The sequence below is a fragment of the Impatiens glandulifera genome, chromosome 3, assembly GCF_907164915.1.
Source record: "Impatiens glandulifera chromosome 3, dImpGla2.1, whole genome shotgun sequence".
Taxonomy (NCBI): Eukaryota; Viridiplantae; Streptophyta; class Magnoliopsida; order Ericales; family Balsaminaceae; genus Impatiens; species Impatiens glandulifera.
In genome coordinates, this window is record NC_061864.1 from 39,780,432 (window position 1) to 39,852,520 (window position 72,089).

Sequence of the window (72,089 nt, forward strand, 5' to 3'; positions counted from 1 at the left end):
ATTTGCTCAAACAATTTAGTTATTGGTTTGCCCAAACTTCAGTTTTCAAAGGACAAGATATGCACTTCTTTACAGTTAGGTAATTAGGGCAGATCATCGTTCAAAATTAAAGGGAAATTACAATCCAGTCGTTGCCTAGAACTTTTACATATGGATCTGTTCGGTCCAATTCCTGTAAAGAGTATAGGAGGAATGAGATTTGTCCTAATTGTTATTGATGACTTCTCTCGATTTACATGCATTGCATTTTTACCATCAAAAGATAAAACTACTGAAAATTTTATTAGAATATTTAAAGGAATTCAGAATCAGAAATCTTTAAATATTACGTGCATTAGAAGTGATCAGGGAACTGAGTTCACTAACAGATATCTATCATCTTATCTCGGGGAAACTGGAATTATGCACGAGTTGTCTAGCGCCAGAACTCCACAACAAAACGGCATTGCTGAGAGAAGAGTGAGAACTCTGAAGGAAGCAGCGAGATCTATGCTAGCTGAATCAGATGTTCCTCAGAGGTTCTGGACCGAAGCCATTAGTACTGCATGCTATACACAAAATCGGTCAATAATTAACAAACTTTTTGATAAAACTCCCTATGAACTGTACTATGGGAGAATTCCCACAGTTTCTTATTTTAAGATATTTGGGTGTAAATGTTTTATCCATAACAATGGAAAGATTTTATTTGACCGCTTTTGATGCTAAAGCAGACGAGGGATTCATGTTGGGATACTCATCAGTAAGCAAGGCTTACAAAGTATACAAAAAAATATCACAGACTGTTGACGAATCCCTCCATGTAGTTTTTGATGAGTCTGTTGAGAGCAAATCCATTAAATCTATTGATCTTGTTGACAGACTAAAAGCGACTAGTCTTGAGTCTGTAAGTGAAGAAGAAGAAACTATGGACAAGCGGATTGCCCTGTGGCTAATCCGGTTGAAGTTCAACTAGACGTACAAACTCCTATACAACAAGAAGTTGAGAGTTCAGACGTCGCAGAGTCACTAGTTTACATGACCAATCCCCTTGGATCCAACTTCAGATGGAACAAAAATCATCCACCAGAACTGATCATCGGAAATCCTTTTTCTCCTCAAAGGACAAGACGTCAACTGATGGATAAAATGGCCAACTCCGCATTTATTTCACAGATTAAACCCAAGAAAATTGGTGAAGCTGTAGTTGATCCAGATTGGATAAATGCTATGCAAGAGGAGTTAAACCAATTTGGGAGAAATAAAGTGTGGTATCTTACTCCTAGACCAACTGACAAGTCAGTTATAGGAACAAAATGGGTCTTTAGAAACAAGCTTAGTAAAGATGGTTTAGTCATTAGAAACAAAGCTCGTTTAGTTGCTCAAGGATACAAACAAGAGGAATGTATTGATTTTGATGAGTCTTTTGAACCTGTAGCAAGACTAAAGGCAATTAGAATCTTCCTAGCATATGCATCATTTAAGAACTTTATGGTTTTTTTACAATGGATGTGAAAAGTGCATTTTTAAATGGGAAATTAAGTAAAGAAGTATATGTTGAGCAACCCCCCGGTTTCGTAGATCATGTGTTACCCAATCATGTTTATAAGCATGACAAAGCATTGTATGGTCTGAAACAAGCTCTTAGAGCTTGGTACGACACATTAACTGAATTCTTGTTTGATCATGACTTTGTTGTTAGAATTGTGGATAAAACTTTGTTTAGATTCGCAATCACCTACAATCCAGTTCTGCATTCTCGGACAAAGCATATTGAAATAAGGCATCACTTCATCCGAGAACACGTCGATCAGAAGCAGATTCGTCTTGAACATGTTCCTACAGATTAACAAACTGTAGACATCTTCACGAAACCCCTACCGAAAGCTATGTTTTCTCACTTTAGAAACATGATAGGTCTTGTTGATCTTGATTGATGTGATTACGTGCATAAATTAAGGGGGAACGTATTGTTCAAAACGCAACTGAACAGACATGAAAGACAGAGGTCTTAATTTTTCCTAAGGATTCAGAGTTTGAGAAACACAGCTACTTAGACGCACGTCTACCTTAGCAGTTTCATCTTCATCCGAAATCATTGTCTTGGTTATTCTAACCTGCATGGTTAGACGGATACGTCTAATAGACGGATGCGTCTAATAGACGTTAGACGTTTTTACGTCATGAGTAAGATGATGCTCACGTTTAATCAGACACGCGTGTCTCACGTGATATTTTTGCATAATTTGACGTATACGTCTAATAGACTGATTTTCAAAAGGAAGTTGAAAATATGAAAAGGAGAATAAACGTCTAACTACTGGTGTAATTAGACTCTTCATCTTCTGGCTAGTTGGACAGCTGTTCTTTACTTGTTTCTGCTCTAGTTCATTTTCCCGTAGAAAATTAAATCAGTCATTCCTCAAAAGAATTGAAGACACGTGTCTCTCAATACAAAAGAATGACTAATATTTCTGACAACTTTTGCTTGTACACTTAGTATTAAATGTTCAGTTTCATGCTAACATTAAATGATACATTTATTGGGAACATAGTTTTTGGTTCTTGACGGTAGGAGTATTCACTAAAGATTCTCACATCCTACTTGTTCAAATATATGTTGATGACATTATTTTTGGTTCAACTAACCCTAAACTGTGAGAGAAGTTTGTTAAGCTGATGCATGACAGATTTGAAATGAGCATGATGGGAGAGTTGACATTCTTCCTTGGGCTTCAAGTCCGTCAGTTAGAAAACGGAACCCTTATCAATTAGGCCAAATACACCAAGGAACTGCTAAAGAAGTTTGGTTTGGAGAATTGTTCCGCAGCAGCTACTCCAATGAGCTCTTCTAGTATACTGGATAAAGATGAAGGTGGCCAAAGTGTCGATATAACAACATATAGAGGACTCATCGGATCCTTGATATATGTAACTGCTAGCAGGCCAGATATTCAATTTGTTGTTGGTGTTTGTGGAAGATTTCAGGTTGATCCTAAACTCTCAAACTTTACTGCTACTAAACGTATTCTTAAATACTTAAAGGGAACTCAAAATGTGGGAATATGGTATCCGAAGGATTCCAGTTTCAATTTAACTAGTTTCTCATATGCAGATTATGTAGGGTGCAAAATTGATAGAAAAAGCACAAGTGGAACTTTCCAGTTCCTTGGAGATCGTCTAATCTCATGGTTCAGCAAGAAGCATACGTCAGTCGCCACGTCTACAGCTGAAGTAGAGTATCTTGCAGCTGGCAGTTGTTGCTCTCATGTTTTGTGGATTCAACAACAACTCAAGGACTATGGTATTGAGGCTGATGAATCTCCAATTTTTTGCGACAACACGAGTGCTATCGCAATCATATACAATCCAGTTCTGCATTCTAGGACAAAGAATATTGAAAGAAGGAATCACTTCATCCGAGAACACATCAATCAGAAGCAAATTCGTCTTGAACATGTTTCTACAGATCAACAAACTGCAAAAATTTTCACGAAACCCCTACCGAAAGCTAAGTTTTCTCATTTTAGAAACATGTTAGGTCTTGTTGATCTTGATTGATGTGATTACGTGCATAAATTGAGGGGGGACGTATTATTCAAAATGCAACTGAACAGACATGAAAGACAGAGGTCTTAATTCGTCCTAAGGATTCAGGGTTTGAGAAACATAGCTACTTAGACGTACGTCTACTCTAGCAGTTCAATATTCCTTTGGAATCTGTGACTTGGTTTTTTTATTAACCTACATGGTTAGACGGATACGTCTAATAGACGTTAGACGTTTTTACGTCATGCAAGAGGATGCTCACGTCTAATCAGACACGCGTGTCTTATGTGGTGTTATTGCATAATTAGACGTATACGTCTAATAGATTTATTTTCAAAAGAAAGTTGAAAATGTGAAAAGGAGAATAAACGTCTAATACTGTGTAATTAGACCCTTCATCTTTTGGCTATTTGGACTACTGTCCTTTGCTTATGTTTCTGCTCAAGTTTATTTTCCCACTGAAAATCAAATCAGTCATTCCTCAAAAGAATTGAAGACACGTGTCTATCAATATATAAGGAATGACTAATATTTCTGACAACTTTTTCTTGTACATTTAGTATTAACTGTTCGGTTTCATGCTAATATTAAATGCTGAGTTTATTGAGAATAGACCCTTGAGTTCTTGACGGTAGGAGTAATCATTAGATATTCTCTACATGATTAGACCTTGATATTTATTGAATTATTCATTCTAAAGATAAGAGTTCTTCGAAATCCATCTCTCTCTCTAGAATTTGAATCGACTAAGATATTGTTCATCAAGTCGAAATGTCTCTCTTCCGTCCAAAATCGATTCAAGTGAATTTCAAATCCGTATTCACGCTAAAATCTCCAGGCTTGCATAAAAATTTTGAATCTCTGAAAGCCTCCGGGCGGAGAAAGTTCCTCACCCACATCAACTCTATCACGAACAGTTGGTTCATGAATTCTTCGAAACTGCGGGCTTTTATAAGGACAAAATCGTTGCTGGAATTGTCATGGGCCAAATGATTTTCATCTCCGAAGAGTCTTTCGGTATGTTCTTTCAACTTCCCTCTACAGGTATTCATGAATTTCCACGATCTCCTCCTGAAATCATGTTTACTATGATGAAAGTCTTCTCTGATTCTCCTCAAATGGACATCTATGGGAAGAAAAATCTTCTGGAAGATGAATTTACTCTTCTAAGTGAAATCATCTCTAAATCTCTTCTAGCCAAAGAATCTTCATACCACTTTTTTTCCAAAGTCTTCGAGATAATGGTGGCTATCACAAGGGGTGTGCCAGTCAACTGGACAAGCTTCCTCTTCGGAAATCTGGTAAGAATGGTTGTTGCCCGAAAAACTATTTTTGGTTTCGACGGTCCTTTCAGCGCCTTCCTCTGTTTTCTTCTGGATCAACCAGGTAAAAGTTTTCATCTTCCCTCCAAAGTTATGAACAATCAGAAGGTTGTCGAATACGTTCTTAGGGTGAAGAAGCTTAAGACCAAGAAAAGAAAGAGAGATGTCTCCAACCCTCCTCTAACCACAGTCTTAGAGACTTCCTAGGTTGAAGATCATCCTTTCTAGTGAAAAGATTAGGAAGAAGGAGAAGAAGAAGATTAGAATAGAAATCACTTTCATTTAAGATGATTTTTTTTTAATCTTTTGATGATATTTTTGTTGTGAACTTATTCTGGTTACTTTGAACAATGTTTTGTGTGTTTCATCTGAAAACACTCATATATGGGCTCTTGTGAACTTGATATTTTGAATGTTTTATCTGCATGCAAACAGGGGTTTGTTTATTTATATGATGAATGCGTATTTTGGAATATATATGCAAGTTTTCAATTTCATCATCAAAAAGGAAGAAATTGTTGGGTCAAATTATTTTGACTAAGTGTTGAAATAGTTTGACTATTAGTATTTTGATGAGGAAATGATTTATGCGCTTTGATACAGGTATATCAAAATCATATTTCATAAGACTTGGCTCAAATGAGGCTCATTAGACTGATTTGGCATTAGATGCACACAATTAGACGTGCAATTTAACTCGTGGAGTTAGACATGCAGTCTAATGGAAACCGTAATTAGACGTGCAGTCTAACTCGTGGAGTTAGACGTGCAGTCTAATATATTTGGAATTAGACGTATAGTCTAACTCAGCGGAGTTAAACGTGTAGTCTAATGTATACGGAATTAGACGTGCAGTCTAACTCAGCGGAGTTAGACGTGTAGTCTAATGTATACGGAATTAGACGTGCAATCTAATGTATACGGAATTAGACGTGTAGTCTAACTCAGCGGAGTTAGACGTACAATCTATTGGATAGTGAAAGTTAGACGTGTAGTCTAACTCCTTCAGATAAGTCTGAAGTAGAAACGGAATTAAACGTGCAGTCTAACTCGGTGGAGTTAGACGTGTAGTCTAATGGTTTGTGAATGATTAGACGTGAAGTCTAATTAGTGAAAGTTAGACGTGTAGTCTAACTCCTTCGGATAAGTCTAAAGTAGAACCGGAATTAGACGTGCAGTCTAACTCAGTGGAGTTAGACGTGCAGTCTAATGGTTTGTAAATGATTAGACGTGTAGTCTAACTCCTTCAGATTAGTCTGAAGTGATTGTAATTAGACATAAGTCTAATCCCATTAGACTAGGTAGTCTAATAGATTCTGCTCTTAGACGGGGATGTTTGATTTCAGTAGACGAGGTCGTTTAACTGAAATACGTCTAATGTTAAGCTTAAGTAGTATGCTTGAAGCTAGCACACGCCTACCCACGTGTTATAGCTGTACTCTACTCTTGTTCCACTTTCTAGTTAAGATTAGTACGATAGCTATATGCAACCAACCAACGAATGCCACGTAAGAGAATTTCCCTCATATTATTTGTTTTGCAGGTACATCCCTGATGGAATATTCGGCGCACTACCAGTTATTGTACGGCCACGATCCCTGTTCTCAGAACCTGCTGTGTACTATGGAGGCTTTCCAATGGAAGAGTGCCACGTATCATTCTAAAGATTCGACCATTAGTCTCTACTCAGTCTTTATCAAATCTCAAGGACAACGGATGAACAAAGGAACAACTAGTAATTCGATCAACTGAGAGAAATACTATTTGAGAAGAACTACCGAGAAATCAAGCCTTTGAATATTCATACTGTGAAGCTGCTTTCCTGATTGTATTGTGTGTGAATTAAGAGAGAGCTAGAATCAAAAACACATTTAGTTGAGTGATACTCTTCATCTTGTAAATTGAACAGAGTGTGTTCTATTCAATAGTGAGCTAAGTGTGTGCAAATTGTATTTGATTCGAATCATATTATAGTGAATCCTTCCGATGGTTGGAAGAAGGGGTGACGTAGGAGAATTTCTCCGAACATCCATAAACAAACTGTTGTGTTCTTTCATTTCTGTCATCTTTTCATTCTTCATCTTGAGCTTCAAACTCAAGTAAACAATTCTGTATTGATTATGTTTCAAGTATTTACAAGGGTTTGCGTAGAATAGAAAGCGAATTAAATTCCTAATAAGATTTCTTTCAAACAATTTTTTATAAGCCTTCATCAATAGCCAGACCCCGTCTCTATCGATAATGTCGATCCTATCATATTTAATTTAAATTAGTATAGATCCGTATATTTATTGCGTGAATGTAAGGGTAAGTTTGAGACTTTATTATTATTTAAAAAATAATTAATTTAATTTTCATTTGTAATGATTAAATTTGATAGTATATATTTTGTAAGATTAAGTAAATGGAGATCGTTTGTTAAAAGGTGATCCTCTTTTAAAATATGAAATGGTTAATTATAAAATTATAAGATTATAAATGGTAATATTAGTGTTAAACTTACATTAAACGAGATATTATATCTAAACTATTTTAAAAAAATAAACAAATTTGAAAGTGATGCTATCTAACCAACTTAGAATATATTTTTCAAAATAATTTATTTTTTATATACTTTAATATTTAAATAATAAATCAATTTTATTATTGTATAGTAATATAAGAAATTAATTTGTTTGGTAACTACTTTGACATATTTATTAAGGATGTTTACAAATTTTGGATAGAATTTTATTTATTTCATGAATATCTCTTATTAGTGGAGAAATATTTGTTATAATTTTAATTCAAATGAAGAATTTAAAAATATTTATTATTAAGAAAAGTAGATTATATTAAATAAGTTGAAATATTAAAATAATAAAATAACATTATTTATTGATTATTTTTATATTGCAAAGAGAGAAATGCATACACTCATTACAAATATTATGTGAACAAATTTAGGTGTAAATAATATAATATGATATTCTAATACACAAGGAATCAATGATTTTTGGGATTTTATAAATGGGTAAAAGTTTAATTTAAAAACCTGCTTCTATATCTTGGATTATGGACTTTTACTTATTAGTCAAACAATTGAAACCACCTTAATTTTTCATATGTTTAATTTGATATAATTTTTTTTTTGTTGGAATTATAATATACTAATTGTCATTGAGATATTACAATATTTTTAATCAATTTTCAATTCTTTTCCTTATTTTTTGTTTAAAATAAAAATCTATTACTTAATATTTTATAAACTCTAAGTCAAGCTAACATTTAAAAAGAGTTAAAAATTTATTTTAAATTCAAATTAAATATTATAAAATTAATATTCTTGTATTGTAATATTTTTATCACTTTATACACATAATCATTTATTTTTTAACAATCATATATTAAAATCTAATTATTTAATTAAATCACATATTTGTTAAAAGTATTTTTTTTTTAATTTCAAATTCTATGTAATGGAAGAATGATTATTCTCTTCTTGATTTGTTTTCAAATTTTTTATTAAAAAAACATTTTTCCATATTTATAATTCATGTTTCAAATTAATATGTGCACAAAGTTTAAAATTTATTTTATCTGAATTTATAAATATAATTGTTTAGCATTAATATAATTTTATTTAGAGAGAACTACTATTAATCTAGATTGGACAACAACAACCCATATTTGTAAAGTTGATATAGAGGATCGATAAAATAATAATAATAATAAATGAAACATATTACTTCTAAATTACCCAAAGTATTTTAAACGATATATCAAAGAAAAAATAATAAACAAAATTAATGTAAATACAAATAACATATGTTAATAAAGGTCATGTCCTACATCATTGAGATTCTTAAAGTCCTCATTCTCAATAATTTTTTGTTTATATCAAATTCTAATTAATCCGCAAAATCATTTCATAAGACTCCACTCCATCACTCCAAGCAAATCATGATGCTCTTCAATTAAGGACACAATCACTCATATTTAAGAATCTTATTAGATTTAGAGTACTTAAGTTAAAGAACAGAACACAAATTCAGACAATAATGTTATTATTAAGAAATAAAAAGGTACACTTAAAATTCAATTAAAAAATACATTTTGTTGTAATTTATAAAACGATATGTATTAATATTAAGTTATATATCTACGATGGTTTATATAGAGATATCAAAAATTAGTTTGATTAAGATATAAATGAATTGGATGTTTACAAACATCAAACACAAGTATATGAAAATCTTACTAACTTATAATAAGTCTATATAAGCTATCATAAAGCTGTACCTTATTATTGATACTTTCTATCTATTAGAAATCTCAAAACAAATATTTATTTTTTGAAAAATTCGTCTAAAATACAAAATTCTTTCCTAGTAATGCTTGATAAAATTATTACTCTTTAACTATTTTAAATAATAAAGTCTTTTAAAAATAAGAGAATAGTGTTAATAAACGAAATCAAATTAATTGACTAAAACAAGATAAAAAGTACAAATATATTTTTCTCGAGGAATAATTGTGGCCATCAGATGTTAATCCTAGGAATGAAAAAATTGTTAGGCATTGATATTTATGGAGTTATTCATTCTAAAAATTAGAGTTCTTCGAAATCCCTCTCTCTCTAGAATTCGAATCGTCTAAACCCTTGTTCACCAAATCGAAATGTTGTATTTCCGTTCAAAATCGATTCAGGTGGATTTTAGATCCGTATCCACTCTGAAATTTCCGGGCATGATCAAGATGTTTGAATCCCTGAAAGCATTGGGCTGAGAAAGTTCCTCACCCCTCATGAACTCTATCATGAACAGTTGGTTCATGAATTTTTCGAAACCGCTGTCTTCATCAAGATAAAGTTGTTGCTGGGGTCATAATGGGCAAGATGATGTGCATCACCGAAGAGTCTTTCGGTACATTTTTCCAGCTTCCAAAAGTAGGTATTGATGAATTTTCATCCACTCTAGATGAACTAATGATCACAATGATGAAAGTCTTTTCTGATTCTCCTCATGTGGACTTTCATGGAAAGAAAAATCTATTGAAGGATGAGTTTGTTCTTCTAAGCGACATCATCTCGAAATCTCTTCTATCCAAAGAATCTTCTTACAAGTATTGTACGAAGGTATTTAAGATAATGATAGCCATCACCAGGGGTGTTCCTATCAACTGGACAAGCTTCCTCTTCGGAAATCTTGTCAGAATGGTTGTTGCTCGGAAGACTATCTTTGGTTTTGATGGTCCCCTTAGCTCTCTTCTGTGCTTCCTTCTAAATGAACCCGATAAGAGTTTTCACCTTCCTTCTAAAATCCTGAAAAACCAGAAGGTTGTCGATTGTGTTCAAAGGGTGAAAATGCTCAAATCCAAGAAAAGGAAAAGAGATATCTCCAACCCTCTTCTAACTGCAGTCTTAGAGACCTCCTAGGTTGAAGAATCATCATTTCCAGTGAAGTGATAGGAAGAAGAAGAAGAATAGAATATAAATTACTTTATGAAATTTTTGTTTGAATATTTTGATGATGTTTTTGGTGTAAACTCATTTTTGTCACCTTGAACAATATTTTGTGTGTTTTCTTCTGAAAACACTCATTTGTGATTGATTTTTATATCTTGAATGTTTTACTTGCATACAAACAGGGTTTGTTTTATTTATATGTTGAATGCATATTTTGGTATATGATTGCAGGTTTCCAATATCTTCATCAAAAAGGGGGAAATTGTTGGGTCAAATTATTTTGACTAAGTGTTGAAATAATTTAACCATTGAGATTTTGATGATGAAATGACTTATGAGTTTTGATGCAGGTGTATTGAAATCATATTTCATAAGACTTGGCTCTAATGAGGGTCATTAGATAGATTTTGGCATTAGATGCATAGAATTAGACGTGCAGTCTAACTCAGCGGAGTTAGATGTGCAGTCTAATGAATATATAGAATTAGACGTGCAGTCTAACTCAATGGAGTTAGACGTGCAGTCTAATGAATGCATAGAATTAGATGTGTTGTCTAATAGATATGCGGAATTAGACGTGCAATCTAATATATTTGCAATTAGATGGATAGTCTAATGTATATAGAATTAGACGGACAGTCTAATATATTCGGAATTAGACGTGCAGTCTAACTTAGTGGAGTTAGACGTGCAGTCTAATGTAGAACCGGAATTAGACGTGCAGTCTAACTCAACGGAGTTAGACGTGCAGTCTAATAGTTATTGGATAATTAGACGTATAGTCTAATTAAGTGTAAGTTAGACGTGAGTCTAACTCCTTCAGACAAGTCTGAGGTAGAACCGGAATTAGACGTGCAGTCTAACTCAACGGAGTTAGATGTGCAGTCTAATGGTTATTGGATAATTAGACGTATAGTCTAATTAAGTGAAAGTTAGACGTGAGTCTAACTCCTTCAGACAAGTCTAAGGTAGAACCGGAATTAGACGTGCAGTCTAACTCAACGGAGTTAGACGTGCAGTCTAATGGTTATTGGATAATTAGATGAATAGTCTAATTAAGTGAAAGTTAGACGTGAGTCTAACTCCTTAAGACAAGTCTGAGGTTGAACCGGAATTAGACGTGCAGTCTAACTCAGTGGAGTTAGACGTGCAGTCTAACTCAGTGGAGTTAGACATGCAGTCTAATGGTTATTGTAATTAGACGTAAGTCTAATTCTATTAGACTAGGCGGTCTAATAAACTCTGTTATTAAAAGGAGATGTTTGATTTCATTAGATTGATTTTCACAATCCGTTTAACTGAAATACGTCTAATGTTCAGCTTAAGCAGTATGTTTGAAGCTAGCATCCACCTACCCACGTGCTATAGCTGTATCCTACTCCTACTCCACTTTCTAGTCAAGATCAGTACAACAGCTATATGCAACCAACCAACGAATGCCACGTAAGAAAATTTTCCTCACACTACTTGTTTTGCAAGTACATCTCTGATGGAATATTCGGCGAACTACTAGTGGTGTACGGCCACGATCCTTGTGCTCAGAACCTGTTGTGTACAATGGAGGCTTTCTAATGGAAGAGTGCCACGTATCATTCTAAAAGATTCGACCATTAGCTCTTGCTCAATATTTAACAAATATCAAGAACAACAGACGACTTACTGGGTTTTCTTTGACAATCAACCGACTGACTGCCAATCTCTTGCCTACTGAAATTACAGAGAATTCAAGCCTTTGAACATTCATATTGTGAAGTTGCTTTCTGATTGTACTGTGTGTGAATCAAGAGAGAGTTAGAATAAAAACACCTTTAGCTGAGTGATATTTTTCATCTTGTAATTGAATAGAAAGTGTTTTGTTCAATAGTGAGCTAAGTGTGTGTAAACTGTATTTGATTCGAATCATAGGGTTGTGATGTAGGAGAGTTTCTCCGAATATCCATAAACAAACTAATGTGTTCTTTCATTTCAGTCATCTTTTCATATTTCATCTTGTGCTTCCAACCCAAGTAAACAATTCTGCCTTGAATCTGTTTCAAGTGTTTGCGTAGAATAAAAAGCGAATTAAATCATAACATGATTTCTTTCAAACCGTTTTTCATAATCCTTCATCAATAGCCAGACCCCGTCTTTATCGATTAAGTCGATCCTATCAAAATAAAATTTTAACTTTTTTTAAATGTTAGTTTGAATTAGAGTTTATAAAATATTAAGTAATAGTTTTTTATTTCAAAATTAAAATAGTTGAAAGAATTGAAAAATGATTAAAAATAGTGTAATATCTCACTGATAATTAGTATATTATAATTCCTAAAAAAAACAATTATATCAAATTAAACATATGAAATATTAAGGCGATATCAAGTGTTTGAGATAATAAATAAAAGTGCACCATATATAGAAGCAGTTTTTGAATTGAAAATAATTGATTTCTTGTGTATAAGAAGATCATATTACATTATTTATACCTAAATATGTTCACTATATATTTGTAATGAGTTTGTGCATTTCTCTCTTTGCAATATAAAAATAATCAATAAATAATGTTATTCTATTATTTTAATATTTTGACTTATTTAATATAATCTACTTTTTTTAGTAATAAATATTTTTAAATTCATCATTTGAATTAAAATCATAACAAATATTTCTCCACCAACAACAGATATTCCTGAAATAAATAAAATGTTGTACAAAATTTGTAAGCATCTTTAATAAATATTTCAAGGTAGTTACTAAACTAATTATTTTTTATATTACTATACAAGAATAAAACATTCATTTATTATTTAAATATTAAAGTATATAAACAGATAAATTTATTTGAAAATTATATTCTAAGTTGGTTCGATAGCATCACTTTCAGATTTGTTTATTATTGAAATAGTTTAGATATAATATTTGATTTAATGTAATTTTAACACAAATATTTATTATTTATAATCTTATAATTTTATAATTAACCATTTCAAGTTTTAAAAGAGTATCATCTATTAACAAACAACCTCCATATACTTACTCTTACAAAATATATACTATCAAAACTAATCGTTACAAAATAAATTAAATTAATTATTTTTTAAATAATAATAAAGTCTCAAACTTAACCCTACATTCACGCAATAAGTATACAGATCTATTACTAATTTAAATGAAATATATTAATTTTATACCTATACAAATTAAGACATAAAAAAATTAAAAAATTTCACAAATATACCGAAGACGACAAAGAAATTGAAGGATTTCACACTCATACAAAATACGACAAATAAATTCAAGAATTCACATTTTTGCATAGTACGACAAAGAAATTAAAGTGTTTCAAGATTTGAGATATTTTGGTAGCATAATAGTAAACTTCATCATTTATATAGTCTAATACCGATATTGTGTTTATTAGATTTTATTATGTTTGTGATTTTAACGTTTTAATCATATTTTCTCATTTTAACCAGCTTTAATATTAACCCACATATACCTAATTCTAACTACCTTGTAATTATTTTTTATAAAATATTATAAATATATATCTTAAAATTTCAATTAATTAGATTTTATAATTATATTTCATGGTGGTTCAAGTGGGAGATTATTCTATTCATTTCTGTTAACAATTTAAAACAATTTTGGACTTTAGTTTTTTTCTACTAATAATTTTAAAAAAATACAATTAAATATAATATTTGTATTATAAAGTGCTTATATTATTCAGGTTTGACATATAATATTTCAATTACATTAAATATACTTTTACATTATAAAATAATTCTAAAAAAGAAACAATTAATTTTTAAATTCTTTAAATATCAATTTCAATTTTTTCCGATAAAATATGGTTATATTTACATAGATATTGATATATATATATATATATATATATTATTAATATGTAATCAAATATTTATTAAATTTCATTTCCAAAATAAAAATATAAGTCACTTTTTCTTGAAGTTAATTTAGTGTGTTTAATAGTAATAAATATTTTATTTTTTATATAGCATAATGATATTTTAAAATGGATGTTTACTATATAAAAATTTAGTTTATGAACTATATATGGAAATTAATCAATAGTATTAAATATATCTCTATCTAAAAAAATATTCAATTTAATAAATTACCTACATCTATTTTGTATTAAACAAATAAAATTTATTTCTAGAATCAAAGATGATTATAACATGTTTAATATAATTTTAAGTTTTACCAAATAATAATATATATAATTAAATATTAATAATATTTCATTTTAAAAATAAATAAATAAGTCATTTTTTCTTTATATTAATTTATTATCTTTAATAGTACTAAATATGTTATTCTTACATAGTAAAATGATATTTTAAAATTTATGTTTACTTAATTAAATATCTTTTAGGAGATATTAAAGGAAATAAATCTAAAATATTAAATATGTCTCTATCTAAATAAAAACATTATTTTTTTATTAATTAATTAAATCATATTTTATATTGTACATAAAAGTATTTCAAGAATCTAGGTAGGATTACAAAAAGATTTATACAATTTTTATTTTTATTTATTATATTATTTTAATATAAATTCAAGTGTTTTGAATTATCTATAGAACTATATAAATATAGAAGTTGTTATAATGTTCTTCCTCGTACTTTCATTTTCTCTAACTCCTTCATCAATCTATCATTATGGATTTTTAATTTTTTTTTCAATCACTATTTTAATACTTTTAATTTTATTATATTTACTACATAAAATGAGAAATATTGTATATTAATTTCTCTAAATGGTTTCTTTCAGTACAATGTCATCAACATATATTTGAACAAGTAGAATGTGAGAATCTTTAGTAAATCTAAACAAGATTTTATCTACAGTTCCAACAACAAAGTCATGATCAAATAAAAAGTTGGTTAATGTGTCGTACCAAGCTCTAGGAGCTTGTTTCAGACCATACAATGCTTTGTCAAGCCTTTAAACATGATTTGGAAAAATATGATCTATAAAACCATGGGGTTGCTCAACATATAATTCTTCACTTAATTTCCCATTTAAAAATCACTTTTCACATTCATTTGAAAGACTTTAAATTTCTTAAATGATGCATATGCTAGGAAGATTCTGATTGCCTCTAGTCTTGCAACCGGTGCAAAAGACTCATCAAAATCAATACCTTCCTCTTGTCTGTATCCTTGAGTAACTAAACGAGCTTTGTTTCTAATGACTAAACCATCTTCACTAAGCTTGTTTCTAAAGACCCATCTTGTTCCTATGACTGACTTATCAGTTGGTCTAGGAGTAAGATACCACACATTATTTCTCTTAAATTGGTTTAACTCTTCATGCATAGCATTGATCCAATCTGGACCAACTATAGCTTCACCAATTTTTCTTGGGTTCAATCTGAGAAATAAATGCAGAGTTGGCCATATCATTCAACAGTTGACGTGTTGTCCTTCGAGAAGAAAAAGGATTTCCGATTATTAGTTCTGGTGGATGATTTTTGTTCCATCTAAAGTTGGATCCAAGGGGATTGGTCATCTGAACTGGTGACACCGCAACATCCAAACTCTCAACTTCTTGTTGAACATGAGTCTATACGTCTAGTTAAACTTCAACCGGATCATCCACTGGATCAGACAGAGCCATCCTCTTATCCAAAGTTTCTTCTTCTTCACTTATAGACTCAAGACTAGTCGCTTTTAGTCTGTCAGCAAGATCAACGGGTTCATTTGATTTGCTCTCAACAGGCTCATCAAAAACTACATGGAGGGATTCTTCAACAGTCTGTGTTCATTTGATTTGCTCTCAACAGGCTCATCAAAAACTACATGGAGGGATTCTTCAACAGTCTTGAATCCATACTTTGATTATTTTTATGGATTTCCCAGATTGCGTTGTGATTGGTGCGTATAATTTAGGCTTAGCAGACGTCTTCCTACTAGCAGTTGAACTGTTAATCTTAGATAATGGTTTTTGTCTAAAACTCTTTGACTTCCTGTCAAGTTTTAATATGCCAAACTTACTAGCTGCTTCAATCTTAAGTTTCAGCCAGCTAACAATTGGCGGAACATAAGTAATCTCATCCTTTAAGGTTAGATCATCACAGCTTGGATCAGTTCCATTCTCAATTAATCTCCCTTTGACAAAGTTTATAGACTTAAACTTGTCAGTTTCTGGGTTTAACTTTTCACAAGACTTGTCTGAGTCATTGCCATCAAATCCTAAATCGGATTTGCATCCGGCAGGCCTCAACATACTTATCTACTGTCTGACTGTATCTCCAGACTTTGTCCAGGAACCGACCACATATGTCAAATATTGTTTTTCAGAAAACAAAGTTTGAACATTTTCCTTGAGCATTTCATTCTCAGATGAGAGCTCATCAATTTTGTTTTTAAAAACTTTAGAATCATTGTTTCGAGATAAAGAAGATTTATCAGATTTGTTTTTCAAATCTAGTTCATCAAAAGAGTTTGACAGTTTCTTATACTCAATGACCATGTCATTGAGTGCAGTAATTAATTCATCTCTTGAGGAGAAATCAAATACCGCAGAGTCAACTTCTTCTTTTGCAATGAAGCAAGTGACCTCTTCATCATCACTAACATTGGATGATGAATCATCTGAGTTGTTGTCGGCCCACTTGGCTTTGTTTTCAGTCACCATGAGAGTCTTCAGCTCTTTCTTATTCTTTTTCTCATCTTTCTTTTTCTCATCACGCTTCGGCTTGCTGTTTCCTTCTTTGAAGTGTCTCTTCTTCATGAATTTGCTGATTTTCTTCATTAAAAGAGCCATGGAATCGCTTCTAATCTACTTAGCAAAAGCCTTCACAGTAGTGGCAGTATGTGGCTCCTTAGAGGTCACCAATGCCTTTATTATGAAGGTGGATGTGGAATGTTCCTCTTCATTCCTAAAGTTTATTTCAAACTCGTAGGCCTTCAAATCGGATAACAAATTATAGAGCTTCATCTTGTTGAGGTCTTTAGATTCCTTCATCGCCATCGTCTTGATATCTCACTCTCTGGGCAGAGCACGGATGACCTTGATCGCAACCTCTCTGTTGTTGTAAGTCTTGCTTAGAGTGGATAGAGAAGTGATAACCTTATTGAATCTTTCATTGAACTCAGTCATCGTCTCTCCAGGACGCATCTTGAAGTTATTGAACTGTTGTGTGGCAACCATGAGTCTATTTTCTTTGGTTTGCTCGTTGCCCTCAAACAGTTTAGTCAACTTCTCCCAAATATCTTTGGTAGTGGGACATGTGATGATCTTGTGTACCATGTTGTCATCCAATGTCTTGTACATGATGTCTTTTGTTATGTTTTCGAGGTTCTTCTTTATTTTTTCTCCACTGATCCACTCATATCTAGCCTTCTCAATCTTTATCGAACTGTTGGTGATGACAAACCACATGTCATCATCTATGGCAGCTAGATGAGCGTGGACTCTCGCCTTCCACACGACGTAGTTTTCTTCTAAGAACATGAGAACATTGTTGATGACAGCCATAGACATGATTCAAATTCCTTAGAAGCTTAAGAATAGAAAATGAGGCTATGATACAAATTGATAAGATCGACGACACCAATAGAGATGGGGTCTGGCTATTGATGACGACTTCGGATAAATGGTTTGATAGAAATCCTGTTAGAGATTAATATCTATTTCTATTCTTTGCAAATGCTTCGAACTCTTAAAATAGATTCAAGTGCAAAAATGTTCGTTGAATTTAAAGCTTTGAACCAATGAAAGATGAATGGAAAAAAGTAAAGAACACATGAAGTTGTTTATGGATGTTCGGAACAAACTCTCCTACGTCACCCCTTCTTCCAACCACCGGAAGGATTTCACTATACTTTTCTTAGAATCAAATACAGTTCATTAATATAGCTAACTCTATGTTGAACAAAACAACCTTTGTTCAACTTAAAGCACTGAAGTTTTATCACAAAAAAGACAGTATGTAATTATAATGTATTCACAGCTAGATGATAAGTGAGATGTTTGATTTCATGAACTTTCTTGAAAAAAAAATGAATGAAGCAGCTCTCTCTCTCTTATATATTAAGCCAACAAATTGTCTGTTGTCTTAGGTAGCAATTTATTCTTGAAAAGCTTCAACGGTCAAATCCTTCTTTTAGACACATGACATCTTTTCGTTGGATGTACTATCCATGAGGTACTGGGTAGTACAGCAGGAAATATTCTTGACATCGTGGTAGTACAATGCAGTACAAGCAATTTGAATTATGGCAAACATGGCAGTTATTCATTTGATGAGCTCTGCCTTTAGATGCTCAACCTTTAGACGCCTATCTTCCTTCAGATGAAATCTGCTTATCTTAGATGCCCATCTAATAATTATAGCCATCTATTTGATCAACTGATCAACTTAGACGTTCATCTACTTAGACACCTCATCTTAGCCGTCCATCTGCTTAGACACCCCCATCTGATCATCTTGGTCGTCCATTTTCTTAGATGCCCCCATTTGACCATCTTGGTTATCCATCTGCTTAGACGCCCCCATCTTATCATCTTGGCTGTCCATCTGTTTAGATTCCCCCATCTAATTATCTTGGTTGTCCATCTTCTTAGACGCCCCCATCTGATCATCTTGGTCGTCCATCTACTTAGACGCCCCCATTTGATCATCTTGGTCGTCTATTTTCTTATATCTTAAACGTCCATCAGCTTAGACGCCCCCATCTAACAGTCTATTAGACGCCTCATCTTGGCTGTTCATTTTCTTAGACGCCTCATCTGATCATCTTAGCCGTCCATCTGCTCATCTGATCATCTTAGTCATCCATCTAATTAGACGCATTCTGCATTAGACGCCCCATCGAACCACGCATTAGACACCCCGCGCGTTGACTTTGAGCTATGATTGTAAATTAACAAAAATCCTATTATTTATTTTACATCTGGTGAGATTTGAACTCAAGTCACCAACATGACAGGTGTACTTACCACTACACCACAGACTATGTTGATATCTAAATACATATTTATATATTTGATATGACTAACAATTATTGAACATAGTTTTATCCATTTATTATCAAAAACCATTTCATCAATCATCAAATCAAAATTGTTATGTATAAATCAATTAAAAATCTTAACCCAATAATTTCTCCCTTTTTGATTATTTAAGCTAAATTATCAAAACCAGTTTAAACATTTAAAAATCTTAACCCAACAATTTCTCCCTTTTTGATTATTTAAACTAAATTATCAAAACCAGTTTAAACATTAAAAATCTTAACCCAACAATTTCTACCTTTTTGACTATTTAAGCTAAATTATCAAAACCAGTTTAAACATTTAAAAATCTTAACCCAACAATTTCTCCCTTTTTGACTATTTAATCTAAATTATCAAAACCAGTTTAAACATTTAAAAATCTTAACCCAATAGTCTGTGTGGACCGAACGTCTATTAGACTCATGAGTCTATTAACCGCAAGCGTCTAATCATTTGTCTTATAGATGTCTATTCTTCTATTAGACATAGACGTCTAATTACGCGTGAACAACACGTACTAGACGTGTGTTTGGTTATACGTGAGCGTCCAACTACTCTTGTCTTATAAAGGTCTAAATGTCTAATAGACTTCAACGTTTAAAAGCGTAGGTTTTTCACCAAGACATTTCACATCAGACTATGTAAATATGTATACGTCCAAGTACTTTCTTTACTTTTAGACGTCCTCGTCTAATAGACCGATTATAGCTTTCGTCTGCGTGCATCTTTATTTACACAATAAATTTCCCTTTCAATTTAAAAAAATAAATAAATGTTTTGAGGTCCTTAAGACCAAAAATATTTTAAAAGAGAAAACACTTAGTCCTTTTAAGTGGCATGAGCCAATGTTGATCCTTTAGAACACATATTCAGATGAATATCCTCCAATCTTCCTTCCTACATCTTTCTTGTATCACCTACACAAGAAAATATTTACAAATTTTGGTACCCACATTCACTTGGGTCCTCGATCAATTAGTCCCTTAGATATCCATATTTGAGTTATTCTGATGGACTTCCCTCTTTGTGTATTAATAAGTGCATATGATTTTGAGTTAGGAAGACTTCCTAGCCATTGATCCCTTAACTTTAGAGGATGGTTTTCTTTTAAAATATCTCATACTTATTGTCAGGTTTTGGTTTACTAGACTTGCTAGCTGCATTTAACTTAAGTTTCAACTAGTTAACTGTTGGTGGAACATAAGTTATCTCATCCTTTAAGGTTAACTCCTCACAACTTGGATCAATTCCATTATCAGTTAAACTCCCTTGAACAAAGCTTATTGGCTTAAACTTGTCAGTTGCTGAGTTTAACTTCTTATAAAAACTTGTCTGAGTCATTGCTATCAAATCCTTGACCGGATTTATATCCAGCAGGTCTCAACAAACTAATCTGATATTTGACAGCTTCTCCAGACCCTGTCCAAAAACTTACAATATAAATTAAGCATTGGTTTTTAAATCTTTTCCTTCAGCATTTCGATGAAAGCTTATCCATGTTTTCAAAAACTTTTGGTTCAGAGGTTTGAGAAAAAGATGGTTCATCATTTTCAGATTCTGATCTTGTTATGTTTTGAGATTTCGATAATTTTTTATACTCCGAGACCATATAATTTAGTGCAGCCACTAGTTCATATCATGAAAAATCTTTTGGAAAGAAATCCACTACCTTAGATTCCTCATAATCTTCCTCTTCTCTCGCCATGAAGCAAACAACCTCTTCATCATCACTATCCCTAGATGATGAATAATCTGAGTTGCTTTGAATCCACTTGGCATTGCCGTCTGCCGCCATGAGTTCCTTCAGCTCGTCTTTATTGTCTTTCTTCTTCTCATCACGTTTCAGCTTTCTGCACTACGACTTGTAATGACCTAGAATACCACAGTTAAAACACTTAACATTAGCTTTCGATTTAGATTTATCATCATTAGTTTTATTTGAAGAGCTTGAATTAGAAATGCTCTTCTTCATGTATTTCCCGAATTTCTTCACGAGAAGATCCATTGCATCGTTGCTGAGCTGCTGGGCAGACGACTTTTCTTCGTTGACAACTGGTGACTCCTCGGAAGACACCAAAGCCTTGGTAATGATGACGGATGTGGAGTTCTCTTCTTCATTCCTTGAGTTCAAATCGAACTCATAGGCCTTTAGATCAGTAAGCAAGTCGAAGAGCTCCATCTTATTGAGGTCTTTGGACTCCCTCATCTCCAAAGTCTTGATGTCCCACTCTCTGGGTAAAGCTTGCATGACCTTTATAGCAATCTCTCTGTTGCTGTAGGTCTTTCCTAGAATGGATATGGTGGTAACAATCTGACTGAATCTTGCATCGAACTTAGTCATCGTCTCTCCTGGACGCATCTTGAAGTTGTCAAACTGCTGAGTGGCTACCGTTATCTTGTTCTCTTTGGTTTGCTCGTTGCCTTCATAGAGTTGAGTGAGTCTGTCCCAAATTTCTTTGGTAGACTCGCAAGATATAATATAGTTGAACATACTATCGTTAAGTGATCTGTACACGACATCCATGGATACGTTGTTGAGGTTGTTCTTCCTCTTATCTTCATTTATCCACTTAGATTTTTCTTTGTCGATCTTGATAGGTCGTTTAGTGACAACACTCCACATGTCATCGTGCAAGGAGGCAAGATGGGAACGAACTTTCTTCTTCTACACCATTGTAGTTTTCTTTCAAAAACATAGAAATCTTAGAGGAGTTAGCATCTTTCAACATGATTCAAGTTCTTATTGCTTTAGAATAGAAAGCGGAACACTGATACCAATTGATAGGATCGGTGTAATCAATAGCGATAGGGGTCTAACTATTGATAACAACTTCGGATTAACGGAATGATATAAATCCTATGAGGGATTAATATCTCTGTATATTCTTTGCAAACCTTCACAAACACTTGAAACAATTCAAGTGCGGAATTGTTTGTTTGGGTTTTAAGCTTTGAACCAAGAAGATTGCAAGGACTGAAAGTAAATAAGACAACAAGTTGTTTATGGATGTTCGAAGCTAACTCTCCTATGTCACCCCTTCTTCCAACAACCGGAAGGATTTCACTAAACTTCTTGAATCAAATACATCTTACGGACTAGCTAACACTCTGTTGAACAGACCACACTCTGTTCAACTTACAATATGATCAATATATCTCTCAACTAGATAGTGTTTTGATTCTCTCTCTTGAACTTGAAAAATGATGTACGATCAGTAAGTGCAAGAGCGATTTCTTAATTCGTAATGTGAGCGGAGTAACTTATAATTCTTCTGGAAGATTTGTCCTTTGTCCTTGAGCATCTAATATAGTGGAAGGACACAACCGGTCGAATCTTTTTCCTGGACACGTGGCACGCGCCTATAGGATGGCCGCCTAAAGTATAAAGTACATCAGACTCTTTGCTTCTAGAACGTGTCTGTACTGAATGGTAGTGCGCGAGATATCCTTCTGCAACTATCTTGTATTGAACATGTAGTGGGAGGAATCTTTGCGTATGTGGCGTTCATTCATTTGATGCAAATAGTTAGCGTACTGGTCTGCAAGAAAAAGTGGAGCAAGAGTAGCGTACAGCTAGTTGATCGTGGGTAGACGTATGCTAACTTCAGACTGCTGCTGAAGCGAGGCATTAGACTTGCTCCATTAGACTACCAAGTCTAATAGAGTTAGATTCCACCGTCTATCACAGATATCCATTAGACTACCACGTCTAATGGATTTAGACTGCAATGTCTAACTACGCATCCCATTAGACTACCACGTCTAATGAAGTTATACTTCAACCTTTAACCTTACATTACTTCAGACTAATCTGAGTTAGACTGACACGTCTAACTACGTATCTGTTAGACTTGCACATCTAACTACATATCTGTTAGACTTGCACGTCTTACTACATATCTATTAGACTGACACGTCTAATTACATATTTGTTAGACTAGCGCGTCTAACTACGTAACATGTCTAATTAATCTGCTTGGACCACAACTAAGTTTTTCTAATCTGATGCACCTGCATAGAAACAATTAGACGACTTAGCTTCATTCATATCTAAACATCATCATAATGTATTTGTGATCCCAATTCGTACTGCTCTAGCTTGTTCTCATGTTGTTTCCTCTACTGCTTAGTCTTCAGAAGAGGCTTCTCCTAGAGGAGCAAACTTCTGTAATTCCATGTTGGATGCGATGAACTCCATACAACAAAATATGCTGGATATGCAGTCCAGATTGGCTAATCTTGAGAAGGGCTCAATTTCAAGAAAGGAAGATTTGTCTTCCATTCTTTATACTCAAAAAGAATTGGAGAATAATTTGAAGAGAAATACTTATGAAATCAACATTGTTAATTCTCAATACAAGAAGTTTGAGAAGAATTTCTTCAATAGACAATCAGAGCAGTATGCTGAATTAAAGACTCTCACCCTAGAGCTTCATCAAGGTGTTATATCAGGAATGGATCTCATGCGAGCCCAAATGGTGGAAATGTCCAACCCAATGAATAGAGTTGAAACCGAGCGAATGTAGCAAGCTGACTCATTTGCAAGAACTGTTCATGCTGTTGAAGTGGCTGAGGATGCTGATGTTATGGAAAGAGCCCTTATTGAAGCTGATAATATTAAAAAGGGGAAGGTAGCTCTAGAGGTGGAGATGCTAGAGGATCCCGATCGAAATCAAAACTTAAAGTTGCTAAAGAGAACGAAGAAGTTTGCAGACCAGGAAAGAGAGGTGGTCTAGGTCGTAGAGGCGATAGAGGTGGTGGAAGTGGAGGCCAATCTTCTATCACTCGATTCCACGACATCCTAACAGGCAACCCATTTCTAGAAGGATTATAAATCTCTTTCTTTCTTTTCATATTTTAAAACTTATGTTTGAATATTTTGGTGAACTACTTTGATTTCTATCTTATTTGATGGGTGTTTATATTTCTTTATTAAGATTTCATGGTTTTAACATCATCAAAAAGGGTGAAATTGTTGGGAAAAAAAATAATAGTTAATTAAGTGAGAAGTAATTAACTTAAAAGTCAAAAGATATGAAATATTAAACAACATAATTTGATAATGTTTAGAAAGGAATTTTCATGATGTTTAGTTATGAACATTACGAAATTTTGATAATGTCTAGTTGTGAATAAAGCTCGATATTCATCTAAAATAAAGTTAAGTTATCTATTTATTTTGTGCAGGTGCGTAAGACTATGCTAAATTAGATGTGGTCTAATTAGGCTAAATATACATGATGTGAAGTTAGACGTTGTAGTCTAACTCCATTAGAAATGGTAGTCTAATGGGAAACGTAGTTAGACGTTGACGTCTAACTCCTTCATAAAAGTCTAAATGGATGCGTAGTTAGACGTTGCAGTCTAACAAATACGTAGTTAGACGTTGAAGTCTAACTCTATTAGACATGGTAGTCTAATGGGATGCGAAGTTAGATGTTGATGTTTAACTCCTTTAGACAAGTCCGAAGTAATACGTAGTTAGACGTTGCAGTCTAACAGATACATAGTAGGATGTTGATGTTTAACTCCATTAAACGTGGTAGTCTAATGGGATCCGAAGTTAGACGTTAACGTCTAACTCTTTTAGAAAAGTCTGAAGTGATACGTAGTTAGATGTTGCAGTCTAATAGATACATAGTTAGACGTTGAAGTCTAACTCCATTAGACGTGGTAGTCTAATGGGATGTGATGTTAGATGTTGACGTCTAACTCCTTCAGACAAGTCTGAAGGGTTGCGTAGTTAGACGTTGTAGTCTAACTCTACTAGACTTGGTTTTCTAATGGAATACGCAATTAGACGTTGACGTCTAAATTCTCTAGACTTAGAAGTCTAATGGAGCACGTCTAATGCCTCGATTCAGCAGCCGTCTGAAGTTAACATACGTCTACCCATGTTCAACTAGCTCTCTACTACTCTGCTCCACTCACTCTTGTCTAGTCTAACAAGCCAGCTAATTGTTTTTGTCTAAAACTCCTAGACTTCCTGTCAAGTTTTGGTCTGCCAGACTTGCTGGTTGCTCCCTTTCTAGGCTTCAGCCAATTTTCAATTGACTTAACATAAACTATCTAATACTTTAAGGTTAAATCTTCAAAGATTGAATTAGTTCCTTTATTAGTTAAACTATCCCTGACAAAGCTTATTGGCTTAATCTTGTCTTTCAGTAGGTTTAACTTTTTTCAAGACTTGTCTGGGCTGGCATTGTCAAATCCTAAACCGGATTTGTATCCGGCAGGCCTCAACATACTTATTTGTTATCTAACTACATCTCCATACTTATAAGTCAAATATTGGTTTTCAGATACTAGTGTTTGAACCTTTTCTTTGAACTTCTCATTCTCAAATGAGAGATCAATCACTTTGTTTTCAAAATCTTTTGTTTCAGAAGTTTGAGATGAAGAAGAGTTATCAGTTTCATATTTCAATCTTATTTCATTAAAAGAGTCTAACAACTTCTTGTACTCAATGATCATGTCACTAAGTGAAGCAGTTAATTCATCTCTTGTAAACTCCTTAGAGGAGAATTCGAATACCCAAGATTCTTCCTCTGCCATGAAGCATGTAATGTTCTCATCATCGTTGTCGCTGGGTGATGAATCATCTGAGTTGATTTGGGTCCACTTGGCCTCGCTATCAGCAGCCATGAGAACCTGCAGCTCTTTGTTGTTTTTCTTCTCATATTTTCTCTTGTCATCACGCTTTGGCTTCTTACATTCCGCTTTGAAGTGTCCTAGTTTATCACCCTTAAAATACTTCAAATTAGCCTTAAAGTTACTATTATCATCATTGTTATTATTTGAAGAGCTTGAGTTAGGATTGATCTTCTACTTGAATTTTCCGAATTTCTTCACGAAGAGAGCCACGACATCACTACTAACATGCTTCATAGCAGTCTTTACATCAGTGGTAGTAGGTGGCTCTTCAGCGATCACCAGCACCTTGGTTGAGATGATAGATGTGGAATGCTCCTCTTCGTTCATAGTGGTTATCTAAAACTCATAGGCCTTCAGATCAACTATCAAATCATAGATCTCCATCTTGTTGAGTTCATTAGACTCCCTCATAGCCATCGTCTTAATATCCCACTCTTTGGGCAGAGCACGCATAACTTTGATCGCAACCTCTTTGTTTATGTAAGTCTTGCCCAAAGTGGAGAGAGTAGTGATAATCTTATTGAATCTCTAATCGAATTTAGTCATCGTCTCTTTAGGACGCATCTTGAGGTTATCAAACTACTATGTGGCAACCATAAGTTTGTTTACTCTCGTTTGTTCATTGTCCTTACATAGTTGAGTCGGCTTCTCCCAAATTTCTTTCGCAGTGGGGAAGGTGATGATCTTGTTGAACATGTTGTCATACAATGTCTTTTAGATGATGTCTTTAGACATGTTGTTGAGGTTGTTCTTCCTCTTATCTTCACTAGTCCATTCACATCTTGGCTTCACGATCTTTATCTGACCATTGGTGATGACAAACCACATGTCATCATCTATGGAAGATAAATGAGTTTACACTCTCACCTTCCATCCGTTGTAGTTTTCCTTAATGAACATAGGAACCTTGTTGGTGATATCCATAAACATGATTTTGGATCTTATGATGCTTGAGAATAGAAAATGAGGCTCTAATACCACTTGTTAACAATAGAGACAGGGGTCTGGCTATTGTAAATAGCTTATACACTTCAATTCAATTTTAACTCTGTTAGAAATTAAGGTCTTTTTTATTCTTCACAAATCTTCACAAACTCTTCAACAAGTTCAAGTGCGGAACCGTTTATTGGATTTGAAGCTTCGAATTAATAAATGTCAATGACATAAAGTAAAGAACATAGGGAGATTTATGGATATTCGGAAACAAAACTCCTACGTGACCCCTTCTTCCTCAACAAAAGGATATTCACTAGAAGACTTTGATGGTATAGAACACACTACACAAACTCAGTCAGAAACCCATAACTTAATTGACCACATGTTCTGAACTTATACCTAACTCTTTATTAAATAGAACACCCTCTACTCAACTTACAACACTGAGATATCACACAGAAAGAACAGTGAATGAATTTCAGAATGATCTCTAGAAAATGTATACACAACACATTACATAAAGAATATGACTTGATAGTAGTGAGCAAGTTCAACAAAGTAGTAAGAATGACTTAGAGATGATAAGTTGGTAACTGATTCGTCAAGCATGAGCAGGTTAAAAAGTAATTAGTTTTGGTTAGTGGTTCTTCTGTTGTACTTGGGCTTTTATTTAGAGTTGAATTGCACCAACGGTCGAAACTTCTTTGAGGACATGTGTCCTCCTTTTGATGGACGGCCGCCAATAGTACAAAGGTACATCAGACAGAGCATTGAGATCATGGTCCTACTAGACAATTAGTGCGTCGGATATTCTCTGATATTGTGTTGTATTGGAAGGTACAACACATCGTGGGCAATTTGAATATTGGAGAACATGGAAGTTGTTCATTCGTTGTTGGAGCTAAGTTGTCAGACTATTGAAAACAATAACTATAGATGAGTTGAGTTACGTAGTTAGACGCTCCTTCGGACGTCTGATCAAGTTAGACAACGTGTACTTGCGCTCCATCTTTAGACCGCGTCTAAGAAGGAGTTAGACAACATCTAACTGCGCTTCCTCTTTATACCACGTCTAAAGGAGTTATACCGTGTCTTATTTCGCTTCCCTTTAGACCACATCTAAAGGAGTTGGACCACCTCTAACTACGCTTCCCTTTAGACCACGTCTAAAGGAGTTAGAAAGCTTCTTACTGCGCTTCCTCTTTAGACCGCGTCTATAAAGGTTAGACGACATCTAAATGAGCTTCCCTTTAGACCACGTCTAAAGGAGTTAGACCGCGTATAAAGGAGTTAGACCGCATCTAACTGTGCTTCCCTTTAGACCATGTGTAAAGGAGTTAGACTGAATCTAAATATGCTTTCCTCTAGACCATGTCTAAAGGAGTTAGACCACGTCTAACTACGCTTCCCTTTAGACCACGTCTAAAGAAGTTAGACCGCGTCTAATTGTGCTTCCCATTAGACCACGTCTAAAGGAGTTAGACCGCGTCTAACTACGCTTCCATTTAGACCATGTCTAAAGGAGTTAGACCGCGTCTAACTGTTCTTCCCTTTAGACCAAATCTAAAGGAGTTAGACTGCATCTAACTGTACTTCTCTTTAGACCACATCTAAAGGAGTTAGACTGTGTCTAACTACGCTTCCCGTTAAACCATGTCTAAAGGAGTTATACTGTGTCTTACTACGCATCCCTTTAAAAATGTCTAAAGAAGTTAGACAACGTCTAACAACGCGCACTTCTGAGACCATGTATAAAGGAGTTAGATGACATCCGAATAAGTAGTCTTCTTTAGATTTGTTCTTGCAAAACGACATTTATATAGTTTAATTTTATTCAGTCGCTTGTGCATAACTAAGTTTTATTTTAATTAATTCGCACATCATCAAAATAATGTCAGCTCATTATTATAAGAATGTTGATTTAGTAAACTTATTTCCTAAATTCATTTTAATTGACTAAACAAGTTGATAGGATCGGCTTTATCTATAGAGACGGGGGTCTGACTAAGGATGAAGGCTTATGAAAAACGGTTTGAAAGAAATCCTGTTAGGGATTTAATTCGCTTTCTATTCTACGCAAACTTTTGTAAACACTTGAAACAGATTTAAGGCGGAATTGTTTACTTTGGTTTAAGCACAAGATGAAATATGAAAAGATGACAGAAACCAAGAACACAACAGATTGTTTATGGATGTTCGAAGAAACTCTCCCACGTCACCCTTTCTTCCAACCACTTGAAAGATTCACTATAATATGATTCGAATCAAATACAGTTTACACACACTTAGCTCACTTTTGAACAAAACACTTTCTGTTCAATTCTAGCTCTCTCTTGATTCACACACAATACAATCAGAAAGCAGCTTCACAGAATGAGTATTCAAAGGCTTGAATTTAGCAAGCAAGAAAGTCGAATGGTTTCTCTCTCTACAAAATCCGATTGCTTGTTCGTTCTCTAAGACAGATTGTCCGTTGTCCTTTAGATTTGTTAAATACTGAGCAGGAGCTAACGGTCGAATCTTTTAGAATGATACGTGGCACTCTTCCATTGGAAAGCCTCCATTATACACAGCAGGTTCTGAGCACAAGGATCGTGGCCGTACAACACTGGTAGTGCGCCGAATATTCCATCAAGGATGTACCTGAAAAACTCTTACGTGAGCATAAGTAATGTGAGGAAAATTCTCTTACGTGGCATTCCTTAGTTGGTTGCACACAGCTGTTGTACTAATCTTCACTAGAAAGTAGAGCGGGAGTAGGGTACAACTATAGCACGTGGGTAGGTGAAATGTTAACTTCAAGCATACTACTTAAATTGAGCATTAAATGTATTTCAGTTAGACGGATTGTGAAAATCAGTCTAATGAAATCAAACATCTCCTTTTAATAACCGAGTCTATTAGACCGACTGATCTAATATAATTAGACTACACGTCTAATTACAATAACCATTAGACTACACGTCTAACTCAACTAAGTTAGACTGTACGTCTAATTCCGGTTCTACCTTAGACTTGTCTGAAGGAGTTAGACTCGCGTCTAACTTTCACTTAATTAGACTACACGTCTAATTATCCAACAACCATTAGACTGCACGTCTAATTCCACTAAGTTAGACTACACGTCTAATTCCGGTTCTACCTTAGACTTGTCTGAAGGAGTTAGACTCACGTCCATCTTTCACTTAATTAGTCTACACGTCTAATTATCCAACAACCATTAGACTGCATGTCTAACTCCACTGAGTTAGACTACACATCTAATTCCGGTTCTACCTCAGACTTGTCTGAAGGAGTTAGACTCACGTCTAACTTTCACTTAATTAGACTACACGTCTAATTATCCAACAACCATTAGACTACACGTCTAACTCCACTGAGTTAGACTGCACGTCTAATTCCGGTTCTACCTCAGACTTGTATGAAGGAGTTAGACTCACGTCTAACTTTCACTTAATTAGACTACACGTCTAATTATTCAACAACCATTAGATTGCACGTCTAACTCCACTAAGTTAGACTGCACGTCTAATTCCGGTTCTACCTCAGACTTGTCTGAAAGAGTTAGACTCACGTTTAACTTTCACTTTCAATTCGACTGCACGTTTAACTCCACTGAGTTAGACTGCACGTCTAATTCTGCACATATTAGACTATCCGTCTAATTGTAAATATATTAGACTACACGTCTAACTCGGCTGAGTTAGACTGTACGTCTAATTCCGAATATCTATTAGACCATCCGTCTAATTGAAAGTCTATTAGACTACACGTCTAACTACGGTGAGTTAGACTGTACTTCTAATTGCGAATATATTAGACTTACGTCTAATTCCGTGTATATTAAACTACACGTCAAACTCCGATGAGTTAGACTGTACGTCTAATTCTGTGCATTCATTAGAGTACACGTCTAACTCCGATGAGTTAGACTGTACGTCTAATTCTATGCATTCATCAGACTACACGTCTAACTCCGATGAGTTAGACTGTACGTCTAATTCTATGCATTCATTAGACTACACGTCTAACTCCGATGAGTTAGACTGTACGTCTAAGTCTATACATTTATTTTCCAAAATCGGTTTAATGTTCCTCATTAGAGCCAAGTCTCATGAAATATTGTTTCAATACACCTGCATCAAAACTCATAAGTCATTTCATCATCAAAATCTCAATGGTTAAATTATTTCAACACTCAGTCAAAATAATTTGACCCAACAATTTCACCCTTTTTGATGAAGAAATTGCAAACATGCATATATATATATCAACACATGCATTCATCATATAAATAAACTAAAACATGTTTGCGTACATGTAAGACATTCAAGATATCACAATCAGATGAGTTACAGATGAGTGTTTTCAGAAGAAACACACAAAACATTGTTTAGAGTAACCAAAAATAAGTATCACAAAAACATCATCAAAATATTCAACAAAAATTCATAGAGACATTTTAAATTATATTCTTCTTCTTCTTCCTAGACTTTACTCTGGAAATGATAGACTTCAACCTAAGAGATCTCTAAGACTGCGGTTAGAGGGAGTTGGAGTGTTCTCTTTTCCTTTTCTTGGACTTAAGCATCTCCACCCTTTGAATGTAGTCTACCACCTTCTGGTAGTTCAGGATTTTAGAGGGAATGGGAAAACTCTTACCAGGTTCATTCAGAAGGAAGCACAGAAAAGAGCTAAGAGGACCGTCAAAACCAAAGATAGTCTTCCGAGCAACAACCATTCTTACAAGATTTCCGAAGAGGAAACTTGTCCAGTTGACAGGAACACTCCTAGTGATAGCCACCATTATCTGAAAGACCTTCGTACAATACTTGTAAGAAGATCTTTAGAGAGAAGAGATTTCCAGATGATATCGCTTAACAAAGCAAATTCAACCTTCAGGAGGTTTTTCTTTCCATGAATTCCTACTTGAGGAGAATCAGAGAAGACTCTTATCATTGAAATCATTAGATCAGGAGGAGTGGTTGAGAAATCATCAATACCTACTTTTGGAAGTTGGAAAAACGTACCAAAAGACTCTTCTGTGATGGAGATCATCTGGCCCATCACGACCCCAACAATAATTTTATCTTGATAGAACCCAACGGTTGCGAAAAATTCATGAACCAACTGTTCATGATAGATTTCATGAGTGGTGAAGAATTTTCTCAGCCCGGAAACTTTTAAAGACTCAAACATCCTATGCATTTCCGGAGATTGTAGAGTGGATACGGATCTAAAGTCCACCTGAATCGACTTTGGACGGAAGGATGACATTTCGACTTGATGAACAAGGGTTTAGACGATTCGAATTCGAGAGAGAGAGGGATTTTGAAGAACTCTATTCTTTAGAATGAATAATCCTATAAGTATCAAGGTTTAATCATGTAGAAAATAACTAATGATTACTTCTACTGTCAAGAACATCAAAAGTTTGTTCCCAATAAATGTATCATTTAATGTTTGCATGAAACTAAACATTTAATACTTTGTGTACAAGCAAAAATTGTCAGAAATATTAGTCATTCTTTGTATATTGAGAGACACGTGTCTTCAATTCTTTTGAGGAATGATTGATTTGTTTTTCGGCGGGAAAAATAAAATTGATCAAAAACCAGCAAAGGACAACTGTCCAACTAGCCAGAAGATGAAGAGTCTAATTACAACAGTAGTTAGATGTTTATTCTCCTTTTCACATTTTCAACTTCCTTTTGAGAATCAGTCTATTAGATGTATACTTCTAATTATGCAAAAACATCACGTGAGACACGTGTGTTTGGTTAGACGTGAGCATCCTCTTGCTCATGACGTAAAAACGTCTAATGTCTATTAGACGTGTTCGTCTATTAGACGCATCCGTCTAATCATGCAGGTTAGAATATCCAAGACGATAATTTCAGATGAAGATGAAACTGCTAAAGTATACGTGCGTCTAAGTAGCTGTGTTTCTCAAACTCTGAATCCTTAAGACAAATTAAGACCTTTGTCTTTCATGTCTGTTCAGTTGCGTTTTGAACAATACATTCCCCCTTAATTTATGCACGTAATCACATCAATCAAGATCAACAAGACCTAAGATGTTTCTAAAGTGAGAAAACTTAGCTTCCGGTAGGGGTTTCGTGAAGATGTCTGCAATTTGTTGATCTGTAGAAACATGTTCAAGACGAATCTACTTTTGATTTACGTGTTCTCGGATGAAATGATGCCTGATTTGAATATGTTTTGTCCGAGAATGCAGAACTGGATTGTAGGTGATTGTGATAGCACTTATGTTGTCGCAGAAAATTAGAGATTCATCAGCCTGAATCCCATAGTCTCTGAGCTGTTGTTGAATCCACATAACTTGAGAACAACAACTTCCAGCTGCAAGATACACTACTTCAGCTGTAGATGTGGCGACCGACGTCTGCTTCTTGCTAAACCAAGTGATTAGACGATCTCCAAGGAATTGGCAAGTTCCACTTGTGCTTTTTCTATCGATTTTGCACCCTGCATAATCTGCATCTGAGAAACTGGTTAAATTGAAACTAGAATCTTTCGGATACCACAGTCCCAAATTTTGAGTTCCCTTTAAGTATTTAAGAATACGTTTAGCAACAGTGAAATGAGAGAGTTTAGGATCAACCTGAAATTTGCCACAAACACCTACAGCAAATTGAATGTCTGGCCTGCTAGCAGTTACATATGGCAGAGATCCAATGAGTACTCTATATGCTATTACATCGACACTTTGGCCACCTTCATCTTTATTCAATTTAGTCGAAGAGCTCATTGGAGTAGCTGCTGCAGAACAGTTCTCCAAGTAAAACTTCTTTAGCAGTTCTTTGGTGTATTTGGCCTGGTTGATAAGAGTTCCGTTTTCTAGCTGACGGACTTGAAGCCCAAGAAAGAATGTAAGCTCTCCCATCATGCTCATTTCAAACCTGTACTACATCAGCTTAGAAAATTTCTCACACAATTTGGGATTAGTAGAACCAAAGATAATGTCATCAACATATATCTGAACAAGTAGAATGTGAGAATCTTTAGTAAATCTAAACAGGGTTTTATCCACTGTTCCAACAACAAAGTCATGATCAAACAAGAAATTGGTTAAAGTGTTGTACCAAGCTCTAGGAGCTTGTTTCAGACCATACAATGCTTTGTCAAGCCTATAAAGATGATTTGGCAAAACATGGTCTACAAAACCAGGGGGTTGCTCTACATAAACTTCTTCACTTAATTTCCCATTTAAAAATGCTCTTTTCACATCCATTTGAAAGAATTTAAAATTCTTAAATGATGCATAAGCTAGGAAGATTCTAATTGCCTCTAGTCTTGCAACCGGTGAAAATGACTCATCAAAATCAATACCTTCCTCTCGTCTGTATCCTTGAGCAACTAAACGAGCTTTGTTTCTAATGACTAAACTATCTTCACTAAGCTTGTTCCTAAAGACCCATCTTGTTCCTATGATTGACTTGTCAGTTGGTCTAGGAGTAAGATACCACACTTTATTTCTAGCAAATTGGTTTAACTCCTCCTACATAGCATTGATCCAATCTGGATCAACTATAGCTTCACCAATTTTCTTGGGTTCAGTTTGAGAAATAAATGCAGAGTAGGTCATTTCATCCATCAGTTGATGTCTTGTCCTTCGAGGAGAAAAAGGATTTCCGATTATCAATTCTGGTGGATGATTTTTATTCCATCTGAAGTTGGATCCAAGGGGGTTGGTCATCTGAACTGGTGACACCGCGACATCCAAACTCTCAACTTCTTGTTGAACAGGAGTTTGAACATCTGGTTGAACTTCAACCGGATCAACCACTAGATTAGACAGAGCCATCCGCTTGTCCAAAGTTTCTTCTTCTTCACTTGTAGACTCAAGACTAGTCGCTTTAAGTCTATCAGCAAGATCAATGGGTTCATTAGATTTGTTCTCAACAGGCTCATGAAAAACTACATGGAGGGATTCTTCAACAGTCTGTGTTCTTTTGTTGTATACTCTGTAAGCCTTGCTTACTGATGAGTATCCCAACATGAATCCCTCATCTGCTTTAGTATCAAAAGAGGTCAAATAAACCTTTCCATTGTAATGGATAAAACATTTACACCCAAATATCTTAAAATAAGTCACTATAGGAATTCTCCCATAATACAATTCATAGGGAGTTTTATCAAAATGTTTGTTAATTATTGACCGGTTTTGTGTATAACAGGTAGTACTAATGGCTTCCGCCAAGAACCTCTAAGGTACATCTGATTCAGCAAGCATAGATCTCGCTGCTTCCTTCAGAGTTCTCACTCTTCTCTCAGCCATGCTGTTTTGCTGTGGAGTTCTGGCACTAGACAACTCGTTCCTAATTCCAGTCTCCTCGAGATAAGATGATAGGTATCTGTTAGTGAACTCAGTTCCCTGATCACTTCTAATGAACATGATATTCAAATATTTCTGATTCTAAATTCTTTTAAATATCCTAATAAATTTTCAGCAGTTTTATCCTTTGATGGTAAAAATGCAACCCATGTAAAACGAGAGAAATCACCAATAACAATTAAGGCAAATCTCATTCTTCCTATACTCTTTACAGGAATTGGACCAAAAAAATCCATATGTAAAAGTTCTAGGATACGGCTGGATTGTGATTTCCCTTTGCTTTTGAACGATGATCTGCCCTGTTTGCCTAACTGGCAAGCAGTGCATATCTTGTCCTTTGAAAAATGATGTTTGGGCAAACCAATAACTAAATTGTTTGAAAAAATGTTGTTGATGGTTTTAAAATTCAAATGGTTCAAACATTTATGCCATAACCATTTCTGGTCATTCTTGGCAATCATGCACATAGGATCAGAAGACTCTTTTTGCCAATTTATTTTATATGAGTTTCCAACTCTACTTCCATTCAATAAAATGTTTCCATCTTGGTCTTTAACTAGACATGCATGAGTTTGAAAATCTACTGACAAACCATTATCACATAATTGACTAATGCTTATTAAATTATAGCATAGATTGTCAACAAGCAGCACGTCATTAATAGTTAGGTTACCATGGATAATCTTACCCTTACCCATGGTCTTACCCTTCTTGTTGTCACCAAATGTGATCTTAGGTCCAAAGCAATCTGATATATCAGTGAGAAGTCGTCTGTTTCCTGTCATATGTCTGGAACATCCGCTATCAAGATACCATACAGATTCCTCCAGTCCTTTGTTTATTTGTACCTACATAAATAGATATTTACAATCTATTGGTACCCACCTTCAATTGGGTCCTCGGTCAATCATTCCCTTATGAATCCATATTTGAGTTATTATGATGGATTTCCTATTTTGTGTCGTGATTAATGCGTATGTTTTTGACTTAGTAGACGACTTTCTGCTAGACACTGTTCCTTTAGCTTTTTAAGAAGACTTTCTTTTAAAACTCCTTGACTTAGAGTCAAGTTTTATGTTGCCAGACTTATTAGCTGCTTCTAGCTTATTCTTAAGCTAGCTAACAGTCGGTGGAACATAAACTATTTCATTTTTGAAAACAATTTCTTCATAAATAGGATCAGATTCAATGTTAGTCATACTCCTTTTGACAAAGCTTATTGGATTAAGTTTGTTAGATGAGTTGGATTTTTACATGACAGGTTAGGGTCATTGCTATCAAATCCCAAACCGGATATAGATCCAGCAGGTTTTAACATGCTGATCTGATATTTGACAGTATCTCAAGACCTTGTCCATACACTGACTACATAGTTTAATCTCTTGTTTTCAGATAAGAGATTCTGAATTTATTCCTTGAGCATCTCATTCTCAGATGAGATCTCTGTTAAGTTTTCATCAAAAACGTTTGATTCAGATTCTTTGTTGGAGGAAAGAACAGTTGATTCATATTTGACTTTCATTTCATAAAAATAGTCAGTTAACTTCTTGTACTCAATAGCCATTTCATTGAGGGCATCAGTTAACTCCTCGTTTGTAAATTCTGGTGCAGAGATATCATTTACCTTAGATTGGTCATCTGCCATCAGACAAGTTATAGCTTCGTTCTCTTTTTCAGCAGGAGACTCCTCTATATCACTGTCAGCCCATCTGGATTTTTTCTCACTGCATATGAATGCTTTCTGGTTCTTCTTAGCTTGAGTGTTTGTACAGTAGATCTGATTAAGTTTGTACCATATCTCTTTAGCTGAGGAACAAAACTTGATTTCATAGAACATGTTCATGTTGATCGACTGGTACAGAATATTTCTTGCAACATTATCCAGGTTGTTAGTCATCTTGTCTTCAATAGTCCACTCACTTATTGGCTTCGAAATCTTTATGGGGCCATCAGTAATGACGCTCCACATATCACAGTCAAGAGTAGCAAAGTGAGCTTGCATCCTCATCATCCAATACTCGCAGTTGTCCATTGACAGAATAGGGATTTCATTGATGATAGACATGCTTTAGGTTTTGATGCTTGAGAATAGAAACAAGGCTCTGATACCAATTTATAGGATCGGCTTTATCGATAGAGACGGGGGTCTGACTAAGGATGAAGGCTTATGAAAAACGGTTTGAAAGAAATCATGTTATGGATTTAATTCGCTTTCTATTCTACGCAAACTTTTGTAAACACTTGAAACAGATTCAAGGCGGAATTGTTTACTTGGGTTTGAAGCACAAGATGAAATCTAAAAAGATGACAGAAATGAAGAACACATCAGATTATTTATGGATGTTCGGAGAAACTCATTTACGTCACCCCTTCTTCCAAACACCGGAAGGATTTACTATAATATGATTCGAATCAAATACAGTTTACACACACTTAACTCACTTTTGAACAAAACACTTTCTATTGAATTACAAGATGAAGAATATCACTCAGCTAAAAGTATTTTGATTTTAGCTCTCTCTTGATTCACACACAGTACAATCAGAAATCAACTTCACAAAATGAGTATTCAAAGGCTTGAATTCAGTAAGCAAGAAAGTCGAATGGTTTCTCTCTCTGCAAAATCTGATTGCTTGTTCATTCTCTAAGACAGATTGTCCGTTTTCCTTTAGATTTGTTAAATACTGAGCAGGAACTAACGGTCGAATCTTTTAGAATGATACGTGGCACTCTTCCATTAGAAAGCCTCCATTCTACACACCAGGTTTTGAGCACAAGGATCGTGGCCGTACACCATTGGTAGTGCGCCGAATATTCCATCAGGGATGTACCTACAAAAAAGGTAATATGAGGAAAATTCCCTTACGTGGCATTCCTTGGTTGGTTGCACATAGCTGTTGTACTAATCTTCACTAGAAAGTGGAGCAGGAGTAGGGTACAGCTATAGCACGTGGTTAGGTGAAATGCTAGCTTCAAGCATACTGCTTAAACTGAGCATTAGACGTATTTTAGTTTGACGGATTGTGAAAATCAGTCTAATGAAATCAAGCATCTCCTTTTAATAACCGAGTCTATTAGACCGACTGGTCTAATAGAATTAGATTACATGTCTAATTACAATAATCATTAGACTGCACGTCTAACTCCACTAAGTTAGACTGCATGTCTAATTCCGGTTCTACCTCAGACTTATCTGAAGGAGTTAGACTCACGTCTAACTTTCACTTAATTAGACTACACGTCTAATTATCCAACAACCATTAGACTGCACGTCTAACTTCACTAAGTTAGACTACACGTCTAATTCCGGTTCTACCTCAGACTTGTCTGAAGGAGTTAGACTCACGTCTAACTTTCACTTTATTAGACTACACATCTAATTATCCAACAACCATTAGACTGCATGTCTAACTCCATTGAGTTAGACTGCACGTCTAATTCCGGTTCTACCTCAGACTTGTATGAAGGAGTTAGACTCACGTCTAACTTTCACTTAATTAGACTACACGTCTAATTATCCAACAACGATTAGACTGCACGTCTAACTCCACTGAGTTACACTACACGTCTAATTCCGGTTCTACCTCAGACTTGTCTAAAGGAGTTAGACTCATGTCTAACTTTCACTTAATTAGACTACACGTCTAATTATCCAACAACTATTAAACTGCACGTCTAACTCCATTGAGTTAGACTGCACGTCTAATTCCGGTTCTACCTCAAGCTTGTCTGAAGGAGTTATATTCATGACTAAATTTCACTTTCAATTAGACTCCACGTCTAACTCTACTGAGTTAGACTGCACGTCTAATTCCGCACATATTAGACTATCCGTCTAATTGAAAATATATTAGACTACACGTCTAACTCCGCTGAGTTAGATTGTACGTCTAATTCTGAATATCTATTAGACAATCCGTCTAATTGCAAGTCTATTAGACTACACGTCTAACTCCGGTGAGTTAGACTGTACTTCTAATTGGGAATATATTAGACTTACGTCTAATTCCGTGTATATTAGACTACACGTCTAACTCCGATGAGTTAGACTGTACATCTAATTATGTGCATTCATTAGACTACACGTCTAAATCCGATGAGTTAGACTGTACGTCTAATACTATGCATTCATTCGACTACACGTTTAACACCAATGAGTTAGACTGTACGTGTAATTCTATGCATTCATTAGACTACACGTCTAACTTCGATGAGTTAGACTGTACGTCTAATTCTATGCATTCATTTGACTACACGTCTAACTCCGATGAGTTAGACTGTACGTCTAATTCTATGCATTCATTAGACTGTACGTCTAATTCTATGCATTTATTTGCCAAAATCGGTCTAATGATCCTCATTAGAGCCAAGTCTTATGAAATATTGTTTCAATACACCTACATCAAAACTCATAAGTCATTTCATCATCAAAATCTCAATGGTTAAATTATTTCAACACTTAGTCAAAATAATTTGACCCAACACAAGTCGTCGCTTTATTTCACTTCACAAAGAAACAAAAGAAAGGAAAATCAGAGTATTCATTTATTAAGTCCAAATAATCATTTATAACATCACCCTGATGCAACATTCGATCGGGATGATGTTATAATCAAGTCAAACAATTGTAAAGAAAAAAACATATTTTTGATTTTTAAGTTTTAATGAAGTGTAAGGACCTTTTCAATATCTTCCTTACACCTCATAGTATCGAATGGAACCAAAACATGAAAATTAGATGTTCATGTTAACAAATTCACGAACTAAAATTTTCATTTTTATAGAAAAAATAATTTTTAATCAAACATGATCATAATTTTTGGAATTGGTTTGGATATACGTTTAAAATTATTAGAAATTTGTTAGAAAGGTTTTTGGGTCGCTATATAACTCAAGAACAAAATTCCAATTTTGAAAATTTTCAAGATAAAATTTGGGCACTTTTGATTTATATCGATTGATTTGAATTAGTTTTGATAGAAGCTTGTAAATGATCTCAGAATCGTTTTCTAATCAAGAAATTAAACAATGAAGCATTATATAAAATTAGTCGAACTAAAAAGTAAAAAATTCAATAGGAATTCATAAATTGAATTACAACATGATTGAAAAATTACTATGAGTTGGAGAACACTCCTAAACTCTTTTAGAAGCTTTGTAAATACAAAGATATGAGATTTACAATATTATACAATATTTCAAAAATTTTAAGAAAATTTTGAAATTTTAATGGCCAATGTTGTATAGGATTTATTAAGGGCTCGCGATTTTGATTCTTGCCTTCGGTTTGCCTAAGGGGGGTATTTATGGACTCTTTTAGTCAGTTGATCGATTAAGTGAGAAAGAAGAGAATTTGGTGGATTATCGACCGAGTTCTAATTTTGAAAAATTAAAAGTTTCGACTGATTATCATGGTTGTGTGTCATGAGAAAGAAGACAAACTAGTGCTGAAATGATGTCTTTTCAGGCTAAAATGTAAATGCTTGGGAATCTGCATTTTGTTGCGTCTAGGATAACTGTGCTGAGATTCGCATTAGGTGTTCCTCTACTTCACGAACGTGCGTATTTTACGTTGATGTAGGTGACACGACTAACTGATGGGCGTTGGATGATATTACAATGCTCATCCATTGGTTGTGGAATCTGTTGCACTAGTTACTTTTTAATTGTAGCTGCAAAAGATCATGATTATTTTTTAGCCTTCGAGCTTGTTTAAAATTGATTTTTTTTTCATACCTTTTGTTTTGTTTTCAACCTACAAAATATACAAAGTATTTTAGATAGACATTACATTATTTGGACTATTTATTTTAAATATTTTTTATTTTTGAGGATTTTTATAAATAATTTTTGGGATAAAATGGATACAACATTTATCCTAAAATATTTATTTTCTTTTCTTTTGACCCCTTGAAATTAATTTGAGCTAAAATGGATACAACTTTATTTCAAATTATTTTATAGCCATTATTTTAATTAATTAAGATTTATTTTCTACAATAATTATTCCCATTAATTATTTAATCATGCTTTGGACTTAAATTTAAATATTTTGAAATTATTTATTCAAAATAATTATTTTAAAATTTATTAATGGTACATGAAATTTTAGTGCTTACATAATGTCCCTCTTGAACCGACTTTGATTATAAATTATTTTTTCAAAACGCGGGTTCGAGCTTGATTTTCAACACTAAGTTTTCCTATTTAATTTATATTTTTGTATGAGGGTAATGGAAAGATAGTACATGGAGGGGGCATATGTAAAAGTGATCTTTGTGTTGATGCGTGTAACATTTGTCTAAGGTTACGAGCATTCATCTGCGATAATAATATTTTTGAGCAATTATGTATAAATGATCAAATTACTATCAAATAGATATGTTTGATTGAACGTTAAAGTTGACGAACTAGTTCACGTGAGTTACTAACGAGTAATGTATGGAAATAAGGTGAAAATTATCGTAATATTATATATATATATATAGGTTTTCGTGAACGTAAACGTTAATAAACTTGCTAATTTGAGTTATTAATAAGTAGTGTGTTTGAATGATCATATAGATATCATTGTTAGTACCTATTGTCTGATTGGGTGACGAGTAATGTTTTAGAGTGATCAAGTAAAAATGATAGAGATACTATCAACATATAGGTTAAATTTTGATGTGAATGTCAATAAACAATTCACACGAGTTACTAACAAGTAATTATTTAAAGCAATCATGTATAAATGATCGAGGTATTGTCAATAGATATGTATGATTTTGACCTGAATGCCAATAAACTATTCACGGGAATTACTAACAAGTAACATTTTTAGACAAATCATAAAAAAAATGAGCAAATAGGTTTGTCGTGGAAGTTGATAAACTTGTCATAAAATTTACTAACAAATAACATGTAGTGCGATCATACATAAATGTTCATGGTACTATCAACATATATGTTGTCATGGAAATCGATAGATTTGTCACGAAAGTCACTAACAAGTAACATGTAGTGTGATCATAAACAAATGATCGTGGTGCTATCAATAAATAGATTTATCTTGAAAAATTATAAACTTGTCACAGATGATACTAATAAGTAACATGTAGTGATTTCATATATAAATTATCATGGTACTATCAACAGATAGATTTATCGGAAAGTTGGTAATCTTTTCACGGAAGTTAAAAACAAGTAACAAGTTGTGTGATCATATATCAACAATCGTGTAAGCCCAACATTTTATCAGCGGTGACTCCGAATATGCATTTCTTCAGATTAAGTCATAACTGATATAACTTAATCCTTTGTAGGATGTTTTTGAGGATTATTACATGCCCTTGTCGATCCTTGTATTTAACGATCATGTTGTCGATATAGAATTCCATTTCTCTGTGAAACATGTCATGAAGGCCTTATACGATAATAAAAAGTACATACTTCCGTTTTGAACATACTATTTTCCTAATCTTATGGGGCCATAAAGATTTGGTTATATCATGATAATCTATTCATGAATGATAAGAGCTCATGATTGAAAATATTATAGACAAGAATGTTGATGTGAGGTAACAAGAAGTTATCTTTAGGATTGTACTTATTCAACTCTCGATAATCTACACATACACATACACGTAATTTACTGTCTACTTTGGCTATCGACCTAGACTATTCTACTACCTAGTGAAATCCAATTTTGAGTTGCTTTTGGACTTCTTCCAATATTTTAGTTACAACATAATCCTTCATCCGTCTAAGCTTTTAATTTATTGGCTTAGCATCTAGATAAAGGAAATATGATGTCGTGTAATATTTGGGTTAATTCTGACATGTCGTTGTATGAACATGCAAAAACATCTTTATTGTTTTTAACAGCTAATTAGCTCGAGAAATTCTGATGGGATCGGTAATACCAATTGAGACTAGGGTCTAACTATTGTTAATAGTTTACGATAAACTCTTTGATAGTAATCCTGTGAGGGATTAGTATCTATTTCTATTCTTCGTAAATCCTCCAAACTCTTGAAATGGATTCAAGTACGGAACTGTTCGTTGGATTTGAAGCTTTCAACAACTGAATGCAAATGGTAGAAAGTAAAGAACACAAGGAGTTTTACGGATGATCGAAGATAAAACTCCTACGTCACCCTTTTACCACAACTAGAAGGATTTACACTAAATACTTTGAAACAAATACATTTCATTGATATAACTAACTCTCTGTTAAACAAAACAACTTTTGTTCAATTCACAACACTAAATTTTCTCATAGAAAAGACAGTATGGAATTGCAATGTATTCATAGCTAGACAATAAAAGATTTTGCGTTGCGTTAAGTAGAGTGTGTTTTTGACTTGTAAAAACTAACTATTCGACTATTGTCCTTCAGCCTCCATATATAGTTGAAGAACACCAATGATTTAATATTCTTTGAGGAAACGTGGCATTATCCATTGGACGGTCGCTTATAGTACGAGAGTACAGCAAAATTTGAGAAATTTGATTGAGGTCGTACCGAATAGGTAGTGCACCGAATATCCTCTGATCATGTCTTGTACTAGAAATGTATATTTAAGAGATATCTGCGTACATGGCATTATTTCATTAGATAGAATTAACTGGCTTATCAGACTGCACAGAAGAAAGTGGAGCAGACAATAGAGAGATCGTGGTTAGACAAATTCTTTCTTCAGACGGCTGCTAAAGCAAGGCATTAGACGTTCTTCTTTAGATAACATATAAAGGAGTTAGACGTCCTCGTCTAACTATACATCCCTTTAGACCGCGTCTAAAGGAGTTAGACGTCCTCATCTAACTACGCATCCCTTTAAACAATGTCTAAAGGAGTTAGATGTCCTCGTCTAACTATGCTTTCCTTTAGACAACGTCTAAAGGAGTTAGACGTCCTCTTCAAACTACGCTTTTCTTTAGACAGCATCTAAAGGAGTTAGCCGACCTCATCTAACTATGTTTCCCTTTAGACAATGTCTAAAGGGGTTAAACGACCTCGTCTAATTACGTTTCCCTTTAGATAGCGTCTAAAGGATTTAGACGCACTCGTCTAACTACGTAAGATTTCTAAGACAACCTGCTCTAGACTACGTCTAATTTAGCACTGTCTTTAGATTTGTTCATGCACACAAAAAATATACCACTTAGCTTGAACGTAATAAATCATCAAAATTATGCTCCAAAATATATAAGACTTTTATATTCTTTTAAAGTTAATTAAACTTTTTATTTCTTAATTTAACTTCCTTAATTTTCTTGTTTAAAATTTACCCAACAATTTCCACCTTTTTGATGATGTTAACACTAGACAATAAACAGCTAGGTTGTGAGAATAAATCAAAATGAATTCGAAAATAGTAAATTAACAAAAGTATTAAAACATGTTCATCTGAGTTATGGAAATACAACAATTCAAGATAATGGATTTAGGATCCTTCCCTTTTAACTCTTGAATCTGGACCTTGAAGAATGTTTTCTCCGGTTATAAGGTTTTGAAGACGAGACAATTTTCGACCACCATTCCTACCTCCTCTATCTCATCCATGACCATGGCCGTCTCTTTCAGATTGGAAGCTACCCCTGTCACCTTGAGAGGTTTTTCGTTTGGAACGAGTAACGCGAGTAGAGGTTGATCCCCCTCTATTACTTCCTTCACCTTTTTTTAACATTATCAGGGTTGGCAGCAACAAGGGCTCTTTCTTTTGTAGTGGCGTCTTCAGCATCTTCTTCATCCTGAAAACTCCTTGCAACAATCTCCGCTTGCTCAAGTCATTCGGCTTCTGCATTTATTAGTGAATTGGCAACCTCCATTACTTGGGACCGAAAAAGTTCAATCATGGACTTTGTCTCTTGGTGAAGCTCTAAGTTGAAATTCTTTGATTTAGCATGATGATCTAATTGTTGTCTATGGAAGTTCATTTTCATCTTTTTGTACTGAGTGTGAAGGAGATTCACTTCATATGTGTTTCACTTCTGAATTTTGTCAGTTTCCTTCTGAAGATTTAGTAGTTTGGATGATATTTTGTTCTCCTGCATAGCTCCAAGTGAATCCATAATGGCATTACAAAAAATTGCATTTCCCGAAGAAGCTTCCTCAGAAGACGGAGGAGCAGAGGATACAACATGAGAGTGTGCTGGAATAGAGCGAATAGGATCGACACTCAGATTTACCTGAATTGAACATTCTAGTTCTTTATCCTAAGTGGGTTCTGGAGGAGCATCCTTCATAGTCCTAGAGTGACTTCTATCATTTTGGATCTCATCATCCAACTGATTTTCAAGGCCTGAGATATCCTCGGTTTGAGGATGATCTTCACAGAAAAATTCATGAAGAGAACCGGCTATCCTCATAAGAGATAGTTGACGAGAGATAGGAGGAGGGGACATTCTTTCTTCAGATAATGAAAATGACTTAGCTTTTCAGATTCTAAAACTCTTCGAGAATGTTCCACCTCAGCAGATGGAGTCTGCTCTTGATGTGACGGATTCAAAGATTCCCTCTCAACTTGTGAAGCCTATTTCTGTTCTGAAGGCTTTAGGGTTCCCCCTCAATCAATGGCGACTTTCTTTGTTCTGAAGATGGAAGAGTTTCAGACGTTTCTTTCTGACTGACATGCATTTGTTTAGTATCGTGGGCAACTAATTCATCTTTTTCGAAGATTGGTGGATCTTGTCGTGTTTCAGATTAAGACAGAGTCTGCTCATGAACAGAAAGGGGGCGACGTTCGTCTTGTGGAGAAGGAATGTCATTAGAGAGAATGACCAGGTCCTTCTTATATTCGCAGTTTAACTCTGCTTCAGATGATTCAGAATGGAAGATTTCAGATCTGGAGGATCACGTACCATGAGCATATTGGAGGACAGTGGAACAACATGCTAACATGAGTATGTCAAGTCGTTTATGTATCTTTTCCTCTGAGTTGGCATCTTTATCAAAGGAGTTGAAATTTGTTTTTCTTGCATCAAGTAAAGGAAAGAGGGCACGTCCCATTACATTTGTCACAACGAAATCTCTTCTTTTAAGCGCCTCATAGACATTGGTTATTTCGCCCACTTGAGAAAACGGTACTCCATTATCACTCGTTCTTTCCATTCTGTTACAATCTTCTTGCTTGTGATGATTTCATCACATTGTGAAAATAGTTTGTGATTTATCTAGGTGTAGAAGGCTTCGATCTTCATAGTGGCTTTTATTACAACCTGCTCCATAATTAGATTGTAGATAATGTTGGCCTCCGAAACATTTTCAAGAGTTTCTTTAGCAACACGTTTTCCTTTTCCAGGAAATTTGGCTGGTTTGGGAGTATGCATTGGTTCTATGAAGGAAATGCATGAACCCCCTCTGACTGCTTCTGAAACGTACATTTTGGAAGTTCAGTTACAACTGTGGTTACTTTCTGAACATGTAGTTCTACAAAAGTCTTAGCAACCATAATTACATCATCTGTTTTATTGGATTCTTGTTCGGATGCAACAACAGTAGTTATAGGAACTTCTACCTACTTTGTTTCAACTGTAACATTAACATTAACAACAGCATCTGCAACTACTAGTTCATCAAGGAAAGTAGACGTGTTTCCATGTTGATACATTCAATATTTTGACCAACTAACTCAACGGTTGGTCCTTCAGCATGTTCCACCACTAGAACATCAATATTTGCACTACGGCCGTAGGAGTAGAGGAGGTTACCTTAGATGTCATTTTAGAAGCGTCTGATTAGTAACATTAGCGAACGACTTAGTCCGCTTCTTCATTGGGCTGGCTGATGGTGATGGAAAGAGAGAAGTTATATGGACGACGATGATGGGGAATTTCATTGTCTTGTCCTTTCACACATGGAGTCAACTTCTCTTGAGTCCCTAGTATGTACCCTCTTATGCCCAGTTGAACTCTCTTCGGACTCCATGATAGAAGATTTGGCCCTCTTTGCAGTCGTCTTAAGGCTTGAAGTCGCTTGACATTTGGACTGAGTAATCGATTGACCACTCGTCTATTGACCGGAGGATTCAGGATTTAACACATAAGAGATTTTCATACTTGCTAATGTGCTCTTTACAGAGATATTAGAAAATAATCAGCAGGGGTTGAAAAATGCAGCCCGTCCATGGGAATGCCTAGATGCTACAAGAGCCAGTCGAGTTGGACTGAAAAGCTCTCACTCTGCTTGCTTGATGGAGATACCATCTAGTAGAGAGTTGAGAATAGAGTAAACGCCCAGTTCACTAGCATCCCTCTGGTTATAGCAACCAAGTAATCAAACATGTCTTGGGAGTAACGATCGAAGGAGCCTGCCCTAGCCTGAAGCATCTTCGCTACAACATCGTTCAGAAGGCTGAAATGGGGCTTTAAGTCTTTCTTCATTCCATTTATGTTTATAGGACTATCGGTGTTCGAGAAAGAGATCTGCATGTCAACGATAATCTTGGCCGGAATCACAACATCAAAGGTATGACCCTTAGAGAGAAGATCGAAGGACTCTGTGAAAATAGATTCAGAGATGGAAACATTAGACCCGTTCACCGTTGCCTCGATTGAATCTTCAACCACCTAACTTGTTTTGAAGAACTCACGGACTTCTTCTTCATATAGAATAAAAGGATCGCTGATAAATTTTCTAAGGCCAGAAGCCTCCAGAATTTTTAGCATCTCCCCGACATCTTGTTGATCAAGATTATAGACCGACTCAAAATCGACCTACAAGATGTTGTGAGAGAGAGATAATCTTCTTCTCAATTATTTTTGAGTATGAGAGAAAGATCAGACAATTAAGATTCATATTTCTTTAAGAGAGAAGGCAGAGATCAAGCTAGGGTTTTAGAATTATAAATAGCGTAAAAACCCTTTGGGCATGCATGATGTCCTTAAACCGAAGATGAACAGTCACGTGTTCAACCGACGTGATTAGAAATAATGCCGTCATTATATTTTAGAAACCTTTTCCCAAAAAAGTCATCATTAACTATACTTTTACCAAATTCTTAGTAATTACAAAATCGTGAAGTAATTATTTGTAGGGTATATTAGTCATTTTCTTAACATTAAAAGACACATGTCTTCAAGTTATTCGAATTTAGAAAATAACTGTTTTACTGTTTGAGCGGAAAAATTAAATGACATCGTATATTAATGTGACAACTGTCTTAAATTGGTCCGAAGATGAGAAATCTAAAGGAACCCGTAATTATACGTCTAACATGCCATCCGCATTCCTCGCGTCTATGTTGGGTAGACGTCTTTTCAGACGGCGTCTAACTACGTGCGTCTACAGGAGCTTTAGACGTCTATCTAATAATAGACATCTAACTAGACTTAATTTTCAAGTTGCTTAATAAAAAATTCATCAAAGTACGTATCTCCTTTAGACGACTGATCTAATTAGATCAATTTAGACCTACGTCTTTATAAGTCTGTTTGATTATGTTGGAATAGTTTGACTATTGGAATTTTGATGATGAATGGATTAACTATGCGTCTAATTGCTTTTGATGCTGGTGCATCGAAATCAAACTTTATTAGACTTAGTTCTAATGAGGTTCATTAGACCGATTTGGCTTTAAATGCACAGAGTTACACGTGCAGTGTAACTGGTTGAGTTAGACGTGCAGTCTAACACACAGAGTTAGACGTGTAGTCTAACTAGCGGAGTTAGACGTGTAGTCTAACTGGTGAAAGTTAGACGTGCAGTCTAACTGGTGAAAGTTAGACGTTAAGTCAAACTCCTAAAGATTAGTCTGAAGTGATTGTAATTAGACGTGAAGTCTAATCCCATTAGACGAGGAAGTCTAATGGATCCTTTTTTTACGTGGGCATATAATTTCATTAGACGAGGTCGTCAAATTAAAATACGTATAATTCCATGCACCCGCCTACCCACGTACTGTAGCTGTACGCTACTCCTGCTCCACTTTCTAGTGAAGATCAGTACGACAGCCAACTTCAACCAATCAATCAATGCCACGTAAGCGAATATCCTTCACATTACTTTTTTTGCAGGTACATCCCTGAAGAATATTCGGCGCACTACCTGTTGTGTACGGACACAATCCTTGTATTCAGAGTCTATTGTGTACTATGGGGGTGTTCCAATGGAAGCTCGTCACGTGTCATTATGAATATTCGACCGTTTGTACATGTTCCTTATTTAAAGAATCACAAGGACAACGAACGAACTGCCAGAACTTTGAGTGAACAAGCCTAACAATCTATAGAATTACTAAGAAATCAAGCCTTTGAATATTCAAGCTGTTAGCTTCTTTCTTGCTTTACTGTGTGTTAATCAAGAGAGAGTTAGAATTAAAGCATCGTTTTAGCTGAGTGATATTCTTCATCATATTATAAGTTGAACAGGGTATGTTCTGTTCAACAGTGAGCTATTCGTGCAAACTATATTTGATTCAAAACATATTATAGTAAATCCTTTCGGTGGTTGGAAGAAGGGGTGACGTAGGAGAGTTTGCTCTGAACATCCATAAACAAACTGATGTGTTGTTCCTTTCTGTCATCTTCTCATTCTCGATCCTAAGATTCAAACCTAAGTAAACATTTCCGCACTTAATTCTCTTTCAAGTGTTTACAACGGTTTTTGAAGAATAGAAAGTGATTTAAATCTCTAACAGGATTTCTATAAAAACGTTTATCCGAAGTCGTCATCAATAGCCAAACCTCCGTCTCTATTGATTACGCTGATCCTATCAGATTATTTTAAACATCAACAATTTTCCCTTTAGTTTGTGTATGTTTTGATAACTAAATAATTTTGAGGTCTAGAAGACTAAAAAATTTTTAAGGAAATAATACTTAGTCAGGGGAGTAGCCTTACGAATACATCTTCCACTTTCTTAGCATATTCTTAGAATAATATGCTTCCAAATTCCTCCATGCAGTTGACCTTTTGTACCTATAAAAATACATATTTATCTCTTTTTGGTACCCACATTCACTTGAGTCCTCGATCAATCAGTCCCTTAGGTATCCATATTTGAGTTATCTTGATGGATTTCCCATGTTGTGTTGTGATTAATGCGTATGATTTAGGTTTAATAGACATTTTCCTGCCAACTGCTGAACTGTTAACCTTAAAGGATGGTTTTGTGTAAAACTCCTTGACTTTCTGTCATGTTTTGATTTGCCAGACTAACTGGTTGCTTCCTTCCTAGGTTTTATCCAGGTTACAGTTTGCGGAATATAAATAATCTCATGCTTTAAGGTTATGTCCTTACAGCTTGGATCGGTTCCATTATTAGTTAAACTCCCTCTAAAAGCCGCTTCCAGCCACTAAAGTATCATCAACATAAATCAACACCACAGTAATAGTAGTGTTCATTTTTCTGATGAACAAATAGTGATCATGAGATGATTGAATAAAACCATAACTAGTAAGATTGTTTGAAAATTATGTATTCCTTTGTCTAGAAGCCTTCTTTAGGCCATAAAGACTTCTTTTTAATTTGAAAACCCTATTTGGATTACCTTCAATATAACCATTTCGTTGTTGTATTTAAATGTTTTCTTCTAAATGACCATGGAGAAAAACATTATGCACGTCAATTTGATGAAGAATCCAATTTTTAGTAGCACTTAATGCAATTTAAAGTCGTACAGTGACAAGTTTTGCTAACGGAGCAAAACTTTGATGAAAATCAATGTCATTTTTTTTATTATATCCTTTGGAAACTAACCAAGCTTTAAATTTGTTGATTGTACCATCCAGATTTAATTTCGTTTTATTAATCCACTTGCTGCAAATAGTCTTTTTACCATGTGCAAGAGTGGTAGTTTCCCAAGTCTTATTCGCTTTGAAGGCTCGAATTTCATCATTCATAGCTTTGATCCAATCAGAATTAAGAGATGCTTCTTTTTATATTTTTGGTTCACAAACAATTGAAATGTTAGATTGAAAACATTTATAAATAATATTTTTGCAATTAGAAATTAAAAGGAAATGTAGGTGGAAGCATATGATTTGTGTTTTGTGTAGCCATAGTATGATTAATCATATAGTAATCAAACCAGTGAGGCTTATTTCGAGATCTTATTCCTTTTATAGGAACAAAACTACTTGGGTGAACCTGTTCTTGATTAGGTAGATTAATATTAGGATCATTAACTTGATTTTCCATAGAGGCATCAAGTTAAATTTCATCAGAAGTATCAAACTCATCAGAAATACCAAACTCATCATACTCAAAACAAGGTGAATTTTCATTATAAATAAAGAAATGCCCTAGAGAATCCAAGTTATCTTGTGATTTTAAAACTCAAGATTGATCAAATAGAAAGATATTCTAAAAAAAAAAACATCTCTAGAAGTTACAAATGTTAATAAATTTATTTCATAAATTATATAACTCTTTTTATCAAGATGATATCCCCAAAAAATATATTTTTTACCTCTAGGTTCAAATTTATCTTTATAAGGTTAAATATTTTCTATGTAACAAAGACAATCATATGTTCGCATATAGCTATAGTCAACCTCTTTGTTGTAAGTAAGGAGAATGGTGTTTTCCAATTGAGAACATTATTATGTAACTTATTAATGAGATTAATAGCCATTAATAGAGAAAATGGCCAAAATTTAATAGACAATTTTGATTGAAGCAATACAGATCTTCCCATTTGAGTAAGGTGCCTATGTTTACGCTCCACAATTCCATTTTGTTGTGGAGTGTAAGCACATGATGTTTGATGTTGAATTCCAAGATTAGAAAAAAGTTTAAGGCATTTTGAATTAATAAATTCAGATTCATTATCACTACGAATAATCATAGATTTTTCATATTGAGTTTTAACCTTATTAAAAAATAATTTTATTGTACTAAAAACCATTATTTTATCAAAAAGCACAAAAAGTTCTTGTAGTTCTACTATAATCGTCTACAATAGTTAACATATATGGATTATTAATAATTGAAGACTCTTTGTATGGTCCCGATAAATCAAAGTGAATTAATTCAAAAATTGAGTTAGTTTTGGATTGACTAGTATAAAAGGGTGATCTAGTCATTTCAGAAAAAGAGAAAACTTCACAATGTTTAAGTTCATGTTTAATATTTGAAAATATTTTTTGTAAAACCTTATGAGAAGGATGACCAAGTTTTTGATGCAATGTATTATAATCAACTTGAACTGAAAAAGAAAACTTTTCATTGATAGTAGTCATAGACTGCTCATTACAAAGTTTACAAGATGAAAGTTTTTCATATTCATTAATAGAAGTTCTCATACTATATTTCTTACAAAAGGAATAATTGGTTTTTGTTTTGACAAAAGGATCACCATTGAAATCATCTACATCATTTTCAAAATAGTACAAGTTGTTCACCTAATCCCCTTTCCTAATATTAAATGTTTCTCAAGGTCTTGATAAAGACATTATATTAAAAAAACAACATTTAACGTTATCTGATTCTAGTAATTGTGCAACAGATATAAGGTTGTATTTAAAATCTGAAGAAAATATAACATTTTTGGTGTGGAGATGTTTATTTAAAACAACTGTACCTATTTCTTTAATTTATTTTTTACTGCCATCTGGTAGAAATAATTCTAATGGTTTAAAAATTGTATGAATAAGATTCATAAGTTTTCTATTATTGCAAATATGAGCACTAGCTCCAGATTCAACTTTTCAAGTTATACTAAAATTATCAACACGATTAAGATTCATACTAAAATTTAATGTAATGTTAGAATGTTTAACTACTTAAAATTTCAAGTTATTTTTTTCAAATTTTTCATGAAACATCAGAACAACTTAAAATCATCAGCAGTTACATTGTCGGGGTTGTTGTTGACATCATACGGAGTATTGATAGAATTCTCAAATATTTTCTTTCTTTGCTCTTATGATTGCTTAAACCATTATGGACAACCAACAAGCCTAAAACAACCTTCTTGAATATGCCCCTTCAATCCACAATGTTTGCAAACTGTATTTTTGTAAGGATTTTGAAAAGTTTTTCCTTTGTTTTCTCCAACCTTATTAAAATCAAGACTTTTATTCTCTTTATTTCTGATAACAATCAAACATCCCTAAAGAACTTGATTAGTAGCAATAACATACAAATAGAGATTAAAACAACTATTACAAACTATATGAAATCCTAAATATTCCAATAATGATTTTTATTTATATACCAACCTGTTGTATTAACAGCCTGTCTTTCTCTTCCCCTTGTCTTTACTCTTACTCTTCCCTTCAATTTCTCATGCAATGAAGGGGGATGAACTAGGTTGATGAATACTGTCTATTCTCATTTTTATTTATTTCTTTATATGAACCCGTTCTAATTTGATAGAAATATTTATTTTTCAGGATTTCTGGACACTTCACCTTGTTATTCTCAACTTGAATTTCTAGATCATTGTATTTATTTCCTTCAGCTTCATCTTTGGAGTCCTCAAAAACTTTGTATTCCTCTCTATAAACCTTAGAATTATCTTCTTCCTCTTGATTAGTCTAAGTATCGTCCTCTCCGTTTTAATCAGCAACCACTTCAACTTGATTTGATCGCAATTCCTCAACCATCTCTTCAAAATGATTAGATTGATGTTCCACCTCCTTCTTCATACTGCATTCTTCTTGTACATAATTTTCTTTATCTTTTATTTCCTATTCTTTATCCTTATTTGGTTCTTTGATTATAGGCACCTCTGTTTCATTTTCCTGCATCATTATTTTATTACCTTTATGAATTTTTTGATCTTCTTCCTTAGCCAAATCACATTTTGGGATTGTATGTTGGAAGGTATTTCAGAAAGAGAATTTGTCTGGTCTCAAGTCATAAGTGATTTTTAAACATTCCTTTTATGTCTACTATTGTCATACTTTTCGGTATTGTTCTTTTAGGATACACCTCAATGCTAATTCTAGCAAATAATAATTTCTCTCCTCTTTCAGTAATTGGGTCCATGTATAATGGTCTACCCGATAAACCTACAAAATGACTAAATGCTTCAGAATTGTTCATATATGCAGGTATATTCCCAAGCTTGAACCATATCTGTATAGTTTCTTTTGGCTTACTCAATAGGTTCAATCAAACTATTTTTCTAACTTCATATAGTTGGATCATATTTATGTGTGCCCATTTTATATAATTTCCTCCAGATTAGATCCCTTCTTAATTGAAGGAAATATAAATCATAGACATTTGCTGAAATCTTCTCTAGCCATTTTCCTTCCCATTGCTTCAACAATGCCTCTTTAATACTTGGGAAGAATACTCTGTTTTTCCCTATGTAGTTTCCCACAACTACATTTTCCTATTCCTTTATACAGTTTTCCTCTTCTTCAGTAGAAAATTTAAATTTAAATGGAGAATTCATTACCTCCACTTTTGCTTGTGTAAGGTCAAGTTGATTTTCCCTTTATAAGAATGATCTTTTGACTTTTTTGCATTGATGTTCTTCAAGACTTCATTAGTTTTCCATGTCGAGCTGCTCCTCATAGTATATGACTTAGATTTGGGAGCCTTCAATAATCTTTGATTATAGTAACTGACCATTTAACATTTTCTTCATATTCTACTTTTTTTTAGTAGATTTCAGTCTTGAAGATAGTGGATATTGAGTTTAATTATAATCTACTATTCTTTCCCCATATTAATGACAATTTATCCCCTTTTGGAATGCATAAGAAGCTTTGTAATATGATTCTTGAGCCTAAATAGATTAGTTGTTTGATTATAGCGTATCTTCCAAGCTACTTCATTATCCGCCTGTTTTCCTACATTATTTTCAGCAAAAGTTTTCCCAACAACAGTTGGAGCAGATTGCTTACTTATTTTGGTATCGTTCTATTCATTGATGACATCTTCATCAATTTTTTCAATTTCTTTGACTGCAGCTTCCTTAATTCCTTCTAGCGAAAAATCTTCGACTTCTTTAGATTTGTTACTTTTGTTCTTCCTCATTCCCATAATTGCAGAAACTGAGTAATTGAAGAAACTCTAAGAGTTGATCACAAATAAACCGCAATCGAGGGAAAATTCTAGTGGCGCTTATAAATACAAAAAAAAACTAGACTAGCAAAACTTAATAAACGACGCAAGACAATTCCTAATGTAGTACATCATAAGTCCTATAAATACCTCAAAGATATTTCATTGTAATTACCAAGTATTCAATATACAATTCTTATTCTAAAGTTCTTTCTCTCTCTAAGTTCTTATTGCATTGTGTAAATGGGATTACTAACTAAAATTTACGTCGATTTAGACTAGTGACACACGGGTCAAATTTCATCCCGTGACATGTGGTATCAGAGAAAGGTTGTAGTTCCACATTCAAGCTGCAAGAGATGGATTCAGTTAATACCGTCAATCCAACATAAGGACAAGGGATCCAAGATGGATAAGTTCGTTGAGAAAGGTGCTACCATGGAAGTCGGGTGACCCGGCTTGTAGAAGGCATTAGTGAGCACTAAGAAGCTCTCGAAGTGTTTAGTGCGGTGGCCGATAGAGTAATGGTGTTAGATGAGAAAGGTGAAAAGTTAGAGAATGAGGTCATGGGGATCATTAAAAATTTGAATCGTAGCATTCGTGACGACGTGCTGGAATCAGTTCAAAGATAGATTAATGATATCCAATAGGAAATACTTGAGACAATCCAAGGAGAAACCCATGCAATGATCGACGCTCTCCAAAGGGAAACGATCGGGAGGCTCGACACGATGGAAGGTCAGATTGGGTGGAATGGAGGGGAGCATAGAGGTGCGGCACCTTATCGGTTGGATGTTCCCAAGCCAACTCCATTCAAAGGCTCGAGAAGTGTAAGGGAAGTGGAGGACTTCCTTTGGAAATATGGGAAGACTTCAAAACCGAGTTCAAGTGCCAATTCTTCCCAGAGAACGCCGATTTCGAAGCTAGGAAGAGATTAAGTCAACATGTGCACAACAGGACCATCAAAGAGAATAGGAGGCCCTGTTCGCGTTTGTTAATGGCCTAAAGACTTTGGCGCAGTTGTATCTACAAAGGGCCAAGGTGTAGAACATCTCCTAGGCAATTACAGTTGCAGAAAGACTGTTAGAGCTCAAAGTGTCTATGGATAGGCCGAAGATCCGCAGGGATGATGAGGAGGAAGAAGGTGGGGGAGACCGCCCATATGATAAGGAGAAAGGTGGTGGTGACCACCTACCCAAGAAGGGGAATCCACACAACAACTCAGGGAGGCAAGTCGCCGAATCGAGTAAGACAAGTGTCTGTTATATTTGTGGTGCTCATAATCACATAAAGTTTATGTGCCCGTTTAAGGGGGAAAATGTTGTAGCGGTTAAAGGAACTAAGTCCTCTAATGAGGAAGAAGAGACTCAAATAGGATCTTTAAGACTGATCAATGTTGTGAAGGCTAGTATTGCGGAGCCGATCAAGGGAACAAAGAGGGGCTTGATGTTCGTGGATGCCTTGATCGGGGGAAGGCCCAACAAATCACTAGTGGATACTGGAGCCAAGGGCGAAGCCACGCTTGGGCTAGGGTGAGCTCTAGCCCCACCTAAATTTAAAAACTTCTTGGGCCAAGGTGGTCTCCAGTCCCACCTAAATTTTAAAAAATGGGGTAAATTAAGTGAATAAACCAGACAAATGAGTTAGCCCCAGGTAATTTTTCATCCTAGCTCCGCCCCTGACTAGTGCTACTCATAACTTCATGCATGAAGGAGTGGCCAAGGCGTTGGGTCTTCGCGTCTACCCAACAAGAGGGACGATAAAGTCTGTGAGTACAACAACTAAGCTGGTAATCGAGGTGGCTAAGAAAGTGCACACCAGGATCGGAGACAAGAATGGGACAGTCTCATTTACATTAGTCCCTACGGATGACTACTATGTAGTGTTGGTACTACTATGGTTCGATCAGGTACGCGCTTGCATAATTCCTCATTCTAATTCCTTGATTATTTTGGATCACGGAATGACTAATGTGATACCAACAAGAATAGAATCAGAGGGTATGTGCATGTTCTCGACAATGTGTTTCAGCCGAGGTCGCAAACATGGTAAATAGACATTTTCCACTTTTTTCAAGATGGATGATGGGGATGGGTCTAAGTTAAAAGAAGAAGTACCCGAGGAAGTCCAGATAGCGTGTGTCGAAGCCTTCGAGGGGCTCAAGGTCAAAGACACCACACAACCATCAACTCCACTAAGTATGACCATATGTTACGATGGTTAAAATCAGTCCACCTTCACTCTCGCCAAATCCTTGGGAGAGGAAACAACTCTTTCTCAGATATTTTTGGATGAAGACACTAAGAAGATGAAGAAATGGGTATATCTGAAGAGGAGTGCAATCGGGTTAAGGAGGGGGACCAAGGAAATGGGATATTACTCATGCATCAACGTAAGTCTCTATAATATTTTCTAAAGTGGCTTGTGCGTAGATACGAGGGACAATTTAAAATTAAGCTGTGGGGAAAAAGGTCTACCTAGTGTCGAGAATTAATGGGTAAGAGAGGATCTCTTGTGGTAATTCATGTAGAGGATTGAAGAATACCGATCCAAGGTCGAGCCAAGGACGACCACGACTTAAGTGGAGGAGAATTTCACGGACCATTAGTGTCACGACCCAATCTAGGGGATATCGGGGCTAATCAAAGTCTTGGCCTCATAGTACACTAATCTTCTTAGCCCAAGGGGAGGCCTAGTCACCTAAATAGGCCCAATAAATCTTCTAATTAAGGAAGAGATTAGAAGATATTCTAACTAAGGAAGAGATTAATAGATATATTCTAATTAAGGAAGAGATTATAAAATATAATCTAAGTAAGGAAGATATTAAAATATATATTCTATTTTAAGTAGTGATATTCTAATTAAGGAAGAAATATCCTAAATTAGTGTTGTTGGGTCAAATTATCTTGACTAACGATATTTTGATGATGAACTTGTGTAAACCTTAAATAAGAATGAAACTAAGTCGTCTAATTGTTTTTGTGCAGGTGCATCAAAAAATTATAACTTAGACTTAGTTTGAAACAGGATAATTAGACGTGTTGCAAGTTAGACGTACAGTTTAACAGATACGTAGTTAGACGTGCATTCTAACAGATATGTAGTTAGACGTACAATTTAACAAATACGTAGTTAGACGTGCAGTCTAATAGATACGTAGTTAGACGTGTAGTCTAACAGACACGTAGTTAGACGTACAGTCTAACAGATACATAGTTTGACATGTAGTTTAACAGATACGTAGTTAGACGTGTAGTCTAACAGATACGTAATTAGACGTGTAGTCTAATAGATACGTAATTAGACGTGCAATCTAACAAATACGTAGTCAGACGTGCATTATAACAGAGTCTGATTTTGTACATCATCTTCAAGAGAGAGATAAAATCAAGAACATTTTCTAGCTGAGTGATATTCTTAAATATATTGTAAGTTGAATAGAGTCTGTTTTGTTCAACAGTTAGCTAGCTAGTAAACTGTATTTGATTCAAAGAAGTATAGTGAATCCTTTCGATGGTTGGAAGAATGGGTTACGTAGGAGAGTTTGCTCCGAATATCCATAAACAACCTGCTGTGTCATTTACATTATTTTTTCTCTTTTCGAACTAGTTCTTAGCTTCAAACCTGAGCAAACATTTCTACAATGAATCTCTTCAAGAGTTTGCAAAGGTTTGTGAAGATTAGAAAGTGATATTAATCTCTAATAGGATTTCTATCAAACCGTTTTTCAGAAGTTGTCATCAATAGTTAGAACCCGTCTCTATTGATTACACTAATCCTTTCAATTGATATCAGAGTCATGTTTCTATTCTAAAGCATCATGAACATAAATCATGTCTATCATCAACGAGATCCCTATGCTTTCGAAAGAAAACTATGATTATTGGATGATGAGAATACAAGCTCACTTGGATGCTCGTGATTGTGATATGTGGAGTGACATTACCGATGGTCCCATAAAGATTGCAAAGCCAAGTTGTGAATGCACAACGGAAGATAAGATGACTAACAACTTGGACAACGTTGTAAAAGATATCTTACATTAGTCAATCAACATGAATATATTCTGCGAGATCAAGTCATGTTCCTCTACTAAAGATATGTGGGAAAAACTGATTCATATTTATGGTCGTAACGTTCAAACTAAAAAGATTCAGAAAGATCAGAAGGTTCTTATATGTGCTGAAAACAAATCCAAATGGGCCGATAACGACTCAGAGGATTCACCCAGTGAAAATGAAACAGAAGTCGTCACATGTTTGATGACAGATGATCAATCCAAGGTAAATGATCTTCCCTCATAAGAATTTACCAACGAAGAGTTAACGGTTGCACTCAATGACATATCTATTGAGTACAAGAAGTTATCAAATTCTTTTAATGAATTGAAAGCGAAATATGAGACCAATATCTCCTGTTCATCTCAAATATCTAAACCAAACGTCTCTAAAATTAAAATGGTTGAGCTCTCATCTGAGAATGAGATTCTCAAAGAACAAATTCAAACTCTTTCTTTTGAAAACAAAAGGTTAAACTATATTATTAGCGCTTGGACAAGGTCTGGAGAAGCTGGAAAATATCAGATTAGTCTGTTGAAACCTACTAGATCCAATCCGATTTATGATGTGATAGTAATGACCCAGACCGATCCTGTAAAAAGTTAAACTCAGCAATTGACAAGTTTACGCTAATAAGCTTTGTCAAAGGGAGTCTAAATAACACTGAAACTGATCCAATCCATGAGGAGTTAGCTTTAAAAGATGAAATAACTTATGTTCTGCCGATTGTTAGTTGGCTAAAAATTAAGTTAGATGCAGCTAACAAGTTTGGCAATCTAAAACCTGACAAGAAGTAAGAATTCTTAAAAGAAAATCATCCTCTAAAGCTAAGGGATCAATGGCTAGCAGAAAGACGTTTGTTAAGTCTAAACTATGCGCATTAATCACAAAACAAAATGGGAAATCCATAAAAATAACTCAAAAATGGATTTCTAAGGGACTGATTGACCGATGACCCAAGTGAACATGGGTACCAAACGATTGTAAATATTGTTTTGTGTAGGAACATTCTATTGATTTCTTGGAGGATTCTGTTTGGTATCTGGACAGCGGTTGTTCCAGATACATGATAGGAAACATACGGCTTCTAACTGATATAACAGATTTCTCAGGTCCTAAGATTACCTTTGGTGACAACTAAAAGGGTAAGACTATGGGTTATTGTAAGATTATCCATGGTAATCTAACCATTAACGGTGTTTTACTTGTTGATAATCTGTATTATAAACTGATTAGTATTAGTCAATTATGTGACAATGGTTTATCTGTTGATTTTCAAACTCATGCATGTCTAGTGAAGGATCAACAGGGTAATACTCTATTGACCGGAAGCAGGGTAGAAAATTCTTATAAAATGAACTAGCAAAATAAGACATCTCACCCTATGTGCATGATTGCCAAGAATAACCAGAAATGGTTATGTCATAAAAGGTTAAACCATTTAAATTTCAAAACCATCAACAACATTTGCTCGCATAATTTAGTGTTTGGTTTACCTAAATTATAGTTTTCAAAGGACAAGGTTTGTCCTGCTTGTCAGTTAGGCAAACAGGGCAAATCATCGTTCAAAAGTAAAGGGAAATCTCAATACAGTCGCTACTTAGAACTGTTACACATGGATCTGTTTGGTCCAATTCCTATAAAGAACTTAGGAGGAATGAGATTTACCTTAATAGTTATTGATGATTTTTCACGATTTACATGGGTAGCATTCTTGCAATCTAAAGATAAAACTGCTGAAAATTTGATTAACATATTTAGAAGAATTCAGAACCAAAAATCCTTGAGTATTGCTTGTATTAGAAGTGGTCAGGGAACTGAGTTCACCAACAAACGCCTATTCTCCTATCTCGAGGAGTCTCGTATTAGACATGAGTTTTCTAATGCTAGAACTCTACAACAGAATGATATTGATGGCAGAAGAGTAAGGACACATAAAGAAGCAACGAGATCTATGTTTTCTGAATTAAGTTTTGCTTAGAGGTTCTAGGTAGAAGCCATAAACACAACTTTCTACACACAAAATTGGTCGATAATCAACAACCGTTTTGACAAAATACCCTATGAACTGTTTTACGGGAGAATTCCTATAGTGGCTTTTTTTTGGGAAAACGGTTTAACACAATTTCATTAAAAAACCCAAAAGTGGAAGGGGTCAATAACAAAACTAGACAAACTCTAGTTTTGATTGTAAGATGACAAACAAAAGATCCAAAAGTTTCTGAATGGTGGCAGTCAAATCACATTACAAAACACAGATTAAAATGAATAAAGACTATAATCTAGATATCACAACCTATGTTGTCTCCATATCCGCCTTTTGACCATATTGCCTTCTTCCACGTATCAATCTTCTCACGTTCTTCATGAAGGGAGATTGAATTGAAGCAGATGATGATGTCTATCTGCTCTTATTGTTTAATGTTTCTCTATATGAACTCGTACTAACATAGTAAAATGTATTTTTTTTTCAGGATTTTAAGGTTTTTGTCACTTCTTTTCTCTGCTTTAGTTTTCCGTGTTTAAGGATCAACAACCTTAGTTTCCTTCTCCTCTATTGTATATTTTCTTTCATTTTCTGCATCTTCCTTTTACTTAAATTTAGGTTTATCTTCTTCAGAATCCCCTATTTTATCAATTTCCTTTCATTTCTTACTTCCCTCTTCTTGAGTTTGATTTCTTTTTGTTCCTTCATCCGAATTCTGAGCATCTTTCCCCTTGGCATTACTTTCTTTTGCTGTATGTTTTCCATAACTGTTTCATTTGTACTAGAAACCTTTTGTTGCTTGGCTTCTCCATTTTGCATTTGTTGTTCCTTGTTTTCTTTCAAGTTGGTCATTAATTTAGGGCATCTCATTATAGAATGTTTAAAGGTATTGCAATTCACGAATCTGTACGGTCGCCATTCATAATGTATGCCCATCTTGGTAGCATTTCCCTTTCGATCCACCACTGTAATTTTGTTGGGGAGAACACTTCTGGGTTGAACTTCAACACTCATCCTAGCATATGTGAAATTTTTGTTTTCCTCAGTGATTTTGTCCATGTATAGCGGGTTTTCTAGAAGGCTAGCGAAATGGCTTAAGGCTTCCGCGTTGTACATGTGGGGAGGGATATTTCGCAACTTGAACCAGATTTGCACTATTTCTTTTGGAATACTGTCATAACTCGTACCCTCTTTCCATTTTTCGATCTTCATGCATTCTTCCCCCACGTGTGTATGTCCCAACTCTTAAATTTTCTCAAGATTAACCTCTTGATTGAATTTCAGGAAATACATGCCGTGGCACTTAGAGGTGACCTTCATTAGACCTTCTTTTCCCCATTGCTTCATGAGTTCTTCCTTGGTGGCATCAAAAGTGGAAGATTCTTTCCCTATTCCTACAGTGTCTTACTTTAAAGTATTTGGGTGTAAATATTTTATCCATAACAATGGAAAGGATTATCTGACTGCTTTTGATGCTAAAGCAGATGCTGGAATCTTGTTGGGATATTCCTCGGTAAGCAAGGCTTACAGAGTATATAACAATAGAACACAAACTGTTGAGGAATCCTTACATGTTGTTTGTGTTGAGTTTGTTGAAAGTAATCTCATTAATCACATCGACCTTGCTAGCAGATTAGAAGCGACAAGTCTTGACTCTATGTGTGAGGATGAAGCTCTGGCTAAACGGATTACATTGTCTGATCTTGTGGCTGATCCAATTAAGACTAACCAAACGTACAAACTCATGTTCAACAAGATGTTGAGAGTTCGGACGTCGCAGAGCCATCGGGTCAGACAACTAATCCTTTAGGACCCAACTTAAGATGGAACAATAATCATCCACCAGAATTAATAATCGGTAATCCTAACTCTCCTCGTAGGATAAGACATCAATTAATTGATGAAATATCCAACTCTGCTTTTATTTCTCAAATTGAACCCAAGAAAATTGGTAAAGCAGTGCTTGATCCAGATTGGATCAATGCTATAAAGGAGGAGTTAAACTAATTTTTGAGAAATAAAGTGTGGCATCTAACTCCAAGAACGACTAATCAATCGGTCATTAGAACTAGATGGGCATTTAGAAACAAGCTTAGTGAAGATAGCTTAGTTATAAGGAACAAAGCTCGAGTAGTTGCTCAAAGATACATATAGGAGGAAGGCATCGACTTTGATGAGTCATTCGCCCCTATAGCTAGACTTGAGGAAATTAGAATCTTCCTAGCTTATGCATCATTTAAGAATTTTAAAATATTTAAAATGGACTTGAAAAGTGCATTTTTAAATAGTAAACTAAATGAAGATGTTTATGTTGAACAACCCCCTGGTTTCTAAATTATACTTTACTAAATCATGTTTTTAAACTTGACAAAGCTTTATATGGTTTAAAACAAGCTCTAAGAACTTGGTATGATACTTTGACCAAATTTTTGTTTGATCATGATTTCGTTATTGGAACTGTTGATAAAACATTGTTTAGATTTACTAAATATTCTCACAGACTACTTGTTCAAGTATATGTTGATGATATTATATTTGGATCAACTAACCCCAAATTGTGTGAGAAATTTTCCAAGCTAATGCAGGATAGGTTTGAAATTAGCATGATGGGAGAATTAACCTTTTCCTCGGTCTTCAAGTCCGTCAGCTATAGAAAGGGACATTCATCAATCAATTTAAATACACCAAAGAACTGCTGAAGAAGTTCAGGATGGAGAGCTGTTTTTCTGCAGCTACTCCAATGAGCTCCTCTAGAAAGCTTGACAAAGATGATAGTGGACAGGGTGTAGACATCAGTGCATATAGAGGTTTTATCGGATCCTTGCTTTATCTCATTGCCAAATGGCCAGATATTCAATTTTTGTTGGTGTCTTTGGAAGATTCCAGGCTAATCTGAAACTCTCTCACTTTACTAATGCTAAAAGTATTCTAAAATATTTGAAGGGAACTCAGAACGTGGGACTGTGATATCCGAAGGATTCTAGTTTCAATTAAACTAGTTTTTTAGATGCAAACTATGCAGGGTGAAAATTACATAGGAAAAGAACTAGTGGAACCTATCAGTTCCTTGGAGATCGTCTAATCTCATGGTTCAACAAGAAGTAGACGTCCGTTGCTACGTCTACAGCTAAGGCAGAAGAATCTCCAATTTTCTGTGAAAACACAAGTGCTATAGCAATCACCTACAACCTAGTTTTGTACTCTCGGACAAAACACATTGAAATCAGACATTATTTCATTCGAGAGCATGTCAGTCAGAAGCATATTCGCCTTGAATATGTCCCAACAAATCAACAAACAACAAACATCATCACGAAGCCTCTACCCGAGACTAAGTTTTCTCTCTTTAGAAACATCTTAGGACTTTTTGATCTTGACTAATTTTCTTATATGCATATACTGAGGGGGGAACATGTTGTTTAAATATAACTGGACAAACAAGTAGACAAAGGTTTCAATACGTCCAATGGATTAGTAGCCTAAGAAGCACATCTACTTAGACGAGAGTTTTCTCAAGCAGTCTATACCTTATTTTGGATACTTGTCGTGGTTTATAACATGCACGTTTATACATCGATGTCTAATAGACGTTTAGAAGCTTATAAGACAAGAGCAATTGGAAGGTCACGTCTAACTATACACAAGTCTAGCACATATTGTATATGCGTAATTAGACGTTAAAAGTCTAATAAACTTTTGATTGTCTAAAAGACAAGTGTGATTAGACGTTGACGTCTAATAGACACATATTCAATTTAGAGGTAAAGAATGCGGAAAGTAATTTAGACGTATAACTACTTATGTCATTGGACAATTCATTTTCTAGCTATTGGGACAGCTGTCCACTACTACCGTATTTGTCCATGTACTTTTCCCGGCAAAATTAAATCAGTCACCTCTCAAATGGATTGAAGACATGTGTCTTTCAATATTTAAAGAGTGACTAAAATTTCTAATGACTTTTCACTACATGTCTAACATTAATAGCACTCTTTCATGATTAATCTTAAATGAAAGTTGCGTCTCTTGGGAATAGATTTCTTAAATTTTTGACGGTTCATATAATCATCAATTTAATGATCACACGTCAACTCCTCTGTATTTAAGAAACGGTCATACTTTAAAGCTTGAGTATTTTCTTCCTGAATCCCCAATTCTCTCTCTAAGAAATCCCTCTTGTAGCTCTTAAATCCCTAAACTTCTTCCATCATCTTATTGAAATGTTTTATCTAACTGCAAAATCTCTTCAAATAGATTTTAAATTTTCTCCTCCCTTATGATTCCATAAATGGTATCAATGTTTCAATCTCTAGAAACTTCTAGGCTAAAAAAGTTTTTGCGTATCCACTTCATTTTTCACAAACATGCAGTTTGTAAATTCTTTGAAACTGTAATATTTTAACATAACAAGTACATTTTTGCGATTATTCTTAGAAAAACTATTTGTTTCTCAGAGGAAACATTCGCCATGTTTTTTAGGCTTCCAACTGAAGGGATCTATGAGTTGCCTCCTTCCACGATGAAATCTTGTCCGAGATGAAACTCGTTTTCTCAACTCAATTGTTTGAAGGGCATTTAATTCCAATCGCCTCTCGCAGAAAGAGTTCCTATCTGAAAGTTGAGTTTTCCCTACTCAACGACATCATTTCAAAATCCATTCTTTCTAAGGATTCTTCCTACATCTACTACAGCAAAGTGTTTGAAATAATTGTGGTTGTTGGGTCAAATTATTTTGACTAAGTATTGATATAGTTTGACTATTGGAATTTTGATGATGAAATGACTTATGAGTTTTGATGCAGGTGTATCGAAATCATATTTCATGAGACTTGGTTCTAATAAGGCTCATTAGACCGATTTGGCATTAGATGCACAGAGTTAGACGTGTAGTCTAACTAGAGGAATTAGACGTGCAGTCTAACTCATGGAGTTAGACGTGTAGTCTAATAGATTTCGTAATTATGCTCTTATACGGGGATGTTTGATTTCATTAGACGAGGTCGTCCAACTGAAATACGTCTAATGTTATGCTTAAGCAGTATGCTTGAAGCTAGCACCCGCCTACCCACGTGCTATAGATGTACTCTACTCCTGCTCCACTCTTTAGTGAAGATTAGTACGATAGCTATATGCAACCATCCAACTAATGCCACATAAGAGAATTTCTCTCATATTATTTGTTTTGCAGGTATATCTCTGATGGAATATTCGGCGCACTACCAGTTGGTGTACGACCACGATCCTTATGCTCAAAACCTGATGTGTACTATGGAGGCTTTCCAATGGAAGAGTTCCACGTATAATTCTAAATATTTGACCGTTAGTCTCTGCCCAGTATTTATTAAATCTCAAGGACAACGGACGAAGTACCATTCGATCAACTAAGAAATACTATCTGAGAAGAACTACTGAGAAATCAATCCTTTGATTATTCAAGCCGTAAGCTGGTTTCCTGATTGTACTGTATGTGAATCAAGAGAGATATAGAATCAAAAACACCGTTAGCTAAGAGATATTCTTCATCTTGTAAATTGAACAGATTGTGTTTTGTTCAATAGTGAGCTAAGTGTGTGCAAACTGTATTTAATTCGAATCATATTATAGTGAATCCTTCCGGTGATTGGAAGAAGGGGTGACGTAGGAGAGTTTGCTTCGAACATCCATAAACAAACTGCTGTGTATTTTCATTCCTATCATCTTCTCATTCTTCATCTTGAGCTTTAAACCTAAGTAAACAATTCCGCTTTGATTCTGTTTCAATTGTTTACAAGGGTTTGTGTAGAATAGAAAGCGAATTAAATACCTAGCAAGATTTCTTTCAAACCGTTTTTCATAAGCCTTCATCAATAGCCAGACCCCCGTCTCTATTGATAAATCCCATCCTATCAATTGGTATCAAAGCAAGGTTTCTATTCTCAAGCTTTTCCTGAAAAATGTCGACTATAACCAAAGATGCCAGTGCTACAACCATTCCAACTTTTTCTCGAGAAAACTACATTGTATGGTAGAAAAGAGTTCGTGCTCATCTTTCTCCTCTTCATGACGACATGTGGAGTGTCGTCACAAGAGGTCCTATCAAGATCGATAAGGAGAAAGCTGAATGGACCGCTGAAGAAAAGAGGCAGAACAACCTCAACAACATGGCTCTCGATGTTCTGTACAGAGCTCTCGATGATAGCATGTTCAACTACATTATCGAATGTGATACTGTCAAAGAGGTCTGGGATAGACTCACCCAACTGTGTGAGGGCAACGAGCAAACCAAGGAAAATAAGATTATGGTTGCCACTCAACAGTTTGATAGCTTCAAGATGCATCCTGGTGAAACAATGAACGACTTCGACAGTTGGTCTCCTCCTTATCCATTCTAGACAAGACCTATAGCAACAGGTAGCTTGCTATCAAGGTCATACGTGCTCTTCCAAGGGAATGAGACATAAATACGATGACAATGAGAAAATCCAAAGATCTTAATAAGATCTCTCTCTTATATCTCTCCGCTGATCTCAAGGCCTATGAGTTCGAGCTGAACTGTAGGATGGAAGAAGATCAACCCTGATTCGTTATTATTGTCAAGATGTTGGTGACTGCTGAAGATCTACCAACCGCTCCGGATGTGAATATTGTGGCTTAGCAGCGACGCCATGTCTCTCTTTGTGAAGAAGAGAAACTCTAACTCAAACTCTTCAAATTCTAATGACAATAAAAAATCTAAAGCTAATGTTACGTGTTTTAACTGTGGTATTAAATTCATTATGCATCGGAATGCCGAAAGTCAAAACGTGAAGATGCCAAGGATGATGGAAAAGAGCTGAAGGCTCTTATGGCAGGTGACGGGAAGAACAAACGAAACAACCGTGATTCCTACTTCTCATCCAGTGGAAGTGATGAAGAAGAGGTGGCATGCTTCATTGTAAGAGAAGATGAAGAAAGGAATCAGGAGACTGAGGTATTTGACTTCTCTTCCGAATGGTTTTCAAGGGAACAACTGGTAGCTGTACTAGATGAAATGGTCATCGAGTACAGAAAGCTAGCAAAATCTCTAAATGAAACTAAATCTTCACCAGATGTAAACAAACTGATTCTATTTCAAACTGAAGAGTCAAACGTTTTCGAAAAGAAGGTTGAAGAGATCTCATCTAAGAATGAGTGCTCAAAGAATAGATTCAAACCCTTTCATCTGAAAAAAAAGAGGTTAAATTATGTTGTCTGTGCATGGACAAGGTCCGGAGAAGCTGTCAAATATCAGATCAGCAAGTTAAAACCTGTTGGATCTAGATTCGGATTGGGATTTGATAGCAATGATTCTAACCCGTCCTACAAAAAGTCAAACTCAGCAACTGACAAGCTTAAGCCAATAAGTTTTGTCAAGCGGAGTATAACTAACATTGAATCTAATCCTATTCATGAAGAAGTAGCTTTCAAAAATAAAATAATTTATGTTCCGCCGACTTGTAGCTGGCTTAAGAATAAGCTAGAAGTAGCTAGCAAGTCTGGCAATCTAAAAACCTGACTCTAATTTAAGGAGTTTTAAAAGAAAGTGTTCTTCAAAAGCTAAGGGATCAGTGACTAGCAGGAAGTCATCTGCTAAGTCAAAATCTTATACATTAATCACAACACAAAATGGGAAATCCATCATAATAACTCAAATATAGATTCCTAAGGGACTAATTGATCGAGGACCCAATTGAATATGGGTACCAAAATGTGTAAATAGTTTCATTTGTAGGTGATGCAGGAGGATTGCAGGAAGGAAGCAAGAAGAATACTCTTTTGAGTACACAACCTAGAAGATCAACAATTGCCTTTTCCATTCTAGTAGATTAAATATTTTTGTTTGTTAAAAATATTTTTTTGGTCTTTGGACCACAATAACTATTTCTTTTGATTTTCTGTCCCTATACAAAATGAGAGGGCAAATTACTTTGGAAGTAAAGATACTCTCTAGACGAATATCTTTAATCGATCTATTAGACAAGTGTGTATAAAAGAAACATTCTGTACTTAGACGTATTTTTGCCCACAATCTATACATCTAAGTCTATATGTTGAGGTTTAAAACCTATGCGGTTAGATGTACACGTCTAATAGACGTTAGACGTTGTTACGTCATGAGCAAGAGGATGCTCACGTCTAACCAAACACACGTCTAACACGTGGTGTTCATGCGTAAATAGACGTACACGTCTAATAGACATTAGACGTATTCTTTATAACACGGAATTAGACGTATGCGTCTAATGGACCCATCCGTCTAATAGACGTTTAGGTATATGGATTTGTGTAGTAAGAAAAACGTCTAACTACGTGCCGATTAGACTGATCAAGGACAGTTGTCCCACGTGAAGAGCTAACTGTTTTTCCCGCTTAAATATTAAACAGTCATCTCTTAACAACATGAAGACACGTGTCTTTCAAGTTTAGAGAGAATGACATATATACCCTCTTTATTAATGATGACTCTTTGGAAAGGACGTCTAACATTAATTGATGGGCCATACCCCTAAGAAAAGTGACGGTTATTCTGTATATCTTTTCTCTGTCTATATAAGGATATCCTTGCATGAGTTTGAAAGCTTTTCATCTCTCGAGATTCTTAAGAACCCTAGTTTTCTTTGCATATTTCTCTCTAAATCTCTCTAAATCTTGTGTTAGTTCATATTCTTCTAAAAATGGTGAACAAAAGAATCACTCTGGGTCATTGTACATTGCAGGTGGATTTTCCATCGGTCTACACTTTCAATCAGCCGGAAGTGGTGGATATGTTCAGAACCTTAGAGTATTCTAGGTTAAGAAAGTATCTTGAAGGTCCATTTATATTCTACGAAAAAGAAGTTCGCGAGTTCTTCAAATCTGCAACAATGGTAGGAGACTCTATCATAGCAACCGTTAACAGCGTGGAAATATCTTTCGACGAAACTGTATATGCGGAGTTCTTTGAACTTCCAACAGAGGGGCATACGTTCGACATGCTTCAATCATCAGATATAATGCAAGAGATGAAGAAGGCTTTTTCTGCCGATGGCTCGATGATTCATGTAAATGGAAGTAAGAAAGTTCTCAAACCTCACTTTATTTTGCTAAACGATGTGATAGCAAAAGCACTCCAAGGGAAGGTTGGTTCCTTAAATCTCTATAGTCAAGATCGTTTTGACTATATGTGCGCCATCTCAAAGGGAATCCAGGTAAACTGGGCTTCAACTCTTTTTCAGAACCTTAGTTTTTCTATCAAATAGGTGAACAAGGAAATCATAACGTTCGCGGCTCAACTAAGTCGATTGTTTGAGCATTTGGGTGTTCCGATGGATGAATCTGAGCAGATCAATTCTCCCAGGGTAATCTCTGCCTTTACAGTCTCGAGCACCCTGATGAGAATGAAAAATAATATGGAATCTGCCTCAGGTGCCTCTGGTCATCAGATAGGTGGTAGGCCTGCTACTCGATCTAGACAGCCGTCTGCTTCCATTATGTCAATGGGGCGAAGAGATCAAAGACCGTTAATGAATCAGAGGCTAGTTCCTCCAGTTTGAAAAACTCTAGAAAGAAGAATTCTGAATCAGTCGATTCAACAATCAGGCAAGGTCCATGTGTACTTGCTTCTACTCCAATATCCTCTCTGTCTTCTCCGACGACCATCCTGAGAAAGCCATCGAGATCCTGTGTCTCGAAAGAAAAGAAGTCTAAGGTGCCCCACGCGTCTAAATCAATGAAGGTAACTTATTCTAGACCATTGTCCGATGTGCCTAAGTTTGATGTTCCTACGATTGAACAAGTTGAATCTATTTTTACTCCGGAAAAGGAATCTGCTGAAGGGCTTGCTGCTGAGTCAGTTGGTCCAAATATTGAAAATGTTAATAGGACTGAGTCTCCCGTTATTCAACCTAATCAAGTAGCCGCAGGTGCTACAGAGATTTACCAACCAGAACAAGGTGTTGCCCTTACCCTTGTTGCTAGAAAATCTGTTGAAAAGAAGTCCTTTGTTTCTATCAGAGAATATCCTTCGCTAAATCCCATTTCTAAGGATTCCTTAGTAACCGTGAAGGTCACTCGTGTAGAGCTCCCTGCTGAATTGTGCAAAAAACCTCAATCGACGTACGAATTGATGCGTTCCGCAAGGCTGTCGGGTGGAATTGTATTTAGTGAACCTAGACCTGCTCCAAGACCCGTCGAGGTTGCTGGAAAAGGTAAGAATATTGCAACTACTTTTAATGAAGATGTATCGGAGGCAATAGGCATTGTTGACCTTGTGTTAGATGGAAATTTTTGAATCCTGGATCCTGGAAAGACTGTCTGTCAAGTATAATGAAGCATTAACAAATTCTGAAATAATTTGTGAATGGAAGAAGCGTGTAGCTAATGAGAAGAAGGCTCTCAAGTGGGGTAAAACTTCAGATGTGCCTGAAGCTCTGAAGAGAAAGGATCTTGTTGAAACGTGTTTGAGAGGAAGAGCATTATTCCCCATTCTTGAGGCCAGAAAGGCAAACTTTAATCCTGTTGAGAAAGACTCTGAAGTGAAAGCGAAAGTTTTGAAATGATTAGACGAAATCATGGATAATTACGTCTCGGTTGTTACCCGATACGTTCATGGCGCTAACTGCTCTGGAGCAAATCCCTTTGATGATGATGAACCGATGGATATCTTTAATGATAACGATGATACAGATAAGCTAGATGCTGCACTCTTTATTGAATTTTGGAATCTTTCTACTGAAGAAAGACATCTTTTGGATCAACCTATTCACGAGAATCCTCACTTAAAGAAGAGGAAGTGATTGTTCAAGAGCCTGAACAAGCTCTTCCAACGTATGAAGAAGAAGTTATTGAAGAAGATGTTG

At 35.0% G+C, this 72,089-nt stretch overlaps 2 protein-coding genes across 2 annotated transcripts; both read right to left on the minus strand.

Moving 5' to 3' along the window:
- Positions 1–18,700: 18,700 nt before the first annotated feature.
- LOC124930216 (cylicin-1-like) lies at positions 18,701–21,487 on the minus strand. The gene is made up of 3 exons (XM_047470574.1): positions 21,209–21,487; positions 20,978–21,163; positions 18,701–18,829 (listed from the first exon to the last, which is right to left on the minus strand). Exons 1-3 carry the CDS (start codon positions 21,485–21,487, stop codon positions 18,701–18,703), a joined length of 594 nt encoding a protein of 197 aa, XP_047326530.1.
- A 40,406-nt stretch (positions 21,488–61,893) lies between these two features.
- Positions 61,894–62,466, minus strand: LOC124930217. The gene has a single exon (XM_047470575.1). The coding sequence runs from the start codon at positions 62,464–62,466 to the stop codon at positions 61,894–61,896; it is 573 nt and encodes a 190-aa protein (XP_047326531.1).
- Between the last annotated feature and the right edge of the window lie 9,623 nt (positions 62,467–72,089).

Coding starts and splice junctions, on each gene's coding strand:
- LOC124930217 (XM_047470575.1), bottom strand. CDS start 62,466: ATGAAGATCGAAAAATGGAAAGAGGGTACGAGTTATGACAGTATTCCA.
- LOC124930216 (XM_047470574.1), bottom strand. CDS start 21,487: ATGGAGCTCTTCGACTTGCTTACTGATCTAAAGGCCTATGAGTTCGAT. Junction 21,164..21,208: donor AATCTAAATCGAAAGCTAAT/GTTAAGTGTTTT, acceptor TACAAGTCGTAG/TGCAGAAAGCTGAAACGTGA. Junction 18,830..20,977: donor AAGATTATGAGGAATCTAAG/GTAGTGGATTTC, acceptor GAATCTAAACAG/ATGGACAGCCAAGATGATAA.